The sequence below is a fragment of the Chlamydotis macqueenii genome, chromosome 30, assembly GCF_036417535.1.
Source record: "Chlamydotis macqueenii isolate bChlMac1 chromosome 30, bChlMac1.mat, whole genome shotgun sequence".
Classification (NCBI taxonomy): Eukaryota; Metazoa; Chordata; class Aves; order Otidiformes; family Otididae; genus Chlamydotis; species Chlamydotis macqueenii.
Genome location: NC_141585.1, coordinates 87732 through 150786, shown reverse-complemented (window position 1 = coordinate 150786; position 63055 = coordinate 87732). Strand labels below are relative to the sequence as shown.

At 55.6% G+C, this 63055-nt stretch overlaps 2 protein-coding genes across 6 annotated transcripts; one reads left to right on the top strand and one right to left on the bottom strand.

Moving 5' to 3' along the window:
* Positions 1-2416: 2416 nt before the first annotated feature.
* ILF3 (interleukin enhancer binding factor 3) lies at positions 2417-17415 on the top strand. 5 transcript variants are annotated; one of them, XM_086769048.1, is made up of 20 exons: positions 2419-2594; positions 4705-4800; positions 4885-5111; positions 5421-5601; positions 5878-6025; positions 7416-7507; positions 7898-7993; positions 8294-8405; positions 8859-8956; positions 9344-9455; positions 9574-9702; positions 9987-10186; positions 10587-10757; positions 11030-11167; positions 11477-11653; positions 12042-12192; positions 12314-12367; positions 15227-15592; positions 16412-16537; positions 16733-17415. In XM_086769048.1, the coding sequence occupies exons 2-20, from the start codon at positions 4798-4800 to the stop codon at positions 16864-16866; spliced, it is 2715 nt and encodes a 904-aa protein (XP_086625174.1). In that variant the 5' UTR covers positions 2419-2594; positions 4705-4797; the 3' UTR covers positions 16867-17415. The 5 variants fall into 5 exon arrangements, with proteins under 5 accessions (XP_010120983.2, XP_086625174.1, XP_086625175.1 ...); XM_086769049.1 differs by having other exon boundaries at positions 12039-12192; positions 16412-16528; XM_086769050.1 differs by having other exon boundaries at positions 2420-2594; positions 9574-9684; positions 12039-12192.
* A 1559-nt stretch (positions 17416-18974) lies between these two features.
* On the bottom strand, positions 18975-20024 carry LOC147596961 (beta-1,3-galactosyltransferase 2-like). The gene has a single exon (XM_086769098.1). The coding sequence runs from the start codon at positions 20022-20024 to the stop codon at positions 18975-18977; it is 1050 nt and encodes a 349-aa protein (XP_086625224.1).
* Positions 20025-63055: the final 43031 nt, after the last annotated feature.

Here is a 63055-nt window from a genome sequence, read left to right as displayed (position 1 = left end):
CTTGAGGCCTGCTGCTCACAAACATAACAATTCCGTTCGGTCTGGATTGTTCACTAAGTGCCCCTGGTACTCCAGGTATCCAACACGTTCAGGCCTGTTATGCCCTCAGGCCACCAGCCCTGCCAGATCCCTGACCCCCCACAGGCCACTGGGCTGCTCGGACCACTGGTCCCCTCAGGCCACCAGCCCTCACAGGCTGCTCATCCCCTCAGGCCAACCCCTTTAGGGGCTACCATCCCTCTTCAGGGGCCATCAGCCCCCAGAGGCCACTGGTCCCATCAGGCCACCGGTCCCCTTGGGCCACCAGCCCCCTCTGGTTCCTGGTCGCATCAGGCTGCTGGTCCCCTCGGGCCAGTCCCTTCATGGGCCACCAGCTCTCACAGGCCACTGGTCCCCCCCCCGGCTATTCCCCTCAGATCGCTGGTCCCCTCGGGCCACCAGCCCTCACAGGCCACTGGTCCCTCCCCGGCTGGTCCCCTCGGGCCACCAGCCCTCACAGGCTGCTGGTCCCTTCAGGCCTGTGGTTCCCTCGAGCCACCAGCCCCCTGTGGTCCCTGATCCCTTCAGGCCGCTGATCCCTTCGGGCCGGTCCCTCCAGGGGCCACCGGTCACCTCGGCGCGCTCGCCCCCGCCCTCCCGCCCATCCTCGCTCGGCCCCGCCCCCTCCGCTCCCTCCCCACCCCGCGCCTGCGCAGCCCCTCCTACCGCGCGGCCCCTCCCTCCCCACTCCCTACGTCACCCTCCCGCCGGCTTCTCCCATTGGCTCCCGCCGCTGCGCCTCACGTGACTCCTCCGTTCCCGTCCTTCCCCCCACTACCCCCCCGACCCGCCCGCTCCCGCCGCGCGCGCGCGCGCCAGCGCGCCCCCCGCCGGCGGCGGCTCCGCCCCCCGCGCTGCAGTCTCGCGCCCCGCCGCACCCGCGCCCCGCACCCGCGCCCCGCACCCGCGGCCAGGCCCAGGCCCGGGCCCCGGCCCCGCCGCTGACGGAGGAGCGACCCCCGCCGTCGCCGCGGGCTGGGCCTCCCGCCCCCCCCCCCCTCCGCCCCTTTCCTCCCGGTAGGAACCGCGCTGCCGTGAGCCCGGGGGGCGGTGCCGGGCGGGGGAGGGCGGGTAGGCCCGTGTGTGGCGGGTGGGGGGCGGGGAGAAGCGGAGGGTGGCGGCGGCGGGGGGGGCGCCCAGCGGCGGTGACCCGCCCCCCCCCCCCCCCCCCCCAGTTTTCCCCTCCCTCCCATTGTGCTGTGCAGACAAAATGGCGGCGGGCGGCCGATGGGCCGGGGTGAGTGAGGGGCGCGCGGGGGGGGGCTCAGGAATTTGGGGAAAAGCCGGGGGGGCGGGGGGGGGGCTGCGCCACACCCTCCCGCAGGCCCCGCGGCCCCCCCCGCCCCCCGCAGCCGGCCCTCGCGCCGTGGCGGGTCGCGGCGTGGGGAGGGGTTGCGGCCCTGCTCCCCCCATTTCCCGCCGCCGCTTTGTTCTCGCCGCGCTTGCAAATGGCGGCAGCGGCCCGCCTGCCCCCCCCCCCGCTTCCCCCCGTCCACGGTTTTCCCCCGAACACGCGTGGGGACGGGCGGTACTGCCCGGGTGGGAACGGCGGGGAGGGGATGGGGGGGGGTCGGGCCCCTGCCCGCCGCGGGAAGCAGCCCGCAGGCTGTGGCGGGTGGGTGTGCGGGGGGGGTGGGGGGCGCAGGTGGGACACCCCCTTCGGTGGGATGTCGGCCCCTGCCTCCTCCCCTCAGGGACAGGACCCCCCCCCCCGAGTTCGCCCCCCCGGGGTTTTACCCGAGCTCTCCCCTCGCTTCCTCGAAATCCCCCTTCTCGTCCGCCCCCGTTGTCGGGAGCTGCTTGCTTTCTGGGTGTTTTGGAAAAACAGCCCCCAGAAATCGATGATCCTCCCCACGCGCCACTTCGCTTTTGTTTGCCGCCGGCCAGGTAGCCGTGCCGTGGGGACGCTGGAAGGGCTTTGCGCAAACAAAAGCCAGGCTTTGCACTCCTCCGAGCATCCTTTCTGGGCTGAAAACACAGATTAAAAATCACCAGTTATATTTTTTTTTTTTCAAAGCATAGAAGTTTCCTAAAATGAAATGCCCTTCTTCACGTGTGTTAAACTTTCCCCTAGTCTCAGGCAGAAGTTTCAGCCTTTTGCATTCTTTATATAATTTTCTCCTCCAGCCAACGCTCCTCAGCATTTTGGAGAGTCTGCTCCTTCCGTTGGAAGACTGGAACAGAGTGGAAAGTTTGTTGGTGAAATCAAGCTGGTGGTGCAAATCATAGAAGGGGGGAGAGCAGAGCAGGCGAGGCTGAAAACAGGGGTGGAATTCCAGCGTTTCCCCTTTTTCTCTGATTTTAATGACAGTCGACGTGGAGACCAGCATCGGGAATCGTGCGTTACTGAGCATGTTCGTGTTTTTTAACTTGTTCTGTGGTTCTTTTCCCCAAGAGGCGTGAATCCTGTGGTGCTCCTGGGTTCTTACTAGACATGAACTTCAGTGATTCCAAGAAAAGCGCTACCGTCCGTCTTTAGGAACCGCAGGAAACGGGACCCTCCTTTCTCGGGCTCTTGTAGTGTTTTCTCACTCTAGAAGCGGCTGCCTCACTAGGTTGGTTTTCAACTCATTTCTTACTTTGCTTGGAGGAAATTAAGGGAGCTTTAAGAAAAATAGCTGCGTACAGAGCGTTCTCTGGGGTCTGCATGTTTTGGGAGGCTTCTGTGCCATAGAATACCGAGTCCGTATGGCGCTGGCGGCTCGAGGAAACGAGTTTCCCTGATTTTTATCCTAGAAAGTTCTCCAGGTCGTGCGCCCCAGCTCTGTCTGTACGACAAGTAGCGCAGCGGGGTCCTGACTTCTGCCCCAGCCCTTCGTGTTGTTTTATGGTTATAAGCAGTAAAGCACTAAGCATTTGAGCAGTTGTTATTCATTCTTTTGTATTATTGTTGCAGTATCTCAGACAATTTGTGCTTAAGGTTGGCCAGCCTCGCTCGCAGTCTGTGTCACGTGTAAAGCGTGAGAAGTAAAGCGCTGGGCTGGCGAGCTGTACGTAGCCGTTGCCGTCGCGGCTGGGAATGGCCCCGCTCGTGGTAGGTTCCAGTGAGGGGAAAAAAGGAAAAGCGAGCTTCAGTCTGGTTTCATTCTGGGGAAAACCCGTTCAGACTGCAGGGGCTCCCAGAGAAGGGGGTTTGGTTGCGAGCACTGACATAACGGCAGCGTGATTGACTTTACCCAGCAGTGGTTTTGAAAGCCCTCGTTACGAGGCCGTTCCAGTAAAATGAAGTGAAGCAGCCAGCGCTGCGGATGACGATGACTGTCATCTCCACGCGCTGAGGCTCCTCTGTCCCTCCCTTGGGCTCACGCTTTCCAACGACGCTCAGCCGTTCTTGGAGTTCCGACGAGACGCCCGGTTTCGCAGGAGTGGGGCTGCCCCATGCGGTTTCAGTTAGGGGTAAATCAAGAGTTTTGGTCGAGATGTTTGGCCGAAGGCACGGCCGTGAGTCGAGCAAGTGCCGATTCTTGTGCTAGTTGTGTGGGAGACGACGTTGCTGATGATGAAGAGTTGATCCCAGCAGGTGCGAGGTGGCTTTTTGCAGTTCTTGCCAGAAGCCTGCTCGCATCCGAAGGTGATCTGGGAAGCTCTCTTCTCCCACAAAACATGAATCAGTCCCACAGGGCACGAGCGTTTCTCTGCCCCTTGGCCAGAGCAGAGGAAGAAGGTGCTCGGATTTTGACAAAAGCAGTTCGCTGCCCTGGCTGGGGCTCGGGCTAGCGGAGCGGGTCAGTTCCCTTCAAAAGTGGCTCCTTGTTTGGGAGCAAGCTTTCGTGGTTTGGCTTAATCTGTTGGATTTTCCAAGTTGTGAGCGCTTGCTTCAAAACCAGACTGGCTGTTGCGAGTTTATGAGATGTCCTTCTGATAAAGTGAGCGGAGAGACTCGATGCCGCTACCAAACTTGTCTCATGTTGTTCCTGATTAAAAGCAGGCTTGTCAAGCAGGCTGTAAAAGGAATTTGGGGTAAAAAGCGGTGTGCGGCAGAGAAATTTTTACAGGGAGTTGCTTCTGAGTAGCGTGAGTGTCACTTCGCTTGGCAACCCGGTTCCTTACCTGGTGGAGCTGGATCTGCTTGCAGGCTGTTAATTCTCCCTGTGCAGGCTGCTCTGGCGTCTGTTGGGGAGCGCTTTACCTTCGCTGCGCTTCCTTTTAGAAATACGAGCAGGAGCTCTGGAAAAATCCCATTTTAACAGGAATAAGGAGCCAAGATAACACGGAGGGAGAACCGAGCAGGCGGGCGCAGCTCAGGCTCCTGAGGTGTCTTGGCTTCCTGGGGAGATCGTCCCAGGTTGTGGTTCGGGGCACTTGTCTCGCGCAGCACGCTGGGCCGGTGCTCCGCGGCCGAGCTGTTGGGTGGTAAATGAGCGTGCGGCGCTCGTTAAGCTGCTGGGCGGGTAAAACGGAGCGGTTGGTGCCCTCCGAAGGCAGCTGGGGTTGGCAGCTGTAATGGCTTCAGCCATCATCGCGGGCGCTGTTCGGGTCTCTAGAAGATTGAAGTCGTCAGGAGCAGAAAACTTGTCCTTCACTAACGAGTTTGGCTACTTCCAATTTCTGTTGTTCCTTCCGATTATCAATGCTGGCTGTTTCTGTTCCGGCATGCGCTCGGCGAGCAGGCTGCGGGACGGCCCAGCCTACCAGCGTTGCTAACCACTTTTCTGTTGCTTTCAGGTTACAGAAGAGTGTGGTACTGGTACGGCCTTTCTGGTGGGAAACTCTGTATACGCACATTTTGAACGCCTGGACGGCCATTCAAAAGCAAAAATGGTAAGGATCGGGAGGGTTCGACCTCAGTGAGGTGAATACCCGCGCTTCAGCTCTCACTAAAATAGTTTCAAAATCCCTTTTCAGCGACCAATGCGTATTTTTGTGAACGACGACCGCCACGTGATGGCCAAGCACTCGGCCGTTTACCCCACGCAGGAGGAGCTGGAGGCGGTTCAGAACATGGTGTCCCACACGGAGCGAGCGCTCAAAGCCGTGTCCGACTGGATCGACGAGCAAGAAAAGGTCAGCGGGGAGCAGCCAGAAGCAGAGTCCATGGAGACGGCAGCCGAAGAGGAGAACAAGGAAGGAGGGTAAGGAAATCACCGAACACGCGCCTCTGAAGGGCGCTGTGGGAAGCAGTAGCACCTTCTTACTTTAGATCACTAAAAATCCGCACGCTGAAGGTGGAAAAGCTGTTTTCCCTGTCTGGGGGGCTCAGAGGAATTGGCCAACCTGGAGCTGAAGCGCCTCTTCCCGTAGGTGTAGTAAATCCTTCAGTGGGGGCCACGCGTCGTGTCTCATCCTTGCGGCTCTGTCCATCGGCTTGGGCTGGGGGCTCGCGCTGGCCTGGCTGCCGCGGGCTCTGCTCGCCGTCGTGACTGCGCTGTGTGTGCTTGCAGGGATCAGAAGGCTGCGGAGCAGCTGACGAGGACCCTGCGTGGGGTGATGCGTGTGGGGCTCGTGGCGAAGGGCCTGTTGCTGAAGGGGGACTTGGATCTCGAGCTGGTGCTTTTGTGCAAAGATAAACCCACCGCAGATCTCCTGGAGAAAGTTGCTGACAATCTGGGAGTACAGCTTGCTGTGAGTACAACCTCTTGGTGTGTGCGTGTGCTCGTTACAGAACAAGCGAGACGGATTTTAAATGGTTAAAGACACCGAAGAGGTGTGTTCTGATACCCCGTTCTGTCTTGGGGGAGTAGCTGTCGTAGGCGTGTAGCGTCATTCTGGAGTTGTTAAACGAACTTCTCTTTATTAGCCGAAGTTTCGTTCGTAGGCCTTATTTTTGGTTGGGAAAGGATGTTGCCAATCACTGGGAAATTAATTAGACGATTGCTAAGCGCTGAAATTATATCGCAGGCTATTACCGAAGACAAATATGAAATAATCCAGTCGGTTGGCGACGCTGCGATTGTCATTAAGAACACAAAGGAGCCGCCACTGACGCTGACCATCCACTTGACGTCGCCCGTAGTCAGAGAGGAGATGGAGAAGCAGTTAGCTGGAGGTATGGAGACTGGAACTGGCCCCCAGCCGGCTGGAAACCCGTACATGGCCGTTGCTAGTTCACTGTCAAAGTGTGCTCTTCAGTTTCAGCCGAAGCGGCGACCGTTATTTTTGTGCAAATTTAAAATTCCGTAAGCCAGCACCAGCCTCATGAGATCACGGTTTATTCGGACTCAGCTTCCGAAACTGAGAAGCACCTTTCAGATGGGATTTCGCTCCTTTTTTTTTTTTCCAAAAAAAAATCCTATTTTTTTTTTTTTTTTTTTTTTTTTCTACTTGGGCCTTTAGTTCACTAATAACGTCATCTTGTTGTATTAATCTTGTTTTGTACCTAGCCATGTAAGTGGCCTGCACAGTGACATAAAAACATAAACCTGATGCATTTAAAAAAAAAAAAAAAACCAAACCAAAAACCTCGAAGGCTTCTTGTGAGATGACTTGCATGTACATGAAATTGGATGTTCCGGACAGTTCGTGTTGCAGCAAGAATGATAGGTGCTCCGGCTCTCCTCGATTGGCTGTTTCATCAGCTAAAGCTCACAATTCCGGAAAGTGATGCAGAGTTTTGGATAAAGTTAGCTTCTCCATTCGCTCCCAAATTCCCGTTGGGATAAGAACTGGCAGACGGATTTTTGCGCTTGGATTACGGTGGGTTCTGCGTCGCAGGCACCGACCGCGCTGTCCAATTGGCGGATGTCAAAACGCTCGCTCTGTGCACTAGCCTTATCTAAAACCCTGGTCTTGAGAAACCTCGAGCTGTTTCAAACCCTATCTTCAGTTTTGCTGCAGCACAGACTGGAAAATATCTTTGTGCTCTATTGACTGTCTATGGTTTTGATATCTGACCTCGTCTACCAAGCCTTCTAGTTTGTCAATTTTAGGGACGCTGGACCTTTGACCAACAGGACGCTCTCTGTCACGGGTTGGGGCCAGGGCAGTCAAGCCTTCTGGGCGGAGAGGGTTCCCTTGATCCTCGCAAAGCCTTCCCTCCCCCCCACTCCTCCACTAAAGCTACGCTCTGAATGCAGAGCGGGGGGTTTAATCTTAAATTTCCCTTTCTCACCTGTTACCGGCCTTGAACGCTACCACTTCATTTGAGTCATAAAGGATTCCTGTCCTCTCCCATCGAGTTTCACGCCCCGTCTCCTCCTCCTCACGCAGCAGACGTCAGTCCGTCCCTGTTAATTGAACTCCCCCCACTCTGCAGTTTTAATTTCTAAGCGAGGCCGCTGGGCGAGCGCACTGCAGACCCATCCTCCCAGGTGCAGGATCTAGAGCAGGATCTTTTGGGAGCCTCGGCTGCCCCTTAGGAAGCTGCCTCATCCCCTCTCCACCTGACAGAACCCCCTTGGTCAAACTGTGCCTTGTCTTCTTATTCCATCCACGACTAGAAACGCTATCAGTCAACGACTCCCCGGACGTTCTGGACAGGCAGAAATGCCTTGCTGCCTTGGCGTCACTGCGACACGCCAAGTGGTTCCAGGTTTGCATTTTGTTCTTATATTTGTCTTTAAGTAGAAAATTCGTAAACTATTAAGGGGCTAACTATTTTTATTTTTTTCTTTTATTTAAAATATTTAACGTCGGATGATAGTTAGACGTGCTGAACTTAGCGTCTGTCAACGGTACAGTTGCTAAAGAGGCACTTAAAGCGAAGTAAACGTGCGGAAGGAACCGTTTTTAATGAGTAGATGCATAGCTGCTGCTTTGTGTTAAGAGTAATGTTGCCTTTGTACTACGGTGATAAGTTACAACGTGGTAATGCGCAGTACTGTTTACCCTTGGCAAAGTAGCACCGCAAAAATTAATGTCTGCGCACGAGCAGTGTGGGTGTTTGTGTTGAATGCCTGTCTGCCTCTGGTTCTTGTTCTAGGCCAGGGCTAACGGGCTGAAGTCGTGCGTCATAGTGATACGAGTGCTGCGAGACCTGTGTACGCGGGTTCCTGCCTGGGCGCCACTGAGAGGATGGGTAATTTGTCCTTTCCTTATTTCGTTTGTTGGGGTTTTGGTTCCACTTTGCCAGGCTGGCGTCCAGCTCTCTTCAGCCTGCACATGTTCCGTTTCCTGAGTTAGAGATCCGCGTGGCGTGAGCAGAGCTTCAGCCCTTGGACGATGCATATCGAATGTCTACGGTGTGAATTGTTTTACCCATTAGGAGTTTCTGCGGCATAAATCGTTTAATTGTGTGTGAATTTGAAGCAGCTTCGAGCCGTGCTTGCAGCGCAAGCGCCCACTTTTGCTCCTCTCACTTTTCCAAACTGTCTTTCAGCCTCTAGAGCTGCTGTGTGAGAAATCTATTGGAACTGCTAACAGACCCATGGGCGCTGGCGAGGCTCTGAGGAGAGTTCTTGAATGCCTCGCCTCGGGAATCGTTATGCCAGGTTAGGTGGTTCTCTGCATTTACATTTCAAATGAAGCTGAAACGGCGCGCGGTTGAAGCTTCCGGGCGCGGTTACATTCCCCTGCTGTGTGTGCGGGCAGCCTAGGCTGGAGCGCAGGAAGCCCCCGGCGTACACGGGTACCGCCGTACCTCGCCGTGACTTAGGGCACGTGTGTTCAGAGCTGCGGACCCATGGCCTTACCCCCCTAGAGAGAGGTGCCAGTGCCTACAGGCGTAAAACTGCTTCCCTGAGTGGTCGTGACCAGCTGCACTGCTCACTGTCCGTGTGAAATAGCCCAAGACGAGTTTCAGAATGTTGGACATTGGATGGATCATGTCAGTCCGTGTTCTTCGAGAGATGAGTGTTGATTGATGCCAAGGGCATACTTAGTTTAGTGTCGTTAGAAAACACCAGGATAATTCTCTGCATATCTTCCTTGTTTCCTGCCTTCAGATGGTTCTGGTATTTATGATCCTTGTGAAAAAGAAGCCACTGATGCTATTGGGCATCTAGACAGACAACAAAGGGAAGATATCACACAGAGTGCTCAGGTATAGTTTTGACTACAGATGTTACGAAAACTTAATCAGTTCGACTGACTCTGAACTCCCATGTCGGTTAATGGTAGTATAGTCACCTCCCGGAGGTCGCTGTTAACTTTTTTAATATCTAGCCAAGTAAAAGAAATGCAAGTGGGTCCCACGCCAATAAGGAATTTGTAGCTTGGCCACCCAGAGGCAAAGTATCAGGCTTTAAATAGTGACTTGCTACCGTGACCCGTATTTTGGGCTGAACCTCAAAAATTCAGAGAGTCCTATTTAAACCGATGAGGATTTCTGTGCAGGGGTGGGTAGAATGTTCCTGTCTGAAACTGTGCAGGGAACAGAGATCGGTGGAGCTGCTTGCGCCTCCCAGTAACACCTGTTTAATCTTTCTAGCATGCTCTGAGACTTGCTGCTTTTGGCCAGCTTCACAAAGTCTTGGGGATGGATCCCCTGCCTTCCAAAATGCCCAAGAAACCAAAGAATGAAAATCCTGTTGACTATACTGGTAGGTACTTGGAGGGGGAAAGAAAACCCCACAAAGCACGTTTCCAGGGCTTTTGCCAACGTTGTTGCTGGAAACCACAATACTTAGCTTTTTTTTTTTTTTGTTACTATTATGACAGTCCAGATTCCTCCCAGTACAACGTACGCTGTCACCCCGATGAAGCGTCCCATGGAGGAGGACGGAGAGGAGAAATCTCCCAGCAAAAAGAAGAAGAAGATTCAGAAAAAAGGTATTGAGTTAACAAGAGGTAGGTACAGATGGCTACCCGAGAGCTGTTCTCAGGCCGAGGCGGGGGGCAGGCTGCAGAACGCTCGGAGGGTTTGGTCTTGGGTGACGCTGTAAAAATGGGAGTTCTGGGGCACGTGAATGTAAAGAAAAAAGCTCAACGCTGTAAGGTTTTTGCTGGGTATAGCTTAAACTCTCGCAGTGAGGAAAACTCAGATCAGAACTTGTCTGAAAGCAGTTGTGCTTCTTTGAAAGAGATGACAAACATCCACAAACTTTTGATTTTTTTTTTTTGTCTCTGTTCAGAGGAAAAACTCGAACCTCCCCAGGCCATGAATGCACTGATGAAACTCAACCAGCTAAAACCCGGCCTCCAGTACAAACTGGTCTCTCAGACAGGTCCTGTTCACGCTCCTATCTTTACAATGTCTGTGGAAATCGACGGCAGCACGTTTGAGGCATCGGGACCTTCGAAAAAAACGGCTAAGCTGCACGTGGCGGTGAAGGTAAGAGCTGTGCACGTAAATCCCTGCCGGAGGGCTCTCGTTAGGAGACAGCCTGATTGCCGACCTCTCTGAGTGGAAAACGGGCAGCCAGGTTGATGGGGATGGCGGTTGTGGGGACAGCCGTCTAGGAAAAATGGTAGAAAGTCTTCGGGACAGAGCGGGGAGAAGTTAAACACCAAGGCTGCTGTGTGTGAAGTCTCAGGGCAGGGACTTTGTACCTCCTGGGTCTCGAGGTGCCCGCGGGATTTAGGGAATGCCTAGCGCTCGAACAGAATTTATAAACGGAGCTGTGAGCAGCCTTCCCGAGGATTTATCCCAAAATGGGTAGGGTGCAGAGAGCCAGAGGCCCTCTGAGGTCCGCGCTGTCCAGTAATCTCCTCTCCAACTCTCCTTTCCCCAGGTGCTGCAAGATATGGGTTTGCCCACGGGAGTGGAAGGCAAAGAATCTGGGAAAGGAGACGAATCAGCAGAGGAAACAGAACAGAAACCAGTCGTCGTCGCTCCTCCTCCTGTAGTAGAAACCGTCTCAACGCCCGCTGCTGCTTCTCCTCCTTCAGATCAAACCCCAGAGGTGAGCGCCGGCCGAGAGGGGGAGTGGGCCGCTCTCGTGCTTTGGGACGGCGCTGTAGGCCGCTATCGGGAACGTCCTTTGGCAATGGGTTGCTGAAACAGCGCACTGTACGGTTCAGCTCCTGCGACGATACAATTTAAGCAGTAAAAGCATCGGACACGCTTACTCCAAGCTTGCCTTCTTGGAATGTTTTCCAAGGCACGTGTTTTGGAAGCAGCTTTGGGTCTGCTAGGGTTTTTCTTGGAGTTTCATCTCCGCTGCTCTGCTTGCAGAATGTGAAACAGCAGGGACCAATTCTGACGAAGCATGGCAAGAATCCCGTGATGGAGCTCAACGAGAAGCGGCGCGGGCTGAAATACGAACTGATTTCGGAAACGGGCGGCAGCCACGACAAGCGCTTTGTCATGGAGGTGAGGTGGCTTCTGGTCCTCTCTCCATGCCTTTGTCCCGCCTCGGGTATCCATAACTTCGTAGCTTTAGTAAGAGGTTAAAAAAAAATCACAGGACGGGTTGGGTTGGAAGGGACCTGTAGAGATCGTCGAGTGGGCCGGGACGTTTTCGCTGGGTTGGGTTGCTGAAAGCCCGTCCGGCCTGACCTTCAGCACTTCCGACTTCTGGGATTGTCTGCAGGCACCGTAAAAAATGGTGAATTTTACCAAACGTGCATCTTCTGCTCCTGCCGTTTCCGTTGATGCGCAATGATTCAATCCCTTTCCAAGGTGGAGGTTGACGGGCAGAAGTTCCAAGGAGCTGGTTCGAATAAAAAGGTGGCAAAGGCCTACGCTGCTCTGGCCGCGCTGGAGAAGTTGTTTCCGGATACCCCCGTTGCCATTGAGCAGAACAAGAAGAAGAGACCCCCTGTGCCAGCGAGGGGAGGACCCAAGTTTGCTGTGAAGGTAAGTAAATCCGCAATTCCACGACTTTGTGGTGTGACTGATGGTTCTGTAGGGCCGTTTTCTCCTCCGTCGTGGTTTTAATCTCAGTTTGGGAGGGGAAATAATGGAAGGTGTGGAGGGAAGCTGGAGTCTCTGAACAGCTGTTGGGCTTGAAAGCAGAAATGCCATCTATTTTTATGGAAAACAGCCTCTGTTTTCTGGAGATCACCCTTATTTGCTGCCCACCCCTGTTGCTTCTGGCTTAGACCCTCTTCCGTTCAGGTGTCTGGCGGGTTCTGGAGCTCCTGGCGTCCTTTTGGAAGGTTCGGCCTCGCCGGGGAGGCGAGGCGTTGCGGCTCGGAAGCCGAGCTGGATAACGCCCGCGTCTCTCTCTCTCTCCCCTCAGCAGCACAACCCGGGTTTCGGGATGGGAGGCCCCATGCACAACGAAGTGCCCCCTCCACCCAACATGCGCGGGCGGGGAAGAGGCGGCAACATCCGAGGCCGCGGGAGAGGCAGGGGCGGATTCGGCGGCAATCACGGCGGCTACATGAATGCAGGTGAGGTGCTGCCTGTACCCCGTCCCGTCTCTCCGCCAGACCCCACAGTAGCGTGACGGGGAAATACGAGGCCTCTGTGCGCTTCGGTTTCCCTTTATTTCAACGTTTTCTTCTGCTCCAGGTGCTGGGTATGGAAGCTATGGTTACGGAGGGAATTCGGCGACGGCGGGCTACAGTAAGTGTTTTTCATCTTAACTTTTGGAAGGTGTGGATCTGCTGGGGGCGTGGAGCTCGGCTGGGTGGCGCCGTGCGGCGCTGCCCTCATGCGCAAGCTCCCTTGAGGGGTTCTCTTTTTTTCTTTTTGTTTTTGAATGAGAAGTAATGAAAGATGGCTCGTGTACACGTGTAAAAGTTAAAACGCGGATCCCGGTGACTTCACGTTTCCTCTAAAATGGTGAATATTTTAAATTTCTCTGCTTTAAGCCATGTGAAGCTATCAGCCACACTTTTGAATGGGATTTTCCTGAAAATACCCAGCGATTGGTCTTGAGAAGAAGCCTTCATTGGGGGGTGACCGGAGCAGAGAAATCTAAAACATGACTTTCACGTGTGGCGCATTTGGCCATCTTCAAAAGAATTCTAATTTTTTGTCTCTGCTCTGTCTCCCCCTTTTGTAGGTGACTTTTTCACAGACTGCTACGGCTATCATGATTTTGGGTCTTCCTAGATCATCTAAAAGTGTTGCACAAAAACCCAGCTTTTTACTCCAATTTTCTCGAACTCCAAAACCCAAAGTGTCCGTGCTGTGTCCCTGTGCTTCACTGGGTTTCTCAACAGTGGCTTTCCACCGCAGCTTGTCTGAAACTCCCTTAGCCTGCACAACCTAGGACAGCGGCGGTTTTTATTGCCATTTGCCTTTGAACTCGGTTGTATCGATGTACGCACCAGGGGGAACCGATTACCCGGGAACGGGTTTTGTGCGCTTGGCGCAGATTTCCAAGCCGGCTCCGTTCAGCGTGAAGGCAAAAAGCCCATCTTTGCTTTTTATGGAAAGCATTACTTTATTTTTAAGAAACCGAAGTGTTTTAATCTACCTTTGTCTTAATTTACAGCGGGTTTTGTACAAAATTTGAGCCTTTTAATAAATCCCAGCGATCGGGCAGATGCCTCTCGATATTGGGAAGACTTTTCAACATCTTTGAATGTAGTCCAGCCGGCTTTTTGAGCATGTGAAACTTTGACTTGTACGTGGAATCGTGCGTGCGGAAATCTGATCCTCCCTCCTTTGTAACACGCGGGTGGATTGAATGCTGAGGGACGTGACTTTCTGTGGCTGGTAGCTTTCACAGGTTTTGTAATCGTGCTTCGGATCCTGACACAATAAACATCCAGGCCGTAGGGGTTAGCGTGAACCTGTTAGCAGCTGCTGAAAAAATTCATGGATGCGTTCGTTAACCTGAAAACGGGCTTTCTCGAGCCAAGTGTAAAGGGCCTCAAGGCAAAGCTCGGCCGGCTGCGGGCTTGGCAGCCGTGCTGAAAAACGCCCGTCGCCCTGAATGGTCCTAATTGCCTGGAGAACTCGATTCCACTGGCATCGGGAATTGCGGGAAATCTCGCAATTGGCCAGTTGAGAGCCGAGTCTCTGAACTCCGAGTGTTTGGTCCTTTATTCTTGCTACGGTATTTGTTTTTGAAAGCTGTATTTTGTTTGTCACCGGTTTCAGCTCCACCGTTGCGCTCGTTCAACCTGTGAGGCTCAACGACATTGGGGTTAACTCAGTAAACCAGCCAAACGAAAAGAAAGCCAAACAAAAACCACTCACCTAGGAAGCCAGGGTTAAAAAAAAAAAAGTCCAAGGTGTTGAGTGGAAGAAAATGGGGAGAAATTGATGACGGAACCTTGTTTCTGCACAACTAAATGGGGATCTTCTGTGGAAAAGGGGAAAAAAAGAAATCTTGCGTAGAAAGGCTTTCTGTAGTGCAGGGGGTGTAGACAAGAGGTGTTGAAACGGTCGAAAAATGACAAGTGAGTTCTCCCCCACCTCTCCTCCCCTTCAGAGGAGGTGCTAGCAACTCTTTCCCTCTTTCAGAGGTGTAGCTCTGTTCCTGGCGCCTCCGCGCTGTTCCAGACGCTGGTGCAGGTTTTTAGTTAGATTCCAGTGGCTTTTATTCCTTGAAAATAAGTTTAGTTCCGGATAGGGCAAGGCTGAGTGTAGAGTTAAGTCTTCTCACTAAGCCCAACGCAGAGAACCTCCCCAAAATTCAGCTTGGGGAAACTGGGCAGGGAAGGAATCTCTCGGAGAGCTTGACTGTCGTACTCTTGATAAATCAAATAAAACCCAGAGTCGCCCTCGGCTGTGCACAGTGCTGTCGCATCCAGGCCCTCCGCAGTATTTTGGTCCCTTCGAAGTTATTGGTAACCTTGGAGCCCAGACGTAGTGCCCCAGTCTCAAGGTGAATAGTGCTGCACAAGAGGATGAACTGTGCACGCGCCTCAAATTTCCCGTGGGTTGTTGCTGCTCACTCACCACGTAAATCCGTGTGGATGGCTCGCTGTGCTAGAGCAATCCGCGCGGGTGTTGACATAATTCCTCATTACAGGAACGAGATTCTTCCTCGTTACCGCATCTCTCGGCCGCAGAGACAGCTGACGGCTGACTTGTCTCAAACGTAGCCTGAGCACTGGATTTTAAATCTGTAGAGCGCTGACGCGGAGACTGTCAGTGGTGATGTGCGTTAAAGAGACTGGTGCAGCCCTGAGCTCACGCCGAAACATCGGGGCCACGCTGGAGTTAAAGCTGTGGGAGAACTGGCGGGGCGTTGTTCGCTGGGGTTTCGGGGCGCTGGGGCCACGGTGCGACGTCGACGTGTTTCACAGCTCCCCTCCTGACTGAGCGAGGTGTTCCACCTCTCGGCCTCGTGTGCCCTCTTAAGCCTTTCACCAGCCTAGGAGCAAACCGCTCCTAAACCCTCACGTTCGCCGGGGTGAAATCTTGTTGTCCTGCGAGCCTTGACCTTTAAAATAGCGCCCAGCGCGCCTGCCCCACCTCGAAACGCCCGCCGCTCTCGGGGCTGACGCTCTTCTCTCTGTTTAGGCCAGTTCTACAGCAACGGCGGCCACTCCAACTCGGGGAGCGGCGGCGGCGGAGGTGGCGGCAGCTCCTCCGGCTACGGCTCCTACTACCAAGGCGGCGATAACTACAACTCGCCGGTTCCTCCGAAACACGGCGGAAAGAAGCAGCAGCACGGAGGACAGCAAAAACCCTCCTACGGTTCGGGCTACCAGTCCCACCAGGGCCAGCAGCAGCAGTCCTACAACCAAAACCAGTACAGTAACTACGGCCCGCCGCAGGGCAAACAGAAAGGCTACAACCACGGCCAGGGCAACTATTCCTCCTACTCCAACTCCTACAACTCGCCCGGCGGTGGAGGCTCCGATTACAACTACGAGAGCAAATTCAGTGAGTGCTGCCGTGCTGATCTGGGGAGTAAAATGTGAAATTTAGATCACTGGGAAATACAGACACCTGAGGCGCTCGGTCCCACGCGAAGGGATCGCTTCTAGCCAGGCCCGCAGCGCCGGGACAGGGGGAACGGGTTTAAACAAGGAGGGGAGATTCAGGCCGGATCTGAGGAAGAAATTCTTTACGCTGGGGGTGACGGGACGCCGGCACAGGTTGCCCCGAGAGGCGGTGGGTCCCCGTCCCTGGGAATGTTCGTGGTTGGGCTGGACGGGGCTCTGGGCAACCTGGTGGGGGTGAAGGTGGCCCTCCTGGTGGCAGGGGGCTGGGCTGGATGGGCTCTAAAGGCCCCTTGCCACCCAAACCATCCCGGCATTCCGTGAGCTTGGAGGGCTTGGAGCGCTCCGCGTTGGTTGCTGTAGTTGGATCAGATCAGTGGCCAGGAAACCGTGGGGGTCTGACCTGCTCCCCGAGGAGCTGCTCCTGCCTCTTGGGGGGTGCCGTCGCCTCGTTTGCTGTCTGTGTTGGGTGGGGTCCGCACCCAACGTGGCTTGGCCGCGCGTGGGACATCACCCTCAGCGTGGCTTGGCCGCGCTCCTGCCGGCTGCGGGGAGATCCTGCCGCTTCCCCGAAGGCTCGCTGTGAAGCTTTTGGCAGCGCAAGGTGACAGGAAGAGGGAGAGCTTCCGCTCACTGAGCCGCTGGCAGCCGCCTCGCCTCGTCCCCTCGGCTGCCGACAGCAGCTAAAACCGCTGGCTGGGCACGGCGAAGCTGCCGCTGCTGGGCACGCCGACCGCGCTCACCGCCCTCTCCCTTCCAGGTTACGGCGGCAACAGCGGCCGCGGCGGAAACAACTACTCGGGAGGCGCCTCCTACAACACGGGCTCGCACGGTGGCTATGGGGGCGGCTCTGGGGGCGGAGGGTCCTCGTACCAAGGTAAGCAAGGTCAGTATGCGACACTTCCCCACGCCTATTGGTTTTTTTTTCCGTGTGAGGGCAGCATCTTTACATCCGGGCGTGCTCTTGCTTGGCAGCGGGTTCCGCTTCGGAGCGTGAACTCCGTTTCTGTGCTAAAAACAGCTTTTGCTTTCCCGCCGCCATCGTAACCGAGCTCCTCTCCCCCTCCTCCCCGCTCCGCAGGTGGCTACTCCTCTCAGTCCAACTACAACTCCCCCGGCTCCGGCCAGAACTACAGTGGCCCCCCCAGCTCCTACCAAGCGTCCCAAGGCGGCTACGGCAGAAACGACCACAGCATGAGTTACCAGTACAGATAAAGGCGCCCCTCCTGCGCGGGCGCGGAGCTCTGGTACCTCCCGCGCTCGCTCGCCCCGGAATATTCAGTTTTCTCGATCGCAGCACGGTAAAGGCCTCCCCCCCGCCCCCCGTTTCCATGTTGCAGTGCTCTTTGTGATACTGGTCACGATGGCTGGGTACCTGTAATTCCATACTTAGCTGAATTTTGGGCATCTCCGTATTTAATGGTTTGTTAGTTGCCATTACAACTTTGTCTAAATAGGGATTGTTTTGTTTTTTTTTTTTTTTTTTTTTTTTTTTGGAGTTAATCCAACTTCGGTATCCTTTTTCTATTTAAAAATGGACGTGGAAGTGTGGCTTTAAATAGAGAAGGGATATGTCATCTGTTAATGCTTTTGTGAAGTGAGTTACACGAGCTTTCTGTATTTTAATGCTTTAGTGTTTCAGTTTTATAAGTGAAGATTTTATTTTAAAAACCAGTGGGAAAGAGTGGGTTTTGTATGCCCGAGTCCCTCGGGCAGTACATCTGGAGTAAGCTGAATGTAGATGAATAAACACAAAACTCTGGACATCTCGCTCTTCAAACGTGTTGTTCTGTGGCGTGCGCCTCTTCCTCTCTCAAAAAAAACCCCCTAAATTCAGAATATTCCCCGCTTTCTGCAGTTTTAATGGTCTTAAACTCTCAGTTTTGAGACTAAACCCCCCCGGGGGCTTTGGCCAGGAGGAGGAGACGGACTTCCGGAGAGCGGCAGCCCGAGCCGACCGGAGGAGCGAGCAGGGCCGGCTGGAGCCTGGGGTAAGACCAAATTATCGCCTTTGCCGGCGATTAAACGACCGCGCCGGACGTGCCGGTGGCTCCCTGCGTCCACGGGTGCAGGGGCTGCCTGCCTTCCCGCGCCGCAGTGGGTGGCAGGCAGAGGCGCCGGATTCTTGGCGCGGGGTGGAGCGTTGGAGGAGGGACCCTTGAACCCGGCGAGAGCAGTTTTTCTGGGTGATGTTTCATGGCACCGGTGGGCGCTTCCTGGTGTACATAATCCTTGCGGATCTTGGGTGATGTCCCGGCCCCGCCAGCTCCTGCCCGTAACTACGGCACTCCTCAAACCCTGATAAAATTGGAACGTCAGTAGCGGCTTCGGCGTGCTCGCCTTTCTGGGGAAAGGTCGAGTGTGTTGGTGCAGTCCCGAGGGAACCCACGGCTCCTGCTCCCAGCTCCTCCGCTGCCTCTCGGGCGCGGGTTACAGCTTGTTAAACCAAAGCCTGGGGCAGCCGGGATTGGAGCTGCGGAGCCGCACCTTTTCCAGCACAAACACCGGAGCGGCCTCTCCGGCTCCTTCAAACAACGCTGGGAACAGCTGGTGCCATATCAGTTATTGCGCCAGTGCCGCGCTCCCGCCGCCGGCGTTCCGCGTGCGTGTGAACGTGCCTCCTCCTGGGAATAAACTTTGCACCTTGCTCTGGCATTTCTGGGTGTCGCGGTGCCGGCAGCAGCAGAGCCGAGTGTGATGCTCGCGCCACGCCAGCGCTTGTTCTCAGCTGAGTTAACAGCCAAAGCGAAGGCCGGGGCTGCTGCCCGGCCGCAGCCGGCGTTGCCGCGATGGTGGCCCCTTCCCGGCGCCGCGGACGAGGTCCGACCTTCGCCAGGGTTTGGGGATGGAGGCGCTTGCCCCCGGGACAGCAGGGGTTTGTGCCGGCGGGCGACTGTGGCGTGGTGCCGCCAGCGGGAGAGACCAGGCAGTTGGCGAGCGCGGTCCGGCTGACTCCAGCCCTTTTATTCCAAACGGCGGCTATAACTCAAGGCGGGCACGGCCGTACCGCCGGCGAGATCCCCCACCACCCAGCTCCTGCGGCTCAGTGCCAAAACAAGCAATATAATAATAATAATAATATCAAAAAGAAATCACGTGGAGTAGCTGGTCGGGTGAGCGAAGCCCTCGGCACCAGCTGGTGGCTCAATCTGGGGGGAAAACCCATCCCCAGTGGGGCCGGGAGCAGCGGAGGGGGGTCCGGAGAGAGACCCCAGCTTCGGTAGGCGGCCCCGAGCAGCTACTTGAGAGCCGGAGACTGGCCAGAAGTCAGCGGGGAGGGCGAAGCCGGTGGGTCCCAGCGCGGCTCAGCCCTCCGGCTGCAGCTAGCGCTGGCACGTGGCCTTTTCCTGCTGGAAGCGCGGCCAGAGCTCCAGCAGCTCCTGGGGCCGGTAGTGGTGGACCATCACCAGGCGGGCGAAGCGGCACGCCTCGTACTCCGCGCGGTACATGAGGAAGGTCCCCGCGGGGCTGTTGGTGACGCTGACACCCAGCGCGTGCAGGCAGATGCCCGTGAAGGAATCCTCCATGTTGATGACGGGCAAAGTTTGGGCGACGCCGTAGATTTTCCCAGCCAAATCCCCGGAGAGGACGTAGGCGGGCCCCCCGCAGTAGGGCGGGTAGGTGGTGTTGGGGTAGATTTCGGAGGGCACGTACCACTTGTAGGCCCTGTTGCGCAGCGGCCTCGTGTTGCGGTAGATGTAACCCGTTATGAAGTTCTGCCTGGGCGGCACCAGGAGCCGCCGCGCCAGGAACTCCAGGTTGAGGAAGACGTCATGGTCGGCCTTCACCACGTAGCTGGCGTTGGGGCAGTGCTTGCTCACCCACTCCATGCCCATCAGCGTCTTCAGCGTCAGGTTGTTGTAGGTGTCCAGGAAGTCCTGCTGCAGAAGGTCGCGGTGGAGCCAGCTCTCCTCCTCCAGCACCGGCCCCAGCGCCCGCCCGAACACGGGGTGGACGCCCAGCAGGAAGAGACGGAGCACGGAGACCCCCGGCACCGCGCTCTCATTGCCCCACGTTTGCCGGATGGCGTTCCTGCCGGCCGTGTCCCCTGGCTCCGTCACCACCAGCAGCACCAGGAAGGGCACCCGCTCCCGGCACTTGTGGGGCTGGTTGAGGAGGAAGCGGTAAGGATGGGGGTAGGGGGGCTGCAGCGGGTGCCGGGTGGGAGTCGGCTGCCTCTTGGTGTTTCCCAGCGGATCGGGCTCCCCGTGCCACTGGAAACCCGCCCTGGGCGGGCGCTGCCGCTTGGCGAGGTCCAGGACGGGGGCCACGGTGATGGGCTCCTCGCCGACGCGCTGCACCCGCAGCCCCAGCAGCGCCAGCGCCGCCAGGATGGGCAGCAGCAGCAGGCGCAGGCTCAGCTGGCACTTCATGGCTCCGGCCACGCCTGTGGAGAGAGCCGGCACCTCAGAGCCAGGGCGCGCCGCCCCGCGCGCTCGGCACCCAAAAACCGCTCGCTCTGCGCCCAAAAACCACTCGCTGGGTGCTCACCCCGCGTGCGCTCGGCACCCATAACCCACTTGCTCTGCGCCCAAAACCCATTCACTGGGTGCTCACCCTGTGGGCAGAGAGGGACCTGAGGGGCCTTTGGGGGGGGGGGACGGGCAGAGATTTGGGGGATACAAAGGGGGGGTTGGGTAGGGAGTTGGGGGGCTTGGGGGTCCTGGGCAGGTTTGGGGGTCTTGGTGCGGAGCTGCCCACAGCCCCTGGGGGGGTCCCAGCCACAGCCTCTCTCAGTTGCCCTGGCCAGTTAAACCAGTAAAATCAGTTGCCAGTCCGGTGCCTGGCCCCCGGCTGGTGGGAGCTGCAAGGGTCCTGTCCAGCTCTTCCCGGTTGCCCCCACGTGCAGCTCCTGGCGCTGACCAGTTCTCCCAGTTCACCTCAAGCACAGCTCCTGGCTCTTCTCAGTTCTCCCAGTTCACCCCTGGGATTGCAACACTCAAACTTCCCCAGTTCATCCCAGTTTCCCCAGCTCCCCTCTCTGCCCAGTTCCCCCCATTTTTCCTGCAGCTCCTCTTGCTGCAGCTCTTAGCCCTTCCCAGTCAATGCCAGTGGCTCCCAAGTGCCTCTCCCAGCCCTTTCCAGTTCCTCCCAGTCACTCCCAGTTCACTGCAGGTGCTGTTCCCAGCCCTTCCCAGTTCCTACCAGTTCACTGCAGGTGCTGTTCCCAGCCCTTCCCAGTTGCTCCCAGTTTCTCCCAGTTCACCTCAGGTGCCTCTGCCAGCTTTTCCAAGTGGAAACCAGTCAATCCCAGTGGATCCCAGGCGCCTCTCCCAGTCAATCCCAGTGGATCCCAGGTGCCGCTCACCTGCCCGTCAGCCCCGCCGTGGCCGCTGTCACCGGGGCCTGGGTTCGCAGCAGCAGAAATTACTGAGGTGATGACGCAGCCCCACACCTGACCCCACCCCGTCCACAAACTTCCTTCCCGCACTGCCATGGCCACGAGGCCCCTCGCCTGCTGTGGGGCAGGGGATGGGGGGCCTGACCCACCCCAGGCCGCTGTGGGGCTGCGGGGAGGGGGAAGGGCCCAGATTTGGGGGGGTTGACGTGGAAATGGCATGAGTGGGGGTGGGGCACCCGGCTACTGGACCTCCAACAGGGACCCACACGTCTGAGCTCCCGGACTCCCAGCGCAGACCCACACGTCAGTATATCCCCTTTAGGGACCCTACGGACCCCTTTGGGACACCACGTACCTCCTGGGAGCCCTTGCATTCCCTTCAGGGACTGTACATACCCCCTCTGGGAGCCAAAACACCACCTGTGACCCCTTATGTCCCCTTTCAGGACCCCATATCCCCCCTACAGGTCCTCTTACACTCCTTGTGTGCCCACATGTGCCCCTTTGGGACCCCCAAATCTGCCCTGTGAGCCGTTAGAGCCCCCTTTAGGACCCCATACGTGCCCCGCGAGCCCTAATATCCCCTTTGGGACCCACACATACTCCCTTTGGGATCTCACACACCCCCCTGGGGACCCTAAAAAAGGCCTCTGGGCCCTTATATCCCTCTTTGGGACCCACGTATATATTTTTTTAAGGGTGTGGAGAATGTCCTGGTTCTGGCCAGAGTTCATTTTCTCCTGAACCGGGAGAGCAACCTGAGGTGCTGGCTCCTGGGGCTGGGGGACACGGCTGGGATGGGGCACTAATTAGTCCCCAGCCGGGATCTTTTACCCAAATGAGCCCAGGGACTGTTCCCTCCAGGGGGACATTCTGCTCAGGATCCAGAGGAGGAGGATGCTGAGGGGAGGTTCCTGCTCCTCAGGAGGAAGCTGGGCACCAGGGTTCACTGTGAGCATTGTGATGTAAGTGACGTGCTTCGGTCTGTTCTTGTTTGTTTTCCATGTCTGTTTTCCTTTCTGCTGTTGCCTCTAAGATTAGGGTTCTTTTATCTGAAGCTGTGAGTTTTGCCTTGTTGTCTTTCCCAGTTCTCCTCCCTGCCCCACTGGAGGGTGGGGGTGTGTTGTAGTTCAGCCCCCACTGGGACCAGACCACGCAGTCCCTCTCTGACTCCCCCCACCCTCCGAGAGAACAGGGGGAAGATAACATAAGAAAAACGGCTCGAGGTTTGAGATAAGGACGGGGAGAAAATCCTTAAAGTTACCATCACGGGCAAAACAGACTTGACTTAGGGAAAAGTATTCATTTATTTCTAAAACTAGCAGGAGAATGAGACAGGGAACAAGATAACCTCCCCCTGCCCCTCCCTCTTCCCGACCTTAACATTATCTCTACTACCTTCCCCCCTGAGCGGCCCGGGGGGGGAAGAGGGAATGGGGGTCGCGGTCAGTTGTTTTACGCCGCTGCTTTGTTGTCGGGGGAAGAACTCCTCACATTCCCCCCCTGCTCTGTTGTGGGGTCCCACCCATGGGACACAGTCCTTCGCGAAACTGCTCCAGCATGGGTCATCCCTTCCACGGGGTGCAGTCCCTCTAGAGCAGCTGTCCCAGCGGGCCCTCCATGGGCCGCAGCCTCCTTCAGGCTGCCACCTCCCCCGATGTGGGGTCCTCCCCGGGCTCCAAGTGGATCTCTGCTCCTCCGTGGGCTCCCGGGGCTGCGTGGGGATCTCTGCCCCTCCATGGGCCTCCCCGGGCTGCGGGGGGATCTCTGCCCCTCTGTGGCCTCCCCGGGCTGCGGGGGCACAGCTGGCCTCATCATGGCCATCACCATGGGCTGCAGGGGAATTCTGGCCAGGAGCCACAGGACTTTCTCCCCGTCCTTATCTCAAACCTTGAGCCGTTTTCCTTATATCATCTCTCCCTGTTGTCTCGGAGGGTGGGGGGATGAGCGAGAGACTGCGTAGTCTGGTCCCGATCGGGGCTGAACTATGACACAGAGAAAAATAAAAATCAAATCCAGAAAACAACAACAACAAAAAAACCTGCCTAGTCAATGATAACTGTGTATTTTGGAGGTAGATAATTGGATGGTATCAATTTCCAGCACTGCAGGTGTCCTGGTTCTGGATAGAACAGGGTTCACTTTCTCCTGAGCTGAGAGTGCAAACGGAGGTGCTGGCTCCTGGGCTGGGGGATACAGCTGGGCTGGGTTCCCAATTTGCCCAAGGTGGGACAGTTCAGCCCAATGAGCCCAAGGGTTGTTCCTTCCCAGGTGACACCCTGCTCAGTATTTAAGGAGGGAGGGGTTGGGATGGAGGGTTCTGGGACTCAGAAGGAAGCTGGGCTCCAGGATTTGCTGTGAGTATTGTAAAAGAACAACGGTGCTTCATTTTTTAACCTGTTCTTGGGTTTTGTTTGTTGGTTTTCCACCACTACTTGGTTTACTACTGCTATTCTATCATTCCCTCTTTCCTTCACCAGAGCTCCCCAGCTCCCTTGCCCCCCCTTCACAATTTGGCCAACGCTTGCCCGTTCCCATGCCACCGCTGCACTAACTCCCCGCCAATCGTGAGAACCCATGCACCGCCCTTAAATATTTCGCCCCGTATGTCTGGCTCCCTTTGAAAACCTGCACTGTTTTGCCAGTGCTCCGCTGCACCCTGTTCATGATTGCCCTGATGCGCGATGGCTGCCTTGAGCAATAAATTTCGCTGCTGGGAATTTTGGTGTGGGAGCAACGGTCCAAAAGTTCATGATGTTTAAGCTTTTTTTCTCAAGGCCTGGGTAGTAAAAGTCTGAGTCCCGGTGGTCTAGGAAGTCGCAGAGCCCCAATGATTGCGGACCAGCAGATGCGCTGTGAATAGCCGCTGAGGAGCAGCAAGAGCTTGACTGGCTGGCACTTTCGGTGTGGGAGCAATCGTCCGATGTTCGTGATTTTTCGGGGTTTTTTCTCAGTGGGCGCCCAGGTGCAGCTGGTGGTAAACGTCGAAGCCCTGTTGGTCAGGGAAAGCCCGGAGCTCCGATGTCTGTGGTGCTGTAGATGCGCTGAGAATGGGCGGTGAGGAGCAGCAAGAGCTTGACTGGCTGGCACTTTCGGTGTGGGAGCAATCGTCCAACGTTCGTGATTTTTCGGGGTATTTTTTCAGGGGGGGGCCTGGTGCAGCTGGTGGTAAACATCGAAGCCCTGTTCGTCAGGGAAAGCCCAGAGCCCCGATGTCTGTGGTGCTGTAGATGCGCTGAGAATGGGCGGTGAGGAGCAGCAAGAGCTTGAGTTGCTGGCATTTTCGGTGTGGGAGCAATCGTCCGACGTTCGTGATTTTTCCAGGATTTTTTCAGTGGGCGCCCAGGTGCAGCTGGTGGTAAACGTCGAAGCCCTGTTGGTCAGGGAAAGCGCAGAACCCCAATGTCTGTGGTGCTGTAGATGCACTGCCAAAGTCCGGTGAGGAGCAGCAAGGGCTTGACTGGCTGGCACTTTGGGTGTGGGAGCAATCGTCTGATGTTCGTGATATTTCGTTTATTTTTTTCAGTGGGAGCCCAGGTGCAGCTGGTGGTAAACGTCGAAGCCCTGTTGGTCAGGGAAAGCGCACAACCCCAATTTCTGTGGTGCTGTAGATGCACTGCCAAAGTCCGGTGAGTAGCAGCAAGAGCTTGAGTTGCTGGCACTTTCGGTGTGGGAGCAATCGTCCGACGTTCGTGATTTTTCGGGGTTTTATTTCAGTGGGCGCCCAGGTGCAGCTGGTGGTAAATGTCGAAGCCCTGTTGGTCAGGGAAAGCCCGGAGCCCCGATGTCTGTGGTGCTGTAGATGCGCTGCCAATGGCCGGTGAGGAGCAGCAAGAGCTTGTGTTGCTGGCACTTTCGGTGTGGGAGCAATCGTGCGACGTTCGTGATTTTTAGTTTATTTTTTTCAGTGGGCGCCCAGGTGCAGCTGGTGGTAAATGTCGAAGCCCTGTTGGTCAGGGAAAGCCCGGAGCCACGATGTCTGTGGTGCTGTAGATGCGCTGCCAATGGGCGGTGAGGAGCAGCAAGAGCTTGACTGGCTGGCACTTTTGGTGTGGGAGCAATCGTCCGACGTTTGTGATTATTCGGGGTTTCTTTTCAGTGGGAGCCCAGGTGCAGCTGGTGGTAAACGTCGAAGCCCTGTTGGTCAGGGAAAGCCCGGAGCCCTGATGTCTGTGGTGCTGCAGATGCGCTGCCAATGGCCGGTGAGGAGCAGCAAGAGCTTGAGTTGCTGGCACTTTCGGTGTGGGAGCAATCGTCCGATGTTCGTGATTTTTAGTTTATTTTTTTCAGTGGGCGCCCAGGTGCAGCTGGTGGTAAATGTCGAAGCCCTGTTGGTCAGGGAAAGCCCAGAGCCCCGATGTCTGTGGTGCTGTAGATGCGCTGCCAATGGCCGGGGAGGAGCAGCAAGAGCTTGACTGGCTGGCACTTTCGGTGTGGGAGCAATCGTCTGATGTTCGTGATTTTTCAGGGTTTTTTTTCAGTGGGAGCCCAGGTGCAGCTGGTGGTAAATGTCGAAGCCCTGTTGGTCAGGGAAAGCCCGGAGCCCCGATGTCTGTGGTGCTGTAGATGCGCTGCCAATGGCCGGTGAGGAGCAGCAAGAGCTTGAGTTGCTGGCACTTTTGGTGTGGGAGGAATCGTCCGACGTTTTTGATTTTTCAGGGTTTTTTTTCAGTGGGTAACCAGGTGCAGCTGATGGTAAATGTCGAAGGCCTGTTGGTCAGGGAAAGCCCGGAGCCCCGATATCTGTGGTGCTGTAGACGCGCTGCCAATGGCCGGGGAGGAGCAGCAAGAGCTTGACTGGCTGGCAGTTTCGATGTGGGTGCAATCGTCCGACGTTCGTGATTTTTCGGGGTTTTTTTCAGTGGGCGCACAGGTGCAGCTGGTGGTAAACGTCGAAGCCCTGTTGGTCAGGGAAAGCCCGGAGCCCCGATGTCTGTGGTGCTGTAGATGCACTGCCAATGGCCGGGGAGGAGCAGCAAGAGCTTGGATGGATGGCACTTTCGGTGTGGGAGGAATCGTCCGACGTTCGTGATTTTTCGGGGTTTTTTTTCAGTGGGCAACCAGGTTCAGCTGGTGGTAAACGTCGAAGCCCTGTTGGTCAGGGAAAGCCCGGAGCCCCGATGTCTGTGGTGCTGTAGATGCGCTGGGAATGGCCGGTGAGGAGCAGCAAGAGCTTGACTGGCTGGCGCTTTCGTTGTGGGATCAATCGTTTGATCTTCGTGATTTTTCGTTTATTTTTTTCAGTGGGCGCACAGGTTCAGCTGGTGGTAAACGTCGAAGCCCTGTTGGTCAGGGAAAGCTCGGAGCCCCGATATCTGTGGTGCTGTAGATGCGCTGCCAATGGCCGGTGAGGAGCAGCAAGAGCTTGACTGGCTGGCACTTTTGGTGTGGGAGCAATCGTCCGATGTTCGTGATTTTTCGTTTATTTTTTTCAGTGGGCACGGAGGTGCAGCTGATGGTAAATGTCGAAGCCCTGTTGGTCAGGGAAAGCCCGGAGCCCCGATGTCTGTGGTTCTGTAGATGCACTGCCAAAGTCCGGTGAGTAGCAGCAAGAGCTTGAGTTGCTGGCACTTTCGGTGTGGGAGCAATCGTCCGACGTTCGTGATGTTTCGGGGTTTTATTTCAGGGGGCGCCCAGGTTCAGCTGGTGGTAAACGTCGAACCCCTGTTGGTCAGGGAAAGCTCGGAGCCCCGATGTCTGTGGTGCTGTAGATTCGCTGCCAGTGACCGGTGAGGATCAGCAAGATCTTGAGTGGCTGGCACTTTCGGTGTGGGATCAATCGTCCGACGTTTTTGATTTTTCAGGGTTTTTTTTCAGTGGGCAACCAGGTGCAGCTGGTGGTAAACGTCGAAGCCCTGTTGGTCAGGGAAAGCCCGGAGCCCCGATGTCTGTGGTGCTGTAGATGCGCTGCCAATGGCCGGGGAGGAGCAGCAAGAGCTTGACTGGCTGGCACTTTCGTTGTGGGAGCAATCGTCCGATGTTTGTGATTATTCGGGGTTTTTTTTCAGTGGGAGCCCAGGTGCAGCTGGTGGTAAACATCGACGCCCTGTTGGTCAGGGAAAGCCCGGAGCCCCGATGTCTGTGGTGCTGTAGATGCGCTGCCAATGGCCGGTGAGGAGCAGCAAGAGCTTGACAGGCTGGCACTTTCGGTGTGGGAGCAATCGTCCGAAGTTTTTGATTTTTCAGGGATTTTTTTCAGTGGGTAACCAGGTGCAGCTGGTGGTAAACGTCGAAGCCCTGTTGGTCAGGGAAAGCCCGGAGCCCCGATGTCTGTGGTGCTGTAGATGCGCTGGGAATGGCCGGTGAGGAGCAGCAAGAGCTTGACAGGCTGGCATTTAAGGTGTGGCAGGAATCGTCCGACATTTGTGATTTTTGGGGTTTTTTTTTCAGGGGGCAACCAGGTGCAGCTGATGGTAAATGTCAAAGCCCAGTTCGTCAGGGAAAGCCCGGAGCCCCGATGCCTGTGGTGCTGTAGATGCGCCTCCAATGGCTGGTGAGTAGCAGCAGGAGCTTGACTGGCTGGCACTTTTGCTGTGGGAGCAATCGTCCGACGTTCGTGATTTTTCGGGGTTTTTTTTCAGTGGGCGCCCAGGTGCAGCTGGTGGTAAACGTCGAAGCCCTGTTGGTCAGGGAAAGCCCGGAGCCCCGATGTCTGTGGTGCTGTAGATACGCTGCCAATGGCCGGTGAGGAGCAGCAAGAGCTTGACTGGCTGGCACTTTCGGTGTGGGAGCAATCGTCCGATGTTCGTGATTTTTAGTTTATTTTTTTCAGTGGGCGCCCAGGTTCAGCTGGTGGTAAACGTCGAAGCCCTGTTGGTCAGGGAAAGCCCGGAGCCCCGATATCTGTGGTGCTGTAGGTGCGCTGCCAATGGCCGGTGAGGAGCAGCAAGAGCTTGACTGGCTGGCACTTTTGCTGTGGGTGCAATCGTCCGACGTTTGTGATTATTCGGGGTTTCTTTTCAGTGGGAGCCCAGGTGCAGCTGGTGGTAAACGTCGAAGCCCTGTTGGTCAGGGAAAGCCCGGAGCCCTGATGTCTGTGGTGCTGTAGATGCCCTGCCAAAGTCGGCTGAGTAGCAGCAAGAGCTTGAGTTGCTCGCACTTTCGGTGTGGGAGCAATCGTCCGACGTTCGTGATTTTTCGGGGTTTTTTTTCAGTGGGCAACCATGTGCAGCTGGTGGTAAATGTCGAAGCCCTGTTGGTCAGGGAAAGCCCGGAGCCCCGATATCTGTGGTGCTGTAGATGAGCTGCCAATGGCCGGTGAGGAGCAGCAAGAGCTTGACTGTCTGGCACTTTGGGTGTGGGAGTAATCGTCTGATGTTCGTGATTTTCCGTTTATTTTTTTCAGTGGGCGACCAGGTGCAGCTGGTGGTAAATGTCGAAGGCCTGTTGGTCAGGGAAAGCCCGGAGCCCCGATGTCTGTGGTGCTGTAGATACGCTGCCAATGGCCGGTGAGGAGCAGCAAGGGCTTGACTGGCTGGCACTTTCGGTGTGGGAGCAATCGTCCGATGTTCGTGATTTTTAGTTTATTTTTTTCAGTGGGCGCCCAGTTTCAGCTGGTGGTAAACGTCGAAGCCCTGTTGGTCAGGGAAAGCTCGGAGCCCCGATGTCTGTGGTGCTGTAGATTCTCTGCCAGTGGCCGGGGAGGAGCAGCAAGAGCTTGAGTTGCTGGCACTTTTGGTGTGGAAGGAATCGTCCGACGCTCGTGATTTTTCGGGGTTCTTTTCAGTGGGCGCCCAGGTGCAGCTGATGCTAAACGTCGAAGCCCTGTTGGTCAGGGAAAGCCCAGAGCCCTGATGTCTGTGGTGCTGTAGATGGGCTGGCAATGGCCGGTGAGGAGCAGCAAGAGCTTGACTGTCTGGCACTTTCGGTGTGTGAGCAATCGTCCGAAGTTTTTGATTTTTCGGGGTTTTACTTTCAGTGGGAGCCCAGGTGCAGCTGGTGGTAAACATCGACGCCCTGTTGGTCAGGGAAAGCCCAGAGCCCCGATGTCTGTGGTGCTGTAGATGCGCTGGCAATGGCCGGTGAGGAGCAGCAAGAGCTTGACAGGCTGGCACTTTCGGTGTGGGAGCAATCGTCCGAAGTTTTTGATTTTTCAGGGTTTTATTTCAGTGGGCGCCCAGGTGCAGCTGGTGGTAAACGTCGAAGCCCTGTTCGTCAGGGAAAGTCCAGAGCCCTGATGTCTGTGGTGCTGTAGATGCGCTGGGAATGGCCGGTGAGTAGCAGCAAGAGCTTGACAGGCTGGCATTTAAGGCGTGGGAGCAATCGTCCGACATTTGTGATTTTTGGGGTTTTTTTTTCAGTGGGCACCCAGGTGCAGCTGTTGGTAAATGTCGAAGCCCTGTTGGTCAGGGAAAGCCCGGAGCCCCGATGTCTGTGGTGCTGTAGATGCGCTGCCAATGGCCGGTGAGGAGCAGCAAGAGCTTGAGTTGCTGGCACTTTTGCTGTGGGAGGAATCGTCCGACGTTTTTGATTTTTCAGGGTTTTACTTTCAGTGGGAGCCCAGGTGCAGCTGGTGGTAAACATCGACGCCCTGTTGGTCAGGGAAAGCCCAGAGCCCTGATGTCTGTGGTGCTGTAGATGCGCTGGGAATGGCCGGTGAGTAGCAGCAAGAGCTTGACAGGCTGGCATTTAAGGCGTGGGAGCAATCGTCCGACATTTGTGATTTTTGGGGTTTTTTTTTCAGTGGGCACCCAGGTGCAGCTGTTGGTAAATGTCGAAGCCCTGTTGGTCAGGGAAAGCCCGGAGCCCCGATGTCTGTGGTGCTGTAGATGCGCTGCCAATGGCCGGTGAGGAGCAGCAAGAGCTTGAGTTGCTGGCACTTTTGCTGTGGGAGGAATCGTCCGACGTTTTTGATTTTTCAGGGTTTTTTTTCAGTGGGTAACCAGGTGCAGCTGGTGGTAAACGTCGAAGCCCTGTTGGTCAGGGAAAGCTCGGAGCCCCGATATCTGTGGTGCTGTAGACGCGCTGCCAATGGCCGGGGAGGAGCAGCAAGAGCTTGGATGGCTGGCACTTTCGGTGTGGGAGAAATCGTCCGACGTTCGTGATTTTTCCGGGTTTTTTTTCAGTGGGCAACCAGGTTCAGCTGGTGGTAAACGTCGAAGCCCTGTTGGTCAGGGAAAGCCCGGAGCCCCGATGTCTGTGGTGCTGTAGATGCACTGCCAATGGCCGGGGAGGAGCAGCAAGAGCTTGGATGGATGGCGCTTTCGTTGTGGGATCAATCGTTTGATCTTCGTGATTTTTCGTTTATTTTTTTCAGTGGGCGCACAGGTTCAGCTGGTGGTAAACGTCGAAGCCCTGTTGGTCAGGGAAAGCTCGGAGCCCCGATATCTGTGGTGCTGTAGATGCGCTGCCAATGGCCGGTGAGGAGCAGCAAGAGCTTGACTGGCTGGCACTTTCGGTGTGGGAGCAATCGTCCGATGTTCGTGATTTTTCGTTTATTTTTTTCAGTGGGCACGGAGGTGCAGCTGATGGTAAATGTCGAAGCCCTGTTGGTCAGGGAAAGCCCGGAGCCCCGATGTCTGTGGTTCTGTAGATGCACTGCCAAAGTCCGGTGAGTAGCAGCAAGAGCTTGAGTTGCTGGCACTTTCGGTGTGGGAGCAATCGTCCGACGTTCGTGATGTTTCGGGGTTTTATTTCAGGGGGCGCCCAGGTTCAGCTGGTGGTAAACGTCGAACCCCTGTTGGTCAGGGAAAGCTCGGAGCCCCGATGTCTGTGGTGCTGTAGATTCGCTGCCAGTGGCCGGTGAGGATCAGCAAGAGCTTGAGTTGCTGGCACTTTTCGTGTGGAAGGAATCGTCCGACGCTCGTGATTTTTCGGGGTTCTTTTCAGTGGGCGCCCAGGTGCAGCTGATGCTAAACGTCGAAGCCCTGTTGGTCAGGGAAAGCCCGGAGCCCCGATGTCTGTGGTGTTGTAGATGCGCTGGGAATGGCGTGGGAGGAGCAGCAAGATCTTGAGTGGCTGGCACTTTCAGTGTGGGATCAATCGTCCGACGTTTTTGATTTTTCAGGGTTTTTTTTCAGTGGGCAACCAGGTGCAGCTGGTGGTAAACGTCGAAGCCCTGTTGGTCAGGGAAAGCCCGGAGCCCCGATGTCTGTGGTGCTGTAGATGCGCTGCCAATGGCCGTTGAGGAGCAGCAAGAGCTTGTGTTGCTGGCACTTTTGGTGTGGGAGCAATCGTCCGACATTCGTGATTTTTCTTTAATTTTTTTCAGTGGGCGCCCGGGTTCAGCTGGTGGTAAACGTCGAAGCCCTGTTGGTCAGGGAAAGCGCAGAACCCCGATGACTGTGGTGCTGTAGATGCACTGCCAAAGTCTGGTGAGTAGCAGCAAGAGCTTGAGTTGCTGGCACTTTTGCTGTGCGAGGAATCGTCCGACGTTCGTGATTTTTCGGGGTTTTACTTTCAGTGGGCGCCCAGGTTCAGCTGGTGGTAAACGTCGAAGCCCTGTTGGTCAGGGAAAGCTCGGAGCCCCGATGTCTGTGGTGCTGTAGATGCGCTGCCAATGGCCGGTGAGGAGCAGCAAGAGCTTGACTGGCTGGCACTTTCGGTGTGGGAGCAATCGTCTGATGTTCGTGATATTTCGTTTATTTTTTTCAGTGGGCGCCCAGGTGCAGCTGGTGGAAATCGTCGAAGCCCTGTTCGTCAGTGAAAGCCCGGAGCCCCAATGTCTGTGGTGCTGTAGATGCGCTGGGAATGGCTGGTGAGAAGCAGCATGAGCTTGACTGGCTGGCACTTTGGGTGTGGGAGCAATCGTCGGACGTTTGTGATTTTTCGGGGTTTTATTTCAGTGGGCGCCCCGGTTCAGCTGGTGGTAAACTTCTAAGCGCTGTTGGTCAGGGAAAGCCCGGAGCCTCGATGTCTGTGGTGCTGTAGATGCGCTGCCAATGGCCGGTGAGGAGCAGCAAGAGCTTGACTGGCTGGCACTTTCGTTGTGGGATCAATCGTCTGATCTTCGTAATATTTCGTTTATTATTTTCAGTGGGGGCCCAGGTTCAGCTGGGGGTAAACGTCGAAGCCCTGTTGGTCAGGGAAAGCGCAGAACCCCGATGTCTGTGGTGCTGTAGATGCGGTGGGAATGGCCGGTGAGGAGCAGCAAGAGCTTGACTGGCTGGCACTTTTGCTGTGGGAGGAATCGTCCGACGTTCGTGATTTTTCGGGGTTTTATTTCAGTGGGCGCCCAGGTTCAGCTGGTGGTAAACTTCTAAGCCCGGTTCGTCAGGGAAAGCCCGGAGCCCCGATGTCTGTGGTGCTGTAGATGCGCTGCCAATGGCCGGTGAGGAGCAGCAAGAGCTTGACTGGCTGGCACTTTTGGTGTGGGAGCAATCGTCCGACGTTCGTAATTTTTTGGGCTTTTACTTTCAGTGGGCGCCCAGGTTCAGCTGGTGGTAAACTTCTAAGCCCTGTTGGTCAGGGAAAGCCCGGAGCCCCGATGTCTGTGGTGCTGTAGATGCGCTGGGAATGGCTGGTGAGAAGCAGCATGAGCTTGACTGGCTGGCACTTTCGGTGTGGGAGCAATCGTCTGATGTTCGTGATATTTCGTTTATTTTTTTCAGTGGGCGCCCCGGTGCAGTTGATGGTAAATGTCGAAGCCCTGTTGGTCAGGGAAAGCCCGGAGCCCCGATGTCTGTGGTGCTGTAGATGCGCTGCCAATGGCCCATGAGGATCAGCAAGAACTTGACTGGCTGGCACTTTCGGTGTGGGAGGAATCGTCCGACGTTTGTTATTTTTCGGGGTTTTATTTCAGTGGGCGCCCAGGTGCAGCTGGTGGGAAACGTCGAAGCCCTGTTGGTCAGGGAAAGCTCGGAGCCCCAATGTCTATGGTGCTGTAGATGCGCTGCCAACGGCTGGGGAGGAGCAGCCAGAGCTTGACTGTCTGGCACTTTCGCTGTGGGAGCAATCGTCCGATGTTCATGATTTTTCGTTTATATTTTTCAGTGGGCGCCCAGGCTCAGCTGGTGGTAAATGTCGAAGCCCTGTTGGTCAGGGAAAGCCCGGAGCCCCGATATCTGTGGTGCTGTAGATGCGCTGCCAATGGCCGGTGAGGAGCAGCAAGAGCTTGACTGTCTGGCACTTTCGGTGTGGGAGTAATCGTCCGATGTTCGTGATTTTTCGGGATTTTACTTTCAGTGGGCGCCCAGGTGCAGCTGGTGGTAAACTTCGAAGCCCTGTTGGTCAGGGAAAGCCCGGAGCCCCGATGTCTGTGGTGCTGTAGATGCGCTGGGAATGGCCGGTGAGGAGCAGCAAAAGCTTGTGTTGCTGGCACTTTTTGTGTGCGAGCAATCGTCTGACGTTCGTGATTTTTCGGGGTTCTTTTCAGTGGGAGCCCAGGTTCAGCGAGTGGTAAACGTCGAAGCCGTGTTCGTCAGGGAAATCCCGGAGCCCCGATGTCTGTGGTGCTGTAGATGCGCTGCCAATGGCCGGTGAGGAGCAGCAAGAGCTTGACAGGCTGGCACTTTTGGTGTTGGAGCAATCGTCCGACGTTTGTGATTTTTCGGGGTTTTATTTCACTGGGCGCACAGGTGCAGCTGGTGGTGAACGTCGAAGCCCTGTTGGTCAGGGAAAGCCCGGAGCCCCGATGTCTGTGGTGCTGTAGATGCGCTGCCAATGGCTGGTGAGGAGCAGCAAGAGCTTGAGTTGCTGGCACTTTCGGTGTGGGAGCAATCATCCGACGTTCGTGATTTGTTGGGGTTTTATTTCAGTGGGCGCCCAGGTGCAGCTGGTGGTAAACGTCGAAGCCCTGTTGGTCAGGGATAGCCCGGAGCCCCGATGTCTGTGGTGCTGTAGATGCGCTGCCAATGGCCGGTGAGGAGCAGCAAGAGCTTGACTGGCTGGCACTTCCGGTGTGGGAGCAGTCGTGCCATGTTCGTGATTTTTCGTTTATTTTTTTCAGTGGGCGCCCAGGTGCAGCTGGTGGTAAACGTTGAAGCCCTGTTGGTCAGGGAAAGGCCGGAGCCCCGATGTCTGTGGTGCTGTAGATGCACTGCCAAAGTCTGGTGAGTAGCAGCAAGAGCTTGAGTTGCTGGCACTTTTGCTGTGCGAGGAATCGTCCGACGTTCGTGATTTTTCGGGGTTTTACTTTCAGTGGGCGCCCAGGTTCAGCTGGTGGTAAACGTCGAAGCCCTGTTGGTCAGGGAAAGCTCGGAGCCCCGATGTCTGTGGTGCTGTAGATGCGCTGCCAATGGCCGGTGAGGAGCAGCAAGAGCTTGAGTTGCTGGCACTTTCGGTGTGGGAGCAATCGTGCGATGTTCGTGATTTTTCGTTTATATTTTTCAGTGGGCGCCCAGGTGCAGCTGGTGGTAAATGTCGAAGCCCTGTTGGTCCGGGAAAGCTCAAAGCCCCGATGTCTGTGGTGCTGTAGATGCGCTGGGAATGGCCGGTGAGGAGCAGCAAGAGCTTGACTGGCTGGCACTTTCGGTGTGGGAGCAATCGTCCGACGTTCGTGATTTTTCGGGGTTTTTTTTCAGTGGGAGCCCTGGTGCAGCTGGTGGTAAACGTCGAAGCCCTGTTGGTCAGGGAAAGCCCAGAGCACCGATGTCTGTGGTGCTGTAGATGCGCTGGGAATGGCTGGTGAGGAACAGCAAGAGCGTGAGTTGCTTGCAATTTCGGTGTGGGAGCAATCGTCCGACGTTCGTGATTTTTCGGGATTTTTTTTCAGTGGGCGCCCGGGTGCAGCTGGTGGTAAACGTCGAAGCCCTGTTAGTCAGGGAAAGCCCAGAGCCCCGATGTCTGTGGTGCTGTAGATGCGCTGCCAATGGCCGGTGAGGAGCAGCAAGAGCTTGTGTTGCTGGCACTTTCGGTGTGGGAGCAATCGTCCGATGTTCATGATTTTTCGGTTTTTTTTTCAGTGAGCGCCCAGCTGCAGCGGGTGCTAAAGGTCGAAGCCCTGTTGGTCAGGGAAAGCCCGGAGCCCCGATGTCTGTGGTGCTGTAGATGCGCTGCCAATGGCCGGGGAGGAGCAGCAAGAGCTTGGCTGGCTGGCACTTTCAGTGGGGGAGCAATCGTTGGACGTTTTTGATTTTTCAGGGTTTTTTTTCAGTGGGTAACCAGGTGCAGCTGGTGGTAAATGTCGAAGCCCTGTTGGTCTGGGAAAGCCCGGAGCCCTGATGTCTGTGGTGTTGTAGATGCGCTGCCAACGGCTGGGGAGGAGCAGCCAGAGCTTGACTGTCTGGCACTTTCGCTGTGGGAGCAATCGTCCGATGTTCATGATTTTTCGTTTATATTTTTCAGTGGGCGCCCAGGCTCAGCTGGTGGTAAATGTCGAAGCCCTGTTGGTCAGGGAAAGCCCGGAGCCCCGATATCTGTGGTGCTGTAGATGCGCTGCCAATGGCCGGTGAGGAACAGGAAGAGCTTGACTGGCTGGCACTTTCGGTGTGGGAGCAATCGTCGGACGTTTTTGATTTTTCAGGGTTTTTTTTCAGTGGGTAACCAGGTGCAGCTGGTGGTAAATGTCGAAGCCCTGTTGGTCAGGGAAAGCCCGGAGCCCCGATGTCTGTGGTGCTGTAGATGCGCTGGGAATGGCCGGTGAGGAGCAGCAAGAGCTTGACTGGCTGGCACTTTCGCTGTGGGATCAATCGTGCGATGTTCGTGATTTTTCGTTTATTTTTTTCAGTGGGCGCCCCGGTTCAGCTGGTGGTAAACTTCTAAGCGCTGTTGGTCAGGGAAAGCCCGGAGCCTCGATGTCTGTGGTGCTGTAGATGCGCTGGGAATGGCCGGTGAAGAGCAGCAAGAGCTTGACTGGCTGGCACTTTGGGTGTGGGAGCAATCGTCGGACGTTCGTGATTTTTCGGGGTTTTATTTCAGTGGGCGCCCCGGTTCAGCTGGTGGTAAACTTCTAAGCGCTGTTGGTCAGGGAAAGCCCGGAGCCCCGATGTCTGTGGTGCTGTAGATGCGGTGGGAATGGCCGGTGAGGAGCAGCAAGAGCTTGACTGGCTGGCACTTTTGCTGTGGGAGGAATCGTCCGACGTTTGTTATTTTTCGGGGTTTTATTTCAGTGGGCGCCCAGGTGCAGCTGGTGGGAAACGTCGAAGCCCTGTTGGTCAGGGAAAGCTCGGAGCCCCAATGTCTATGGTGCTGTACATGCGCTGCCAATGGCCGGGGAGGAGCAGCAAGAGCTTGACTGGGTGGCACTTTCGGTGTGGGAGTAATCGTCCGATGTTCGTGATTTTTCGGGATTTTACTTTCAGTGGGCGCCCAGGTGCAGCTGGTGGTAAACTTCGAAGCCCTGTTGGTCAGGGAAAGCCCGGAGCCCCGATGTCTGTGGTGCTGTAGATGCGCTGGGAATGGCCGGTGAGGAGCAGCAAAAGCTTGTGTTGCTGGCACTTTTTGTGTGCGAGCAATCGTCTGACGTTCGTGATTTTTCGGGGTTCTTTTCAGTGGGAGCCCAGGTTCAGCGAGTGGTAAACGTCGAAGCCGTGTTCGTCAGGGAAATCCCGGAGCCCCGATGTCTGTGGTGCTGTAGATGCGCTGCCAATGGCCGGTGAGGAGCAGCAAGAGCTTGACAGGCTGGCACTTTTGGTGTTGGAGCAATCGTCCGACGTTTGTGATTTTTCGGGGTTTTATTTCACTGGGCGCACAGGTGCAGCTGGTGGTGAACGTCGAAGCCCTGTTGGTCAGGGAAAGCCCGGAGCCCCGATGTCTGTGGTGCTGTAGATGCGCTGCCAATGGCCGGTGAGTAGCAGCAAGAGCTTGTGTTGCTGGCACTTTTGGTGTGGGAGCAATCGTCCGATGTTCGTGATTTTTCGTTTATTTTTTTCAGTGGGAGCCCAGGTGCAGCTGGTAATAAACGTCGAAGACCGGTTCGTCAGGGAAAGCCCGGAGCCCCGATGTCTGTGGTGCTGTAGATGCGCTGCCAATGGCCGGTGAGGAGCAGCAAGAGCTTGACAGGCTGGCAATTAAGGTGTGGCAGGAATCGTCCGACATTTGTGATTTTTCGGGGTTTTTTTTCAGTGGGCGCCCAGGTGCCGCTGGTGGTAAATGTCGAAGCCCTGTTGGTCAGGGAAAGCCCGGAGCCCCGATGTCTGTGGTGCTGTAGATGCGCTGGCAATGGCCGGTGAGGAGTAGCAAGAGCTTGACTGGCTGGCACTTTCTGTGTGGGAGCAATCGTCCGACGTTTTTCATTTTTCAGGGTTTTTTTTCAGTGGGTAACCAGGTGCAGCTGGTGGTAAACGTCGAAGCCCTGTTCGTCAGGGAAAGTCCAGAGCCCTGATCTCTGTGGTGCTGTAGATGTGCTGGGAATGGCCGGTGAGTAGCAGCAAGAGCTTGACATGCTGGCATTTAAGGTGTGGCAGGAATCGTCCGACATTTGTGATTTTGGGGGTTTTTTTTTCAGGGGGCACCCAGGTGCAGATGGTGGTAAATGTCGAAGCCCGGTTCGTCAGGGAAAGCCCGGAGCCGCGATGTCTGTGGTGCTGTAGATGCGCTGCCCATGGCCGGTGAGGAGCAGCAAGAGCTTGAGTTGCTGGCACTTTTGGTGTGGGAGCAATCGTCCGACGTTTTTGATTTTTCAGGGTTTTTTTCAGTGGGCGCCCAGGTTCAGGTGGTGGTAAATGTCGAAGCCCCGTTGGTCAGGGAAAGCCCGGAGCCCCGATGTCTGTGGTGCTGTAGATGCGCTGGGAATGGCCGGTGAGGAGCAGCAAGAGCTTGACAGGCTGGCATTTAAGGTGTGGCAGAAATCGTCCGATATTTGTGATTTTTGGGGTTTTTTTTTCAGGGGGCACCCAGGTGCAGCTGGTGGTAAATGTCGAAGCCCGGTTGGTCAGGGAAAGCCCGGAGCCCCGATGTCTGTGGTGCTGTAGATGCGGTGGGAATGGCCGGTGAGGAGCAGCAAGAGCTTGAGTTGCTGGCACTTTTGCTGTGGGAGCAATCGTCCGACGTTCGTGATTCTTCGGGGTTTTACTTTCAGTGGGCGCCCAGGTTCAGCTGGTGGTAAACTTCTAAGCCCTGTTGGTCAGGGAAAGCTCGGAGCCCCGATGTCTGTGGTGCTGTAGATGCGCCTCCAATGGCTGGTGAGGAGCAGCAAGAGCTTGAGTTGCTGGCACTTTCGGTGTGGGAGCAATCATCCGACGTTCGTGATTTGTTGGGGTTTTATTTCAGTGGGCGCCCAGGTGCAGCTGGTGGTAAACGTCGAAGCCCTGTTGGTCAGGGATAGCCCGGAGCCCCGATGTCTGTGGTGCTGTAGATGCGCTGCCAATGGCCGGTGAGGAGCAGCAAGAGCTTGACTGGCTGGCACTTCCGGTGTGGGAGCAGTCGTGCCATGTTCGTGATTTTTCGTTTATTTTTTTCAGTGGGCGCCCAGGTGCAGCTGGTGGTAAACGTTGAAGCCCTGTTGGTCAGGGAAAGCCCGGAGTCCCGATGTCTGTGGTGCTGTAGATGCACTGCCAAAGTCTGGTGAGTAGCAGCAAGAGCTTGAGTTGCTGGCACTTTTGCTGTGCGAGGAATCGTCCGACGTTCGTGATTTTTCGGGGTTTTACTTTCAGTGGGCGCCCAGGTTCAGCTGGTGGTAAACGTCGAAGCCCTGTTGGTCAGGGAAAGCTCGGAGCCCCGATGTCTGTGGTGCTGTAGATGCGCTGCCAATGGCCGGTGAGGAGCAGCAAGAGCTTGAGTTGCTGGCACTTTCGGTGTGGGAGCAATCGTGCGATGTTCGTGATTTTTCGTTTATATTTTTCAGTGGGCGCCCAGGTGCAGCTGGTGGTAAATGTCGAAGCCCTGTTGGTCCGGGAAAGCTCAAAGCCCCGATGTCTGTGGTGCTGTAGATGCGCTGGGAATGGCCGGTGAGGAGCAGCAAGAGCTTGACTGGCTGGCACTTTCGGTGTGGGAGCAATCGTCCGACGTTCGTGATTTTTCGGGGTTTTTTTTCAGTGGGAGCCCTGGTGCAGCTGGTGGTAAACGTCGAAGCCCTGTTGGTCAGGGAAAGCCCAGAGCACCGATGTCTGTGGTGCTGTAGATGCGCTGGGAATGGCTGGTGAGGAACAGCAAGAGCGTGAGTTGCTTGCAATTTCGGTGTGGGAGCAATCGTCCGACGTTCGTGATTTTTCGGGATTTTTTTTCAGTGGGCGCCCGGGTGCAGCTGGTGGTAAACGTCGAAGCCCTGTTAGTCAGGGAAAGCCCAGAGCCCCGATGTCTGTGGTGCTGTAGATGCGCTGCCAATGGCCGGTGAGGAGCAGCAAGAGCTTGTGTTGCTGGCACTTTCGGTGTGGGAGCAATCGTCCGATGTTCATGATTTTTCGGTTTTTTTTTCAGTGAGCGCCCAGCTGCAGCGGGTGCTAAAGGTCGAAGCCCTGTTGGTCAGGGAAAGCCCGGAGCCCCGATGTCTGTGGTGCTGTAGATGCGCTGCCAATGGCCGGGGAGGAGCAGCAAGAGCTTGGCTGGCTGGCACTTTCAGTGGGGGAGCAATCGTTGGACGTTTTTGATTTTTCAGGGTTTTTTTTCAGTGGGTAACCAGGTGCAGCTGGTGGTAAATGTCGAAGCCCTGTTGGTCTGGGAAAGCCCGGAGCCCTGATGTCTGTGGTGTTGTAGATGCGCTGCCAACGGCTGGGGAGGAGCAGCCAGAGCTTGACTGTCTGGCACTTTCGCTGTGGGAGCAATCGTCCGATGTTCATGATTTTTCGTTTATATTTTTCAGTGGGCGCCCAGGCTCAGCTGGTGGTAAATGTCGAAGCCCTGTTGGTCAGGGAAAGCCCGGAGCCCCGATATCTGTGGTGCTGTAGATGCGCTGCCAATGGCCGGTGAGGAACAGGAAGAGCTTGACTGGCTGGCACTTTCGGTGTGGGAGCAATCGTCGGACGTTTTTGATTTTTCAGGGTTTTTTTTCAGTGGGTAACCAGGTGCAGCTGGTGGTAAATGTCGAAGCCCTGTTGGTCAGGGAAAGCCCGGAGCCCCGATGTCTGTGGTGCTGTAGATGCGCTGGGAATGGCCGGTGAGGAGCAGCAAGAGCTTGACTGGCTGGCACTTTCGCTGTGGGATCAATCGTGCGATGTTCGTGATTTTTCGTTTATTTTTTTCAGTGGGCGCCCAGGTGCAGCTGGTGGTAAACGTCGAAGCCCTGTTGGTCAGGGAAAGGTCGGAGCCCCGATGTCTGTGGTGCTGTAGATGTGCTGCCAATGGCCGGGGAGGAGCAGCAAGAGCTTGACTGGCTGGCACTTTGGGTGTGGGAGCAATCGTCGGACGTTCGTGATTTTTCGGGGTTTTATTTCAGTGGGCGCCCAGGTGCAGCTGGTGGTAAACATCGAAGCCCTGTTGGTCAGGGAAAGCCCGGAGCCCCAATGTCTGTGGTGCTGTAGATGCGGTGGGAATGGCCGGTGAGGAGCAGCAAGAGCTTGAGTTGCTGGCACTTTTGCTGTGGGAGCAATCGTCCGATGTTCATGATTTTTCGGGGTTTTATTTCAGTGGGAGCCCAGGTGCAGCTGGTGGTAAACGTCGAAGGCCTGTTGGTCAGGGAAAGCCCGGAGCCCCGATGTCTGTGGTGCTGTAGATTCGCTGGGAATGTCCGGTGAGGAGCAGCAAGAGCTTGACTGGCTGGCACTTTCGGTGTGGGAGCAATCGTCCGATGTTCATGATTTTTCGTTTATTTTTTTCAGTGGGCGCCCAGGTGCAGCTGATGGTAAATGTCGAAGCCCTCTTGGTCAGGGAAAGCTCGGAGCCCCGATGTCTGTGGTGCTGTAGATGCACCGCCAGTGGCCGGGGAGGAGCAGCAAGAGCTTGACTGGCTGGCACTTTTGGTGTGGGAGCAATCGTCCGACGTTCGTGATTTTTCGGGGTTTTTTTTCAGTGGGTAACCAGGTGCAGCTGGTGGTAATCATCGAAGCCCTGTTGGTCAGGGAAAGCCCGGAGCCCCGATGTCTGTGGTGCTGTAGATGCGCTGGGAATGGCCGGTGAGGAGCAGCAAGAGCTTGATTTGCTGGCACTTTCGGTGTGGGAGCAATCGTCCGACGTTCGTGATTTTTCGGGGTTTTATTTCAGTGGGCAACCAGGTGCAGCTGGTGGTAAACGTCGAAGCCCTGTTGGTCAGGGAAAGCCCGGAGCCCCGATGTCTGTGGTGTTGTAGATGCACTGCCACTGTCCGGTGAGGAGCAGCAAGAGCTTGACTGGCTGGCATTTTTGGTGTGGGAGCAATCGTCCGACGTTCCTGATTCTTCAGGGTTTTACTTTCAGTGGGCAACCAGGTGCAGCTGGTGGTAAACGTCGAAGCCCTGTTGGTCAGGGAAAGCCCGGAGCCCCGATGTCTGTGGTGCTGTAGATGCGCTGCCAATAGCCGGTGAGGAGCAGCAAGAGCTTGACTGGCTGGCACTTTCGGTGTGGGAGCAATCGTGCGACGTTTGTGATTTTTCGTTTATTTTTTTCAGTGGGCGCCCAGGTTCAGCTGGTGGTAAATGTCGAAGCCCCGTTGGTCAGGGAAAGCCCGGAGCCCCGATGTCTGTGGTGCTGTAGATGCGGTGGGAATGGCCGGTGAGGAGCAGCAAGAGCTTGAGTTGCTGGCACTTTTGCTGTGGGAGCAATCGTCCGACGTTCGTGATTTTTCGGGGTTTTATTTCAGTGGGAGCCCAGGTGCAGCTGGTGTTAAATGTCGAAGCCCTGTTCGTCAGGGAAAGCCCGGAGCCCCGATGTCTGTGGTGCTGTAGATGCGCTGCCAATGGCCGGTGAGGAGCAGCAAGAGCTTGACTGGCTGGCACTTTCGGTGTGGGAGGAATCGTCCGACGTTCGTGATTTTTCGGGGTTTTATTTCAGTGGGCGCCCAGGTGCAGCTGGTGGTAATCGTCGAAGCCCTGTTGGTCAGGGAAAGCTCAGAGCCCCGATATTTGTGGTGCTGTAGATGCGCTGGGAATGGCCGGTGAGGAGCAGCAGGAGCTTGAGTTGCTGGCACTTTCGGTGTGGGAGCAATCGTCCGACGTTCGTGATTCTTCGGGGTTTTACTTTCAGTGGGCGCCCAGGTTCAGCTGGTGGTAAACTTCTAAGCCCTGTTGGTCAGGGAAAGCTCGGAGCCCCGATGTCTGTGGTGCTGTAGATGCGCTGCCAATGGCCGGTGAGGAGCAGCAAGGGCTTGAGTTGCTGGCACTTTCGGTGTGGGAGCAATCATCCGACGTTCGTGATTTTTCGGGGTTTTTTTTCAGTGGGCGCCCAGGTTTAGCTGGTGGTAAATGTCGAAGCCCTGTTGGTCAGGGAAAGCCCGGAGCCCCGATGTCTGTGGTGCTGTAGATGCGCTGCCAATGGCCGGTGAGGAGCAGCAAGAGCTTGGCTGGCTGGCACTTTCAGTGTGGGAGCAATCGTTGGACGTTTTTGATTTTTCAGGGATTTTTTTCAGTGGGTAACAAGGTGCAGCTGGTGGTAAATGTCGAAGCCCTGTTGGTCTGGGAAAGCCCGGAGCCCTGATGTCTGTGGTGTTGTAGATGCGCTGCCAATGGCCGGGGAGGAGCAGCCAGAGCTTGACTGTCTGGCACTTTCGCTGTGGGAGCAATCGTCCGATGTTCATGATTTTTCGTTTATATTTTTCAGTGGGCGCCCAGGCTCAGCTGGTGGTAAATGTCGAAGCCCTGTTGGTCAGGGAAAGCCCGGAGCCCCGATATCTGTGGTGCTGTAGATGCGCTGCCAATGGCCGGTGAGGAACAGGAAGAGCTTGACTGGCTGGCACTTTCGGTGTGGGAGCAATCGTCGGACGTTTTTGATTTTTCAGGGTTTTTTTTCAGTGGGTAACCAGGTGCAGCTGGTGGTAAATGTCGAAGCCCTGTTGGTCAGGGAAAGCCCGGAGCCCCGATGTCTGTGGTGCTGTAGATGCGCTGGGAATGGCCGGTGAGGAACAGGAAGAGCTTGACTGGCTGGCACTTTCGGTGTGGGATCAATGGTCGGACGTTTTTGATTTTTCAGGGTTTTTTTTCAGTGGGTAACCAGGTGCAGCTGGTGGTAAATGTCGAAGCCCTGTTGGTCAGGGAAAGCCCGGAGCCCCGATGTCTGTGGTGCTGTAGATGCGCTGGGAATGGGCGGTGAGGAGCAGCAAGAGCTTGACGGGCTGGCACTTTCTCTGTGGGATCAAGCGTGCGATATTCGTGATTTTTCGTTTATTTTTTTCAGTTTGCGCCCAGGTGCAGCTGGTGGTAATCGTCGAAGCCCTGTTGGTCAGGGAAAGCCCGGAGGCCCGATGTCTGTGGTGCTGTAGATGCGCTGGGAATGGCCGGTGAGGAGCAGCAAGAGCTTGATTTGCTGGCACTTTCGGTGTGGGAGCAATCGTCCGACGTTCGTGATTTTTCGGGGATTTATTTCAGTGGGCAACCAGGTGCAGCTGGTGGTAAACGTCGAAGCCCTGTTGGTCAGGGAAAGCCCGGAGCCCCGATGTCTGTGGTGCTGTAGATGTGCTGCCAATGGCCGGTGAGGAGCAGCAAGAGCTTGACTGGCTGGCACTTTCGGTGTGGGAGCAATCGTCCGACGTTTTTGATTTTTCGGGGTTCTTTTCAGTGGTAGCCCAGGTGCAGCGAGTGGTAAACGTCGAAGCCCTGTTGGTCAGGGAAAGCCCGGAGCCCCGATGTCTGTGGTGCTGTAGATGCACCGCCAGTGGCCGGGGAGGAGCAGCAAGAGCTTGACTGGCTGGCACTTTTGGTGTGGGAGCAACCGTCCGACGTTCGTGATTTTGCGGGGTTTTACTTTCAGTGGGCGCCCAGGTGCAGCTGGTGGTAAACGTCGAAGCCCTGTTGGTCAGGGAAAGCCCGGACTCCCGATGCCTGTGGTGCTGTAGATGCGCTGGGAATGGCCGGTGAGGAGCAGCAAGAGCTTGACTGTCTGGCACTTTCGGTGTGGGAGTATTCGTCCGATGTTCGTGATTTTTCTTTTATTTTTTTTAAGTGGGCGGTCAGGTGCAGCTGGTGGTAATCGTCCAAGCCCTGTTCATCAGGGAAAGCCCGGAGCCCCGATGTCTGTGGTGCTGTAGATGCGCCTCCAATGGCTGGTGAGAAGCAGCAAGAGCTTGACTGGCTGGCACTTTCGGTGTGGGAGCAATCGTCCGATGTTCGTGATATTTCGTTTATTTTTTTCAGTGGGCGCCCAGGTGCATCTGGTGGTAAATGTCGAAGCCCTGTTGGTCAGGGAATGCCTGGAGCCGCGATGTCTGTGGTGCTGTAGATGCGCTGGGAATGGCCCGTGAGGAGCAGCAAGAGCTTGACTGGCTGTCACTTTTGGTGTGGGAGCAATCGTCTGATGTTCGTGATATTTCGTTTATATTTTTCAGTGGGAGCGCAGGTGCAGCTGGTGGTAAACGTCGAAGCCCTGTTGGTCAGGGAAAGCCCGGAGCCCCGATGTCTGTGGTGCTGTAGATGCGCTGCCAATGGCCGGTTAGAAGCAGCATGAGCTTGACTGTCTGGCACTTTCGGTGTGGGAGCAATCGTCTGATGTTCGTGATATTTCGTTTATTTTTTTCAGTGGGCGCCCAGTTTCATCTGGTGGTAAACGTTGAAGCCCTGTTGGTCAGGGAATGCCCGGAGCCCCGATGTCTGTGGTGCTGTAGATGCACTGCCAAAGTCTGGTGTGTAGCAGCAAGAGCTTGAGTTGCTGGCACTTTCGGTGTGGGACGAATCGTCCGACGTTCGTGATTTTTCGGGGTTTTATTTCAGTGGTCGCCCAGGTGCAGCTGGTGGTAAACGTTGAAGCCCTGTTGGTCAGGGAATGCCCGGAGCCCCGATGTCTGTGGTGCTGTAGATGCGCTGCCAATGGCCGGTGAGGAGCAGCAAGAGCTTGACTGGCTGGCACTTTCGGTGTGGGAGCTATCGTCCGACGTTCGTGATTTTTCGGGGTTCTTTTCAGTGGGAGCCCAGGTGCAGCGAGTGGTAAACTTCTAAGCCCTGTTGGTCAGGGAAAGCCCGGAGCCCCAATGTCTGTGGTGCTGTAGATGGGCTGGCAATGGCCGGTGAGGAGCAGCAAGAGCTTGACTGTCTGGCACTTTCGGTGTGGGAGCAATCGTCCGATGTTCGTGATTTTTAGTTTATTTTTTTCAGTGGTCCCCCAGTTTCAGCTGGTGGTAAACTTCTAAGCCCTGTTGGTCAGGGAAAGCCTGGAGCCCCGATGTCTGTGGTGCTGTAGATGCACTGCCAAAGTCCGGTGAGTAGCAGCAAGAGCTTGAGTTGCTGGCACTTTCGGTGTGGGAGGAATCGTCCGACGTTCGTGATTTTTCGGGGTTTTATTTCAGTGGGCGCCCAGGTGCAGCTGGTGGTAAACGTCGAAGCCCTGTTGGTCAGGGAAAGCCCGGAGTCCCGATGTCTGTGGTGTTGTAGATGCACTGCCACTGTCCGGTGAGGAGCAGCAAGAGCTTGACTGGCTGGCATTTTTGGTGTGGGAGCAATCGTCCGACGTTCCTGATTCTTCGCGGTTTTACTTTCAGTGGTAGCCCAGGTGCAGCGGGTGGTAAACGTCGAAGCCCTGTTGGTCAGGGAAAGCTCGGAGCCCCGATATCTGTGGTGCTGTAGATGTGCTACCAATGGCCGGTGAGGAGCAGCAAGAGCTTGACTGGCTGGCACTTTAGGTGTGGGAGCAATCGTCGGACGTTCGTCATTTTTCAGGGTTTTTTTTCAGTGGGCAACCAGGTGCAGCTGGTGGTAAACGTCGAAGGCCTGTTGGTCAGGGAAAGCCCGGAGCCACGATGTCTGTGGTGCTGTAGATGCGCTGCCAATGGCCGGTGAGGAGCAGCGAGAGCTTGACTGGCTGCCACTTTCGGTGTGGGAGCAATCGTCCGACGTTCGTGATTTTTCGGGGTTTTACTTTCAGTGGGCGCACAGGTGCAGCTGGTGGTAAACGTCGAAGCCCTGTTGTTCAGGGAAAGCGCAGAACCCCGATGTCTGTGGTGCTGTAGATGCACTGCCAAAGTCCGGTGAGTAGCAGCAGGAGCTTGAGTTGCTGGCACTTTCGGTGTGGGAGCAATCGTCCGACGTTTTTTTATTTTTCGGGGTTTTATTTCAGTGGGCGCCCAGGTGCAGCTGGTGGTAATCGTCGAAGCCCTGGTGGTCAGGGAAAGCCCGGAGCCCCGATGTCTGTGGTGCTGTAGATGCTCTGGGAATGGGCGGTGAGGAGCAGCAAGAGCTTGACTGGCTGGCACTTTGGGTGTGGGAGCAATCGTCCGATGTTTGTGATTTTTCGTTTATTTTTTTCAGTGGGCGCCCAGGTGCAGCTGATGGTAAATGTCGAAGCCCTGTTGTTCAGGGAAAGCGCAGAACCCCGATGTCTGTGGTGCTGTAGATGCACTGCCAAAGTCCGGTGAGTAGCAGCAGGAGCTTGAGTTGCTGGCACTTTCGGTGTGGGAGTAATCGTCCGACGTTCGTGATTTTTCAGGGTTTTACTTTCAGTGGGCGCATAGGTTCAGCTGGTGGTAAACGTCGAAGCCCTGTTGGTGAGGGAACGCCCGGAACCCCGATATTTGTGGTGCTGTAGATGCGCTGCCAATGGCCGGTGAGGAGCAGCAAGAGCTTGACTGGCTGGCACTTCAGGTGTGGGAGCAATCGTCCGACGTTCGTGATTTTTCGGGGTTTTTTTTCAGTGGGAGCCCAGGTGAAGCTGGTGGTAAACGTCGAAGCCCTGTTGGTCAGGGAAAGCCTGGAGCCCCGATGTCTGTGGTGCTGTAGATGCGCTGGGAATGGGCGGTGAGGAGCAGCAAGAGCTTGACTGGCTGGCACTTCAGGTGTGGGAGCAATCGTCTGACTTTCGTGATTTTTCGTTTATTTTTTTCAGTGGGCGCCCAGGTGCAGCTGATGGTAAATGTCGAAGCCCTGTTCGTCAGGGAAAGCCCGGATCCCCGTGATCTGTGGTGCTGTACATGGGCTGGCAATGGCCGGTAAGGAGCAGCAAGAGCTTGACTTGGCTGGCACTTTCGGTGTGGGAGCAATCGTCCGACGTTCGTGATTCTTCGGGGTTTTACTTTCAGTTGGCGCCCAGGTGCAGCTGGTGGTGAATGTCGAAGCCCTGTTGGTCAGGGAAAGCCCGGAGCCCCGATGTCTGTGGTGCTGTAGATGCGCCTCGAATGGCTGGTGAGGAGCAGCAAGAGCTTGACTTGCTGGCACTTTCGGTGTGGGAGCAATCGTCGGACGTTTGTGATTTTTGGGGATTTTTATTCACTGGGCGCCCAGGTTCAGCTGGTGGTAAACGTCGAAGTCCTGTTCGTCAGGGAAAGCCCGGAGCCCCGATGTCTGTGGTGCTGTAGATGCGCTGCCAATGGCCGGTGAGGAGCAGCAAGAGCTTGTGTTGCTGGCACTTTCGGCGTGGGAGCAATCGTCCGACGTTTGTGATTTTTCGGGGTTCTTTTCAGTGGGAGCCCAGGTGCAGCGAGTGGTAAACGTCGAAGCCCTGTTGGTCAGGGAAAGTGCAGAACCCCGATGTCTGTGGTGCTGTAGATGCGCTGCCAATGGCCGGTGAGTAGCAGCAAGAGCTTGTGTTGCTGGTACTTTCTGTGTGGGAGCAATCGTCCGACGTTCGTGATTTTTCGGGGTTTTTTTTCAGTGGGAGCCCAGGTGAAGCTGGTGGTAAACGTCGAAGCCCTGTTGGTCAGGGAAAGCCCGGAGCCCCGATGTCTGTGGTGCTGTAGATGCGCTGGGAATGGCCGGTGAGGAGCAGCAAGAGCTTGACTGGCTGGCACTTTCGCTGTGGGAGTAATCGTCCGATGTTCGTGATTTTTCGTTTATTTTTTTCACTGGGCGCCCAGGTGCAGCTGATGGTAAACGTCGAAGCCCTGTTCGTCAGGGAATGCCCGGAGCACCGATGTCTGTGGTGCTGTAGATGCACCGCCAGTGGCCGGTGAGGAGCAGCAAGAGCTTGACTGTCTGGCACTTTTGGTGTGGGAGCAATTGTCCGACGTTTTTGATTTTTCAGGGTTTTTTTTCAGTGGGTAACCAGGTGCAGCTGGTGGTAAACGTCGAAGCCCTGTTGGTCACGGAAAGCCCGGAGCCCCGATATCTGTGATGCTGTAGATGAGCTGCCAATGGCCGGTGAGGAGCAGCAAGAGCTTGACTGTCTGGCACTTTCGGTGTGGGAGCAATCGTCCGATGTTCGTGATTTTTAGTTTATTTTTTTCAGTGGGCGCCCAGGTTCAGCTGGTGGTAAACGTCGAAGCCCAGTTGGTCAGGGAAAGCCCGGAGCCCCGATGTCTGTGGTGCTGTAGATGCGCTGGGAATGGGAGGTGAGTAGCAGCAAGAGCTTGAGTTGCTGGCACTTTCAGTGTGGGAGCAATCGTCCGACGTTCGTGATTTTTCGGGTTTTTTTTTCACTGGGCGCCCAGGTGCAGCTGGTGGTAAATGTCGAAGCCCTGTTGGTCAGGGAAATCCCGGAGCCCCGATGTCTGTGGTGCTGTAGATGCGCTGCCAATGGACGTTGAGGAACAGCAAGAGCTTGACTGGCAGGCACTTTCGGTGTGGGAGCAATCGTCCGACTTTTTTGATTTTTCAGGGTTTTTTTTCAGTGGGCAACCAGGTGCAGCTGGTGGTAAATGTCGAAGGCCTATTGGTCAGGGAAAGCCCGGAGCCCCGATGTCTGTGGTGCTGTAGATGCGCTGCCAATGGCCGGTGAGGAGCAGCAAGAGCTTGACAGGCTGGCACTTTCGGTGTGGGAGCAATCGTCCGACGTTCGTGATTTTTCGGGGTTTTACTTTCAGTGGGCGCCCAGGTGCAGCTGGTGGTAAATGTCGAAGCCCTGTTGGTCAGGGAAAGCCCGGAGCCCCGATGTCTGTGGTGCTGTAGATGCGCTGCCAATGGCCGGTGAGGAGCAGCAAGAGCTTGACAGGCTGGCACTTTTGGTGTGGGAGCAATCGTCCGACGTTTTTGATTTTTCAGGGTTTTTTTTCAGTGGTTAACAAGGTGCAGCTGGTGGTAAACGTCGAAGCCCTGTTCGTCAGGGAAAGTCCAGAGCCCTGATGTCTGTGGTGCTGTAGATGCGCTGCCAATGGCCGGGGAGGAGCAGCAAGAGCTTGGCTGGCTGGCACTTTCGGTGTGGGAGCAATCGTCCGACGTTTTTGATTTTTAAGGGTTTTTTTTCAGTGGGTAACCAGGTGCAGCTGGTGGTAAATGTCGAAGCCCTGTTGGTCAGGGAAAGCCCGGAGCCCCGATGTCTGTTGTGCTGTAGATGCGGTGGGAATGGCCGGTGAGGAGCAGCAAGAGCTTGACTGGCTGGCACTTTCGGTGTGGGAGCAATCGTGCGATGTTCGTTATTTTTCGTTTATTTTTTTCAGTGGGCGCCCAGGTTCAGCTGGTGGTAAACGTTGAAGCCCTGTTGTTCAGGCAAAGCGCAGAACCCCGATGTCTGTGGTGCTGTAGATGCACTGCCAAAGTCCGGTGAGTAGCAGCAAGAGCTTGAGTTGCTGGCACTTTCGGTGTGGGAGGAATCGTCCGACGTTCGTGATTTTTCGGGGTTTTATTTCAGTGGGCGCCCAGGTGCAGCTGGTGGTAAATGTCGAAGCCCTGTTGGTCAGGGAATGCCCGGAGCCCCGATGTCTGTGGTGCTGTAGATGTGCCTCCAATGGCCGGTGAGGATCAGCAAGAGATTCACAGGCTAGCATTTAAGGTGTGGCAGGAATCGTCCGACATTTGTGATTTTTCGGGTTTTTTTTTCAGGGAGCACCCATGTGCAGCTGGTGGTAAATGTCGAAGCCCGGTTCGTCAGGGAAAGCTCGGAGCCCCGACATCTGTGGTGCTGTAGATGCGCTGCCAATGGCCGGTGAGGAGCAGCAAGAGCTTGACTGGCTGGCACTTTCAGTGTGGGAGCAATCGTCCGATGTTCGTGATTTTTCGTTTATTTTTTTCAGTGGGCGCCCAGGTTCAACTGGTGGTAAACGTCGAAGCCCTGTTGGTCAGGGAAAGCCCGGAGCCCCGATGTCTGTGGTGCTGTAGATGCGCTGGGAATGGCCGGTGAGGAGCAGCAAGAGCTTGACAGGCTGGCACTTTTGGTGTGGGATCAATCGTCCGACGTTTTTGATTTTTCAGGGTTTTTTTTCAGTGGGAGCCCAGGTGCAGCTGGTGGTATATGTCGAAGCCCTGTTGGTCAGGGAAAGCCCGGAGCCCCGATGTCTGTGGTGCTGTAGATGCGCTGGGAATGGCCGGTGAGTAGCAGCAAGAGCTTGACAGGCTGGCATTTAAGGTGTGGCAGGAATCGTCCGACATTTGTGATTTTTGGGGTTTTTTTTTCAGGGGCCACCCAGGTGCAGCTGGTGGTAAATGTCGAAGCCCGGTTCGTCAGGGAAAGCTCGGAGCCCCGACATCTGTGGTGCTGTAGATGCGCTGCCAATGGCCGGGGAGGAGCAGCAAGAGCTTGGCTGGCTGGCACTTTCGGTGTGGGAGCAATCGTCCAACGTTCATGATTTTTCAGGGTTTTTTTTCAGTGGGTAACCAGGTGCAGCTGGTGGTAAACATCGAAGCCATGTTCGTCAGGGAAATTCCAGAGCCCTGATGTCTGTGGTGCTGTAGATGCGCTGCCAATGGCCGGTGAGTAGCAGCAAGAGCTTGACAGGCTGGCATTTAAGGTGTGTCAGGAATCGTCCGACGTTCGTGATTTTTGGGGTTTTGTTTTCAGTGGGCACCCAGGTTCAGCTGGTGGTAAACGTCAAAGCCCTGTTGGTCAGGGAAAGCCCGGAGCCACGATGTCTGTGGTGCTGTAGATGCGCTGGGAATGGGCGGTGAGGAGCAGCAAGAGCTTGAGTTGCTGGCACTTTCGGTGTGGGAGCAATCGTCCGACGTTTGTGATTTTTGGGGATTTTTATTCACTGGGCGCCCAGGTTCAGCTGGTGGTAAACGTCGAAGCCCTGTTGGTCAGGGAAAGCCCGGAGCCCCAATGTCTGTGGTGCTGTAGATGCGCTGGGAATGGGCGGTGAGGAGCAGCAAGAGCTTGACTGTCTGGCACTTCTGGTGTGGGAGCAATCGTCCGATGTTCGTGATTTTTCGGGGTTCTTTTCAGTGGGAGCCCAGGTTCAGCGAGTGGTAAACGTCGAAGCCCTGTTGGTCAGGGAAAGCCCGGAGCCCCGATGTCTGTGGTGTTGTAGATGCGCTGGGAATGGGCGGTGAGGAGCAGCAAGAGGTTGACAGGCTGGCATTAAAGGTGTGGCAGGAATCGTCCGACATTTGTGATTGTTGGGGTTTTTTTTTAAGGGTGCACCCATGTGCAGCTGGTGGTAAATGTCGAAGCCCTGTTGGTCAGGGAAAGCCCGGAGCCCCGATGTCTGTGGTGCTGTAGATGGGCTGCCAATGGCTGGTGAGGAGCAGCTAGAGCTTGACTGTCTGGCACTTTCGGTGTGGGAGCAATCGTGCGATGTTCGTGATTTTTCGTTTATTTTTTTCAGTGGGCGCCCAGGTGCAGCTGGTGGTAAATGTCGAAGCCCTGTTGGTCAGGGAAAGCTCAGAGCCCCGATGTCTGTGGTGCTGTAGATGCACTGGGAGTGGCCGGGGAGGAGCAGCAAGAGCTTGAGTTGCTGGCACTTTCGGTGTGGGTGCAATCGTCCGACGTTTTTGATTTTTGGGGTTTTTTTTTCAGTGGGCGCCCAGGTGCAGCTGGTGGTAAACTTCTAAGCCCTGTTGGTCAGGGAAAGCCCGGAGCCCCGATGTGTGTGGTGCTGTAGATGCGCCTCCAGTGGCTGGTGAGGAGCAGCAAGAGCTTGACTGGCTGGCACTTTCAGTGTGGGATCAATCGTCCGACGTTTTTGATTTTTCAGGGTTTTTTTTCAGTGGCCAACTAGGTGCAGCTGGTGGTAAATGTCGAAGCCCTGTTGGTCTGGGAAAGCTCGGAGCCCCGATATTTGTGGTGCTGTAGATGCGCTGCCAATGGGCGGTGAGTAGCAGCAAGAGCTTGAGTTGCTGGCACTTTTGTTGTGGGAGCAATCGTCCGATGTTCGTGATTTTTTGTTTATTTTTTTCAGTGGGCGCCCAGGTGCAGCTGGTGGTAAACGTCGAAGCCCTGTTGGTCAGGGAAAGCCCGGAGCCCCGATGTCTGTGGTGCTGTAGATGCGCTGCCAATGGGCGGTGAGTAGCAGCAAGAGCTTGAGTTGCTGGCACTTTTGTTGTGGGAGCAATCGTCCGATGTTCGTGATTTTTAGTTTATTTTTTTCAGTGGGCGCCCAGGTGCAGCTGGTGGTAAACGTTGAAGCCCTGTTGGTCAGGGAAAGCTCGGAGCCCCGATGTCTGTGGTGCTGTAGATGCACTGGGAGTGGCCGGGGAGGAGCAGCAAGAGCTTGACTGGCTGGCACTTTCGTTGTGGGAGCAATCGTCCGACGTTCGTGATTTTTAGGGGTTTTATTTCAGTGGGCGCCCAGGTGCAGCTGGTGGTAAACGTTGAAGCCCTGGTAGTCAGGGAAAGCCCGGAGCCCCGATATCTGTGATGCTGTAGATGCACTGCCAAAGTCCGGTGAGTAGCAGCAAGAGCTTGACTTGCTGGCACTTTCGGTGTGGCAGGAATCGTCCGACGTTTTTGATTTTTCAGTGTTTTTTTTCAGTGGGCGCCCAGGTGCAGCTGGTGGTAAACGTCGAAGCCCTGTTGGTCAGGGAAAGCCCGGAGCCCCGATGTCTGTGGTGCTGTAGATGCGCTGCCAATGGCCGGTGAGTAGCAGCAAGAGCTTGACTGGCTGGCACTTTTGGTGTGGGAGCAATCGTCCGATGTTCGTGATTTTTTGTTTATTTTTTTCAGTGGGCGCCCAGGTGCAGCTGGTGGTAAACGTCGAAGCCCTGTTGGTCAGGGAAAGCCCGGAGCCCCGATGTCTGTGGTGCTGTAGATGCGCTGCCAATGGGCGGTGAGTAGCAGCAAGAGCTTGACTGGCTGGCACTTTCGGTGTGGGAGCAATCGTCCGACGTTCGTGATTCTTCGGGGTTTTACTTTCAGTGGGCGCCCAGGTGCAGCTGGTGGTAAACGTCGAAGCCCTGTTCATCAGGGAAAGCCCGGAGCCCCGATGCCTGTGGTGCTGTAGATGCACTGGGAATGGCCAGGGACGAGGAGCAAGAGCTTGACTGGCTGGCACTTTCGATGTGGGAGCAATCGTCCGACGTTCGTGATTTTTCGGGGTTTTACTTTCAGTGGGCGCCCAGGTGCAGCTGGTGGTAAACATCGAAGCCCTGTTGGTCAGGGAACGCCCGGAGCCACGATGTCTGTGGTGCTGTAGATGCGGTGGGAATGGCCGGTGAGGAGCAGCAAGAGCTTGTGTTGCTGGCACTTTCGGTGTGGGAGCAATCGTCCGACGTTCGTGATTTTTCGGGGTTCTTTTCAGTGGGAGCCCAGGTCCAGCTGGTGGTAAATGTCGAAGCCCTGTTGGTCAGGGAAAGCCCGGAGCCCCGATGTCTGTGGTGCTCTAGATGCGCTGGGAATGGGCGGTGATGAGCAGCAAGAGCTTGACAGGCTGGCATTTAAGGTGTGACAGGAATCGTCCGACATTTGTGATTTTTGGGTTTTTTTTTTTCAGGGGGAACCCACGTGCAGCTGGTCGTAAATGTCGAAGCCCTGTTGGTCAGGGAAAGCCCGGAGCCCCGATGTCTGTGGTGCTGTAGATGCGCTGGGAATGGCTGGTGAGAAGCAGCATGAGCTTGACTGGCTGGCACTTTTGGTGTGGGAGCAATCGTCTGATGTTCGTGATATTTCGTTTATTTCTTTCAGTGGGCGCCCAGGTGCAGCTGATCGTAAATGTCGAAGCCCTGTTCGTCAGGGAAAGCCCGGAGCCCCGATGTCTGTGGTGCTGTAGATGCGCTGCCAATGGCCGGTGAGGAACAGCAAGAGCTTGACTGGCTGGCACTTTCGGTGTGGGAGCAATCGTCCGACGTTTGTGATTTTTCGGGGTTCTTTTCAGTGGGAGCCCAGGTGCAGCTGGTGGTAAATGTCGAAGCCCTGTTGGTCAGGGAAAGCCCGGAGCCCCGATATCTGTGGTGCTGTAGATGCGCTGCCAATGGGCGGTGAGTAGCAGCAAGAGCTTTAGTTGCTGGCACTTTCGGTGTGGGAGCAATCGTCCGATGTTCGTGATTTTTCGTTTATTTTTTTCAGTGGGCGCCCCGGTTCAGCTGGTGGTAAACGTCGAAGCCCTGTTGGTTAGGGAAAGCGCAGAACCCCAATATCTGTGGTGCTGTAGATGCGCTGGGAATGGCCGGTGAGGAGCAGCAAGAGCTTGACTGGCTGGCGCTTTCGGTGTGGGAGCAATCGTCTGATGTTCATGATATTTCGTTTATTTTTTTCACTGGGCGCCCAGGTGCAGCTGATGGTAAATGTCGAAGCCCTGTTGGTCAGGGAAAGCCCGGAGCCCCGATGTCTGTGGTGTTGTAGATGCGCTAGGAATGGCCGGGGAGGAGCAGCAAGAGCTTGACTGGCTGGCACTTTTGGTGTGGGAGCAATCGTCCGACGTTCGTGATTTTTCGGGCTTTTACTTTCAGTGGGCGCCCAGGTTCAGCTGGTGGTAAACGTCGAAGCCCTGTTGGTCAGGGAAAGCCCGGAGCCCCGATGTCTGTGGTGCTGTAGATGCGCTGGGAATGGCCAGTGAGGAGCAGCAAGAGCTTGACTGGCTGGCACTTTCGGTGTGGGAGGAATCGTCCGACGTTCGTGATTTTTCGGGGTTTTACTTTCAGTGGGCACCCAGGTGCTGCTGGTGATAAATGTCGAAGCCCGGTTCGTCAGGGAAAGCCCGGAGTCCCGATGTCTGTGGTGCTGTAGATGCGCTGCCAATGGCCGGTGAGGAGCAGCAAGAGCTTGACTGGCTGGCACTTTCGGTGTGGGATCAATCGTCCGACGTTTGTTATTTTTCGGGGTTCTTTTCAGTGGTCGCCCAGGTGCAGCTGATTTTAAACGTCGAAGCCCTGTTGGTCCGGGAAAGCCCGGAGCCACGATGTCTGTGGTGTTGTAGATGCACTGCCAATGGCCGGTGAGGAACAGCAAGAGCTTGACTGGCTGGCACTTTCGGTGTGGGATCAATCGTCCGACATTTTTGATTTTTCAGGGTTTTTTTTCATTGGGAACCAGGTGCAGCTGGTGGTAAACGTCGAAGCCCTGTTGGTCAGGGAAAGCCTGGAGCCCCGATGTCTGTGGTGCTGTAGATGCGCTGGGAATGGCTGGTGAGGAGCAGCAAGAGCTTGACTGGCTGGCACTTTTGCTGTGGGAGCAATCGTCCGACGTTCGTGATTTTTCTTTAACTTTTCAGTGGGCGCCCAGGTTCAGCTGGTGGTAAACGTCGAAGCCCTGTTGGTCAGGGAAAGTGCAGAACCCCGATGTCTGTGGTGCTGTACATGCACTGCCAAAGTCTGGTGAGTAGCAGCAAGAGCTTGACTGTCTGGCACTTTCGTTGTGGGAGCAATCGTCCGACGTTCATGATTTTTCGGGGTTTTATTTCAGTGGGCGCCCAGGTGCAGCTGGTGGTAAACGTCGAAGCCCTGTTGGTCAGGGAAAGCCCGGAGTCCCGATGTCTGTGGTGTTGTAGATGCACTGCCACTGTCCGGTGAGGAGCAGCAAGAGCTTGACTGGCTGGCATTTTTGGTGTGGGAGCAATCGTCCGACGTTCCTGATTCTTCGCGGTTTTACTTTCAGTGGTAGCCCAGGTGCAGCGGGTGGTAAACGTCGAAGCCCTGTTGGTCAGGGAAAGCTCGGAGCCCCGATATCTGTGGTGCTGTAGATGTGCTACCAATGGCCGGTGAGGAGCAGCAAGAGCTTGACTGGCTGGCACTTTGGGTGTGGGAGCAATCGTCGGACGTTCGTCATTTTTCAGGGTTTTTTTTCAGTGGGCAACCAGGTGCAGCTGGTGGTAAATGTCGAAGGCCTGTTGGTCAGGGAAAGCCCGGAGCCACGATGTCTGTGGTGCTGTAGATGCGCTGCCAATGGCCGGTGAGGAGCAGCGAGAGCTTGACTGGCTGCCACTTTCGGTGTGGGAGCAATCGTCCGACGTTCGTGATTTTTCGGGGTTTTACTTTCAGTGGGCGCACAGGTGCAGCTGGTGGTAAACGTCGAAGCCCTGTTGGTCAGGGAAAGCCCGGAGCCGCGATGTCTGTGGTGCTGTAGATGCGCTGGGAATGGCTGGTGAGAAGCAGCAAGAGCTTGACTGGCTGGCACTTTCAGTGTGGGAGCAATCGTCTGATGTTCGTGATATTTCGTTTATTTTTTTCACTGGGCGCCCAGGTGCAGCTGATGGTAAATGTCGAAGCCCTGTTGTTCAGGGAAAGCGCAGAACCCCGATGTCTGTGGTGCTGTAGATGCACTGCCAAAGTCCGGTGAGTAGCAGCAGGAGCTTGAGTTGCTGGCACTTTCGGTGTGGGAGTAATCGTCCGACGTTCGTGATTTTTCAGGGTTTTACTTTCAGTGGGCGCCTAGGTTCAGCTGGTGGTAAACGTCGAAGCCCTGTTGGTGAGGGAACGCCCGGAACCCCGATATTTGTGGTGCTGTAGATGCGCTGCCAATGGCCGGTGAGGAGCAGCAAGAGCTTGACTGGCTGGCACTTCAGGTGTGGGAGCAATCGTCCGACGTTCGTGATTTTTCGGGGTTTTTTTTCAGTGGGAGCCCAGGTGAAGCTGGTGGTAAACGTCGAAGCCCTGTTGGTCAGGGAAAGCCTGGAGCCCCGATGTCTGTGGTGCTGTAGATGCGCTGGGAATGGGCGGTGAGGAGCAGCAAGAGCTTGACTGGCTGGCACTTCAGGTGTGGGAGCAATCGTCTGACTTTCGTGATTTTTCGTTTATTTTTTTCAGTGGGCGCCCAGGTGCAGCTGATGGTAAATGTCGAAGCCCTGTTCGTCAGGGAAAGCCCGGATCCCCGTGATCTGTGGTGCTGTACATGGGCTGGCAATGGCCGGTAAGGAGCAGCAAGAGCTTGACTTGGCTGGCACTTTCGGTGTGGGAGCAATCGTCCGACGTTCGTGATTCTTCGGGGTTTTACTTTCAGTTGGCGCCCAGGTGCAGCTGGTGGTGAATGTCGAAGCCCTGTTGGTCAGGGAAAGCCCGGAGCCCCGATGTCTGTGGTGCTGTAGATGCGCCTCGAATGGCTGGTGAGGAGCAGCAAGAGCTTGACTTGCTGGCACTTTCGGTGTGGGAGCAATCGTCGGACGTTTGTGATTTTTGGGGATTTTTATTCACTGGGCGCCCAGGTTCAGCTGGTGGTAAACGTCGAAGTCCTGTTCGTCAGGGAAAGCCCGGAGCCCCGATGTCTGTGGTGCTGTAGATGCGCTGCCAATGGCCGGTGAGGAGCAGCAAGAGCTTGTGTTGCTGGCACTTTCGGCGTGGGAGCAATCGTCCGACGTTTGTGATTTTTCGGGGTTCTTTTCAGTGGGAGCCCAGGTGCAGCGAGTGGTAAACGTCGAAGCCCTGTTGGTCAGGGAAAGTGCAGAACCCCGATGTCTTTGGTGCTGTAGATGCACTGCCAAAGTCCGGTGAGTAGCAGCAAGAGCTTGTGTTGCTGGTACTTTCTGTGTGGGAGCAATCGTCCGACGTTCGTGATTTTTCGGGATTTTTTTTCAGTGGGAGCCCAGGTGAAGCTGGTGGTAAACGTCGAAGCCCTGTTGGTCAGGGAAAGCCCGGAGCCCCGATGTCTGTGGTGCTGTAGATGCGCTGGGAATGGCCGGTGAGGAGCAGCAAGAGCTTGACTGGCTGGCACTTTCGCTGTGGGAGTAATCGTCCGATGTTCGTGATTTTTCGTTTATTTTTTTCACTGGGCGCCCAGGTGCAGCTGATGGTAAACGTCGAAGCCCTGTTCGTCAGGGAATGCCCGGAGCACCGATGTCTGTGGTGCTGTAGATGCGCCTCCAATGGCCGGTGAGGAGCAGCAAGAGCTTGACTGTCTGGCACTTTTGGTGTGGGAGCAATTGTCCGACGTTTTTGATTTTTCAGGGTTTTTTTTCAGTGGGTAACCAGGTGCAGCTGGTGGTAAACGTCGAAGCCCTGTTGGTCACGGAAAGCCCGGAGCCCCGATATCTGTGATGCTGTAGATGAGCTGCCAATGGCCGGTGAGGAGCAGCAAGAGCTTGACTGTCTGGCACTTTCGGTGTGGGAGCAATCGTCCGATGTTCGTGATTTTTAGTTTATTTTTTTCAGTGGGCGCCCAGGTTCAGCTGGTGGTAAACGTCGAAGCCCAGTTGGTCAGGGAAAGCCCGGAGCCCCGATGTCTGTGGTGCTGTAGATGCGCTGGGAATGGGAGGTGAGTAGCAGCAAGAGCTTGAGTTGCTGGCACTTTCAGTGTGGGAGCAATCGTCCGACGTTCGTGATTTTTCGGGTTTTTTTTTCACTGGGCGCCCAGGTGCAGCTGGTGGTAAATGTCGAAGCCCTGTTGGTCAGGGAAATCCCGGAGCCCCGATGTCTGTGGTGCTGTAGATGCGCTGCCAATGGACGTTGAGGAACAGCAAGAGCTTGACTGGCAGGCACTTTCGGTGTGGGAGCAATCGTCCGACTTTTTTGATTTTTCAGGGTTTTTTTTCAGTGGGCAACCAGGTGCAGCTGGTGGTAAATGTCGAAGGCCTATTGGTCAGGGAAAGCCCGGAGCCCCGATGTCTGTGGTGCTGTAGATGCGCTGCCAATGGCCGGTGAGGAGCAGCAAGAGCTTGACAGGCTGGCACTTTCGGTGTGGGAGCAATCGTCCGACGTTCGTGATTTTTCGGGGTTTTACTTTCAGTGGGCGCCCAGGTGCAGCTGGTGGTAAATGTCGAAGCCCTGTTGGTCAGGGAAAGCCCGGAGCCCCGATGTCTGTGGTGCTGTAGATGCGCTGCCAATGGCCGGTGAGGAGCAGCAAGAGCTTGACAGGCTGGCACTTTTGGTGTGGGAGCAATCGTCCGACGTTTTTGATTTTTCAGGGTTTTTTTTCAGTGGTTAACAAGGTGCAGCTGGTGGTAAACGTCGAAGCCCTGTTCGTCAGGGAAAGTCCAGAGCCCTGATGTCTGTGGTGCTGTAGATGCGCTGCCAATGGCCGGGGAGGAGCAGCAAGAGCTTGGCTGGCTGGCACTTTCGGTGTGGGAGCAATCGTCCGACGTTTTTGATTTTTAAGGGTTTTTTTTCAGTGGGTAACCAGGTGCAGCTGGTGGTAAATGTCGAAGCCCTGTTGGTCAGGGAAAGCCCGGAGCCCCGATGTCTGTTGTGCTGTAGATGCGGTGGGAATGGCCGGTGAGGAGCAGCAAGAGCTTGACTGGCTGGCACTTTCGGTGTGGGAGCAATCGTGCGATGTTCGTTATTTTTCGTTTATTTTTTTCAGTGGGCGCCCAGGTTCAGCTGGTGGTAAACGTTGAAGCCCTGTTGTTCAGGCAAAGCGCAGAACCCCGATGTCTGTGGTGCTGTAGATGCACTGCCAAAGTCCGGTGAGTAGCAGCAAGAGCTTGAGTTGCTGGCACTTTCGGTGTGGGAGGAATCGTCCGACGTTCGTGATTTTTCGGGGTTTTATTTCAGTGGGCGCCCAGGTGCAGCTGGTGGTAAATGTCGAAGCCCTGTTGGTCAGGGAATGCCCGGAGCCCCGATGTCTGTGGTGCTGTAGATGTGCCTCCAATGGCCGGTGAGGATCAGCAAGAGATTCACAGGCTAGCATTTAAGGTGTGGCAGGAATCGTCCGACATTTGTGATTTTTCGGGTTTTTTTTTCAGGGGCCACCCAGGTGCAGCTGGTGGTAAATGTCGAAGCCCGGTTCGTCAGGGAAAGCTCGGAGCCCCGACATCTGTGGTGCTGTAGATGCGCTGCCAATGGCCGGGGAGGAGCAGCAAGAGCTTGGCTGGCTGGCACTTTCGGTGTGGGAGCAATCGTCCAACGTTCATGATTTTTCAGGGTTTTTTTTCAGTGGGTAACCAGGTGCAGCTGGTGGTAAACATCGAAGCCATGTTCGTCAGGGAAATTCCAGAGCCCTGATGTCTGTGGTGCTGTAGATGCGCTGCCAATGGCCGGTGAGTAGCAGCAAGAGCTTGACAGGCTGGCATTTAAGGTGTGTCAGGAATCGTCCGACGTTCGTGATTTTTCGGGTTTTGTTTTCAGTGGGCACCCAGGTTCAGCTGGTGGTAAACGTCAAAGCCCTGTTGGTCAGGGAAAGCCCGGAGCCCCGATGTCTGTGGTGCTGTAGATGCGCTGCCAATGGCCGGTGAGGAGCAGCAAGAGCTTGACTGGCTGGCACTTTCGGTGTGGGAGCAATCGTCCGACGTTCGTGATTTTTCGGGGTTTTACTTTCACTGGGCGCCCAGGTGCAGCTGATGGTAAATGTCGAAGCCCTGTTGGTCAGGGAAAGCCCGGAGCCCCGATGTCTGTGGTGCTGTAGATGCGCTGGGAATGGGCGGTGAGGAGCAGCAAGAGCTTGAGTTGCTGGCACTTTCGGTGTGGGAGCAATCGTCCGACGTTTGTGATTTTTGGGGATTTTTATTCACTGGGCGCCCAGGTTCAGCTGGTGGTAAACGTCGAAGCCCTGTTGGTCAGGGAAAGCCCGGAGCCCCGATGTCTGTGGTGCTGTAGATGCGCTGGGAATGGGCGGTGAGGAGCAGCAAGAGCTTGACTGTCTGGCACTTCTGGTGTGGGAGCAATCGTCCGATGTTCGTGATTTTTCGGGGTTCTTTTCAGTGGGAGCCCAGGTTCAGCGAGTGGTAAACGTCGAAGCCCTGTTGGTCAGGGAAAGCCCGGAGCCCCGATGTCTGTGGTGTTGTAGATGCGCTGGGAATGGGCGGTGAGGAGCAGCAAGAGGTTGACAGGCTGGCATTAAAGGTGTGGCAGGAATCGTCCGACATTTGTGATTGTTGGGGTTTTTTTTTAAGGGTGCACCCATGTGCAGCTGGTGGTAAATGTCGAAGCCCTGTTGGTCAGGGAAAGCCCGGAGCCCCGATGTCTGTGGTGCTGTAGATGGGCTGCCAATGGCTGGTGAGGAGCAGCTAGAGCTTGACTGTCTGGCACTTTCGGTGTGGGAGCAATCGTGCGATGTTCGTGATTTTTCGTTTATTTTTTTCAGTGGGCGCCCAGGTGCAGCTGGTGGTAAATGTCGAAGCCCTGTTGGTCAGGGAAAGCTCAGAGCCCCGATGTCTGTGGTGCTGTAGATGCACTGGGAGTGGCCGGGGAGGAGCAGCAAGAGCTTGAGTTGCTGGCACTTTCGGTGTGGGTGCAATCGTCCGACGTTTTTGATTTTTGGGGTTTTTTTTTCAGTGGGCGCCCAGGTGCAGCTGGTGGTAAACTTCTAAGCCCTGTTGGTCAGGGAAAGCCCGGAGCCCCGATGTCTGTGGTGCTGTAGATGCGCCTCCAGTGGCTGGTGAGGAGCAGCAAGAGCTTGACTGGCTGGCACTTTCAGTGTGGGATCAATCGTCCGACGTTTTTGATTTTTCAGGGTTTTTTTTCAGTGGCCAACTAGGTGCAGCTGGTGGTAAATGTCGAAGCCCTGTTGGTCTGGGAAAGCTCGGAGCCCCGATATTTGTGGTGCTGTAGATGCGCTGCCAATGGGCGGTGAGTAGCAGCAAGAGCTTGAGTTGCTGGCACTTTTGTTGTGGGAGCAATCGTCCGATGTTCGTGATTTTTTGTTTATTTTTTTCAGTGGGCGCCCAGGTGCAGCTGGTGGTAAACGTCGAAGCCCTGTTGGTCAGGGAAAGCCCGGAGCCCCGATGTCTGTGGTGCTGTAGATGCGCTGCCAATGGGCGGTGAGTAGCAGCAAGAGCTTGAGTTGCTGGCACTTTTGTTGTGGGAGCAATCGTCCGATGTTCGTGATTTTTAGTTTATTTTTTTCAGTGGGCGCCCAGGTGCAGCTGGTGGTAAACGTTGAAGCCCTGTTGGTCAGGGAAAGCCCGGAGCCCCGATGTCTGTGGTGCTGTAGATGCACTGGGAGTGGCCGGGGAGGAGCAGCAAGAGCTTGACTGGCTGGCACTTTCGTTGTGGGAGCAATCGTCCGACGTTCGTGATTTTTAGGGGTTTTATTTCAGTGGGCGCCCAGGTGCAGCTGGTGGTAAACGTTGAAGCCCTGGTAGTCAGGGAAAGCCCGGAGCCCCGATATCTGTGATGCTGTAGATGCACTGCCAAAGTCCGGTGAGTAGCAGCAAGAGCTTGACTTGCTGGCACTTTCGGTGTGGCAGGAATCGTCCGACGTTTTTGATTTTTCAGTGTTTTTTTTCAGTGGGCGCCCAGGTGCAGCTGGTGGTAAACGTCGAAGCCCTGTTGGTCAGGGAAAGCCCGGAGCCCCGATGTCTGTGGTGCTGTAGATGCGCTGCCAATGGGCGGTGAGTAGCAGCAAGAGCTTGACTGGCTGGCACTTTCGGTGTGGGAGCAATCGTCCGACGTTCGTGATTCTTCGGGGTTTTACTTTCAGTGGGCGCCCAGGTGCAGCTGGTGGTAAACGTCGAAGCCCTGTTCATCAGGGAAAGCCCGGAGCCCCGATGCCTGTGGTGCTGTAGATGCACTGGGAATGGCCAGGGACGAGGAGCAAGAGCTTGACTGGCTGGCACTTTCGATGTGGGAGCAATCGTCCGACGTTCGTGATTTTTCGGGGTTTTACTTTCAGTGGGCGCCCAGGTGCAGCTGGTGGTAAACATCGAAGCCCTGTTGGTCAGGGAAAGCCCGGAGCCACGATGTCTGTGGTGCTGTAGATGCGGTGGGAATGGCCGGTGAGGAGCAGCAAGAGCTTGTGTTGCTGGCACTTTCGGTGTGGGAGCAATCGTCCGACGTTCGTGATTTTTCGGGGTTCTTTTCAGTGGGAGCCCAGGTCCAGCTGGTGGTAAATGTCGAAGCCCTGTTGGTCAGGGAAAGCCCGGAGCCCCGATGTCTGTGGTGCTCTAGATGCGCTGGGAATGGGCGGTGATGAGCAGCAAGAGCTTGACAGGCTGGCATTTAAGGTGTGACAGGAATCGTCCGACATTTGTGATTTTTGGGTTTTTTTTTTTCAGGGGGAACCCACGTGCAGCTGGTCGTAAATGTCGAAGCCCTGTTGGTCAGGGAAAGCCCGGAGCCCCGATGTCTGTGGTGCTGTAGATGCGCTGGGAATGGCTGGTGAGAAGCAGCATGAGCTTGACTGGCTGGCACTTTTGGTGTGGGAGCAATCGTCTGATGTTCGTGATATTTCGTTTATTTCTTTCAGTGGGCGCCCAGGTGCAGCTGATCGTAAATGTCGAAGCCCTGTTCGTCAGGGAAAGCCCGGAGCCCCGATGTCTGTGGTGCTGTAGATGCGCTGCCAATGGCCGGTGAGGAACAGCAAGAGCTTGACTGGCTG

Excerpts from the sequence above, each read along its gene's own strand:
- ILF3 (XM_086769047.1), top strand. Across the intron at positions 10,187-10,586 it reads AGCTGCACGTGGCGGTGAAG|GTGCTGCAAGATATGGGTTT; the intron begins GTAAGAGCTGTG and ends TCCTTTCCCCAG. Across the intron at positions 15,593-16,411 it reads CAACTACGAGAGCAAATTCA|GTTACGGCGGCAACAGCGGC; the intron begins GTGAGTGCTGCC and ends TCTCCCTTCCAG.
- LOC147596961 (XM_086769098.1), bottom strand. The coding sequence starts at position 20,024 with ATGAAGTGCCAGCTGAGCCTGCGCCTGCTGCTGCTGCCCATCCTGGCG.